The sequence below is a fragment of the Phoenix dactylifera genome, chromosome 16, assembly GCF_051530095.1.
Source record: "Phoenix dactylifera cultivar Ajwa chromosome 16, Ajwa_hap1_PhDact_Kaust_v1.1, whole genome shotgun sequence".
In the NCBI taxonomy this organism is placed as follows: Eukaryota; Viridiplantae; Streptophyta; class Magnoliopsida; order Arecales; family Arecaceae; genus Phoenix; species Phoenix dactylifera.
In genome coordinates this window covers 22,872,839-22,930,000 of record NC_143205.1, presented here as the reverse complement: position 1 = coordinate 22,930,000, position 57,162 = coordinate 22,872,839, and the positions used below count along the sequence as shown (strand labels likewise).

Here is a 57,162-nt window from a genome sequence, read left to right as displayed (position 1 = left end):
AAATACGAATAAACTCTATGGTTTATACTCGAATTTTATTACTTACTTGATAAGTAGAATCTGGATGGGATATGTTTTTCAGGTGGTAGCTCGTATTGCAACTTGCAAGCACCTTGGCTCTACCATGAATTGGAAATTTCTTATCACATCAAGGGATCTATGGTTTCTTCTCTATTGTGACTCGTTTTGCTGGCTGGAAAATGTGAACTACCACTAGTTTTCATATAATCATCACCATTCATTAAAAGCTAGCAAAGCACTTCATCAGAATAAAGAAGTTAAGATTTTTGAAAGTGATGGCATATGATGGAAGAAATATTGGATATCTTGACCTCGGCTTAGATCGACCTCCTTGAATTCGGTATTAACTGAGGTAGGCAATTTCGGTAAAAACCGAGATGCCACTTTACTCGTGCTAATAAAGACTAGCAATTATGGCGACACTGCTGTCAATAAATAATCGGCGTAATGTTGTTGCAGGACGATTACTACGTTCTTAATGTGCAACCAACTGTTACTGTACAGTTAAGGCACGTCAAACCAAACCAGGTAAAGAATCGGTATACTATCCTATATAAAGGGTGGCCTGGGGATCCTCAGCTATGTTCATTTGGAGATTCCATTCGATAAATTTTCTTCCTTCCACACTGTTGCTTTACTATTCTGCTTAAGAATCGGAGGGTTCCTCGCTAAAAATCTTTTGGCAAGCGGACTTCTTGCAAGTTGGCCTCGGCAGCATTCAACTTATTTTAACCTTGGCCACATATGACCTTATTTCTCTTCAGTTCACATCAACCCCGAAGCAAGCCAAGCAGTTGCCGACCTTGGTGCAGAATTTAACGGCAACAGATTGGCACTAGAGGAAGGGTCTTGCACCGACATCTAAAGAGGGGAGAAATTATCATCATGAGGTCTTGAATGAGTTGTGGAGCATTCAATACCTTGCAGCGCCAAGCTCTGGCCTCACGAGATTCACTATAGAGCCTGGAATACACCTCGTCGACATAAATTCCGCTCCAAGTCTTTCATCTTTCCCTCAGATGGAGTACAAGCCCGATGAGAAATCGACCTCGATCAAAAGATCGAGGAGATGGGTCGCCAGATTCAAGCACTTAGGGGCAGACTTCGAGGTCAAATAATGACCTCAGCTTCTCTACGGAACTTTCTTTTTTCTTGTGGATTGTGGAGCCGATCCCATCTAAGTTCTAAATGCCTCAGGTGGAGCCATACGATGGCACCTCGGATCCTATGGATCATTTAGAGAGCTTCAATGCTCTCGTGATGCTGCATGGAGCCACTGACGCCATACTTTCGCCATGCTTTGCAAGGCTTTGCAAAGCAGCTCGGTTATGGTTCTCAAGACTTTAACCTAGATCGATTCATTCTTTTGAGTAGCTCAAATGCCTCTTTACGGTGCACTTCGTCACAAGCCAAAGATGGCATCGTGGTTCTGATGCGCTGCTCGATGTTAAATAGAGAGAAGGAGAGTTCCTCAAAAATTATGTCAATCGCTTCAATAAGGCGACGTTGGAAGTCCGCAACCTAGATCAATTGGTCGCATTGTCGGCGATGAAGGGCGGTTTAAGACTATCCCGCTTCCTTTTCTCTTTAGAGAAATGCTTCTCTACAAACTTCGCTGAGATATTGATGTGGGCAGAAAAATATGCCAATGTCGAGGAAGCTATCGTCTCCCATCACGAGGCGACAGGGGGACAACCCGACCAAGGAGGAGGCTGCCGATGTAACTAAAGCTGCATATTTTGAAGTCCTGAAGATGCCGAGCATCGAGGAATCCAAGTTCGTGATGAACATCATGATCGAGCCGAGCTGGATAGATTCTCTTATTGACTTTTTAAAGTACAAAAAAATTACCTACAGATCAAATTGGAGCCCACCGGATAAATTGTTAAGTTTTTCATTATGTCCTTCTGGATGACAAGCTATAGGCAATTAGCTCAAACTGATCTTATGACCAAAATTACCCCATCAATCATACTAGTGGGATGGTGTTGAAAGGATGGAGAGATGGCACACCTTTTTTATTATATTCATAAATAGCAACAAATATATAAAATAAGAAATGAACTTGTTGATATATCTAGGGCGGTAGTGCCACCCTCAGAGCTTTGATTGGAGGCTAACCATTACACGTTTTATATTACATAGCATAAGAAATATACAAGTACCCGATGTGAGAAACTCGGGCATCTCTTATACTGATTTGGGGCTACACTTATAGCATCCTAAACGTTAGAAGTCTCATGATGGTAGTGCTATTCTCGCATGTTCTGCAAGACCTGGAAGGTAGCCACGGGCAACGCTACTGTGCTGTGTACCCATTTTCGAGGCTAGTTGATATAGCTACCAAAAAAGACAACATTTCAGCCTGCAAAAGCGATGCATATGAAATGTGAGACTACCATAACAACAATTACTAGAAATTTTTAGGTCAAACAATACAATATATAGAGACTAATGCAAGATCGAATTTAGTTCATCTGCCTTATTATGAAGATATTCCAGGAAAAAAATTTTGCAACAAACATTGGCCCTTGGTCCGATGTTATTTTGAAAGCTTAAAAGATCTCGCTGCCAGATATATTAAATTCAGTATGACAACCACTACTACCATCGTTTATCCCAAGTAAACACTTGTATATGCTATTAATCGGATCATCGCAGGTTTATTACATAATATTTGCAGGATATGGCTAGTTAATGGTACAAAGCTATAACTAGTCATGGCGGTCTGTTAATTGTTTTCAAGAGCCTGTCTTGATCCCAGTACAAAAACATCTCAAAAGTCATTCTTTGTTTGTTCTTGTTTTTCTGTATGTTTATATTGCATGTACGTATATATCATGTTTAAGATGCAAAGAAAGACAACTACTTCTAAGAGGTTTCAAGTGTGAAACATGTAGATCACATGACTATTAAATTCATGCACGATAACAGAATACAAAAACATTGTTTATTCACGAATCTTCAAGCATGCATATCTTTTACCAATTTCTATTGTGTGGCTGCTTCGATTATAGCTGATCCAAAGAAACGCCAGTGAGCTAGGATGTGTGTCTTTTTTTCTTCCCTTTTTTTTATTTTTTGTTGAGAAAAAGGAAGACCATAAACTCTGCAGAGACTCAAGCTTCATACAAAAGCAGCTCCATTAGGAATAACCGGGGAGGCCAGAGCACAGGAAAGGAAACAGTAATTCCATATCAATGGCATGTTCTAAAACATTCATCAGCAGGCTAAAGGTGGGGTTCATCCTCTGAAGAAGCAAAGTTTCCTATGCATGGAAGATTAAAATAACCTTTTTGATTGTTCCACTAGAAAAGCAAACTGAATAGCCATATTTGCATTAATCAGGCCTACGCCGATGCCTAATACAGAGATATATGAGAACCCTAATTGTCCTAATGCCAATAAATGGCTTGCAAATAAATCAAAAGATTGCATCATCATTCAAAAAGCAAGGTTCTGTTTATTTTAAAGACCTAGCAATATGAAAGGCATATCAGCCTACCGAGTATGTTATTCTCAGCATCATCAGTTCTCTTGCTGGTTCCTGGTTCATCCGTTATGCAACTCTGGCAAAAAATTGCAAGAATCTATTGATATACAAATAGCATTCATTTTTTTTTTGAAAAAAAATAATCCATATAACAAGTGAATGTAATATTTATTGTGACTTATGATGAGGAGAGACGAAACTCAGTTTTGAAACTGCTGCTGGACGGCAATGAGGACTAAAAGTTACCAACAATCTCAGATAGCAAATATAATGGCTGCTAAAAGTTGGTCCGGGAAACAATAGTAATAGTACGAATATCTGGACCATCACCTCGGTTCCACCTACATCTGTAACATACCATAATTCCATTCCAAATGTGAACCCTAATCATATATAGATAGCTTCAAGTATGTGATAAAAGAAATGAGATAGCGTCGTCCCAAGGTGGCAAGATAGGGATAATTGTGAAGAAACATAAATACCTGAGATGATCCATGGAGATGATGAAGGCCGGGAAAATAATAATAGGGATCGCGGGTTTGAAACATATTCGTGCCCTGCATCCTGACCGAGTTTGATGAGGTCGGATCTCGCTGACGAGGTGCTTCAGCTCCGATTTGATCGGCTGTTGCCATAGTCGGTGGATGAAAAGACAGTACTAAGATCCTTGGGTCAAACTGAGCTGGAACAGGTGCGGCAATAGGAGGACATGGCAAGAAAGGTCCGTACTGAAGCACCGGGCGGCTCAGGCCCCCAGTGTCCGTCGCCGGACCCATCTTCGCCCCTGTGCCGATGCCCACACCTACCCCCATGCCTGTCCCCATGGGTGGCAGGTACGTCTGGACGCCCGGAAACATCACTGGCCCCATGGACATCAGCTGCAAAAAGGTTTGATATTATTGATGAGTTCCAGCCGGGGCCGATGCAAGTGCCAAAACCAATTAAACACCAAAAGAATTCCATGTTAGCACAAACCGATTCAACTGTAAAACTTTACACGCATCTCACAAACTACTGTGCCATCAGGAGCAAAAAAGCTGAAAAGAAACTTAATTTTTGCTGCAAATGATAACAGATGAGAAAGAAAATATGCGAACAAGAACTCTCTTTTTTTTTTTGTTTATTTGAAGGAGACTTGGACCATGTGTGCTAATGGAGGTAGTTTCCGATGAAATATTTGTTCACAGAAATCACAAGGACTTTAAGGGCACTGACTGACACAAGCTATATGTTGATAACGAATGGGGGTCATTGTATTTTTGTTTACTACTTTTGAAGTAGCATTTACTTGGGAGATATCAGGATGTCATAAATAATTTTCTTTTCTAATTGTGGTTTTTAGAAAGCCAACGCTGAAAGGAGAAAGTATAATGCTTCCATAGTCATGAAGCCTTGTTCACTCCATGGGGCTTGTTCAGGAACATTTGCCACTTGTTCTTATTCAGGGCTAAGTCCTGTCACTGCAAAATTCTTTGCATTCAAATAACACCCTAGCATTCACATAAATCAAATTGTGCTACACTTCATAAGCTGGGATCCTAGCATGATGGGCAGGCCACCTGACATCTCCCCTCTGAACTTTTAAATGGTAGAAGCCTCAAGGTGGTTGAATGATCCTCCAATAAATTCAACTTCAGTAGAAAAGGCACTAGTTTGTGCATTCCTTATGCTTGCACATGATCAAGAGAATGATGCTCTGTTACATGTTCTTAAGAACAATGCATTATGCATCATGAGACACATAGGGATTGATCATCGAAGATGGGCCCTATGGGTCATTCATGGCTAGGCAAGATTATTGCATGAGAAACAGCTTATCTGCTAGCCATGCATGTCATTTTTGAGAAAATTGCCTGTCAGGCTCTCATGCTCAATATAAACTGCAGTCAACATTGTCCAACAAGAGGACACATACTACAGCAGAATAGTTAAATTGAGAATAATTTTATTTTGCATGAAATACTCAACCATACAGCCTATCTCTGGAATGATTCCAGATAAGCAGGTTTGTTCATGTTTCTTTCATGCTGTTGCATGAGCCATAAAAGGGCGACTCCTGCATTCTAAAGAACATATCCAAAGTAAACAGGAACAAGTAGTGATGCAAGTTAGTTATACCTGGACTTGCAACTGAAGTGATTTCAAGTATTCAATGGCCTCGTCCAATGTCGAAGCTTTGTCTGACTGAAAATTGGAAGAAATCAAAGGGAATTTAAAGTGGAAGATCATCTGAATATTGCCCGTTGGCTAGATTAAGTTGTAGAATAAGGACCTTGTTGCATCTGGGAATTAGTTCTTGCAAGGTCTTCATCTTCTCATTGATCCTATCACGACGCCTCTTCAATGATTGTCAGCCATTGAACATCAGATAATGAGCACAAATTTAAGGAACTGAAAACTAACTACAAGTCTGTGTTGTTAGTCTAAAGAAGTGTACCCGCTCAGAAAGATTGTGGAGCTCTGTAGCACGCGACCTTCTTATGGATGCAGATCTCTGTGTGTCTTTCCTTTTGTCACCAGATTCAAACTCAGCATCCTTTCGTTCAGGCAGAAAAGCACAAAGTATAAATGTCAGGGGACGAAAAACTAAAAAGACATCAACGTTTTTTTTCTTAACAGCTTAATACTGTTGGAGTTTTTTAATTTTAAAAAAATCAATTTTAAAATAAAAAATAAAATGGTTAAATATATTTTTTAATCTCTCATCAGATATGTGAAATCAAATCCTTCGGTTTAAATAGAGATTTTATTTCATAAAATTTAAATTAGGTTTTAGAGAAAGTGGGCTGGTAGTCACACCAGAGTCTAGCCAATAAATGTGTCTTGAAACGATTTCATCTTGGATTTTCACTTTTATTCCATCTTGGAGTTTGGATCTTCTCTAATAACGACAGTCTATGGTTGGCATGTCATTATTATACGAACTCATATCTTTTGGTACTCGAGTGATGAGAGCCCGTCGACATCCCTCATTTTGTTCCTTAGCATAGAAGTTTTTGGTTTTATATTTCTAGTTGTTTAAACTTATTGCTGTCATGATACCTGAAGTGGGATGCTCGGCCATTTTTCACACTGCATGACATTGTTCATCTCAAAAATAGAGAGTTTTTATATACTTTTTCTAAGTCGAGACCCTCTATGATGCGTATTTTAGATGCGAAAAGACTGTACGCCTCTCAATCATTGATAAACGACTATCAAATACAATGTCACATGCTACAGGCCAAGCAACCTTCCATCTTTGCAAATAAATGATGTGACCGTGAACTTTATATAGAACTTTAATACCTTCATTTGGCATACAGTGGTCCCAAGTTAGCTTTTTATTTAAAATATACGGATGATACGGTGATGATTTTGTCATGCATATCGCTACGCTTCTAATCAATTTATTTATTTATTTTTATAAATTAAATTTATTAAATTAAATTAGAATAGAGAATAAGAAAATAAAATATTAAAAAATTTAATAGGAATATTTATGAAAGTCGTCCGTAGAATGGATTCGATGTAATTAGCCACGTATACGATGATCCGAACATGCAGCCGGGTGTTAGCCTCTTTTTAAATATTTTTTTATTTATTTTGAGTACTTACAAAATGGAGAAATGGGGATGGACGGACCTCGCTGTGGCACCCGGAGTCACCCGCCCTCGCCTTCCGCTTCCTGCCGTCCCCTGCGTGCGACCTCGCCAGATCTCTCCTCAACCCCATCACCACCGCTGCCTGCCCGTCCGCCGCCGGCGTCTCGCTCGATTCCACCACCGCGGGCACCCTCGACTCCTCCACCCCCAGCTTCTCCGCGTCTCCCCGATCGGCCGGGGTCTCGGCGCCGGTGGCGGCCGCCAGCAGCTCTCTGTACAGATCGCACCCGCCGTCCTCCCCGATCTGGTACTGGATCCAAGAGGCCACCTCGTCCTCCTCCGTGAACAGCTGCCTCGCCGCTTCCGCTACCGCCGCCGATCCGATCTCCCCTGCATCGGCGGCGGGCTGCACCGGCGCCGATCTCTCCAGGACCGGGTCACCGTGGGTCACCGGCCCTTGATGCGAGATCAGCCCCGGCAATTCGTTCTCAATCCTATAAAAGAATTCAAAAATTTACCAGGAGAATCCAAAGAAATTCGATTGATTAGGAGATGGAGGAGACGAACAAAGCAGGGCTTGTACGGAGAAGGGGACCATCCCAGTCGGGAACGCAGAACATCTCCTACTGGAAGAAGGAGGGTGAGAGGGGATGGCGATGGAAGGATGCGTCCACGCAACTACGAGAGTCGTCGGAGAGTAGTAGGACAGTACGAGAGTAGCAGGCGAAAAGATTCAGAGGCAGTACGGGGATGATAAAGATATATATAGATAGAATACTCTCGTGGATATCGTTTTATTTTTTAGTTGGGAAGGAACGTGGAATCTTTCCGTATTATTGTTGCTGTTATTGCAGCCACTTCTCCTATGAACCGACTCAATTCAGGGTGATTGATCTCGCGCCGCTGACCGTTCCTCGCACAGATCTCAAAGCGAGATGCAACGGTAGATTTGTAAAAAAAAAAAAAGAAGATGAGTCCTTCTTTGGCGCGAAAGATACAGCCCCTCTCCATCCATTCCAAGGAGCAGACTACCGAGCCCATTTTTTTCCCTGTGAACTTGCCGGCCAGGCTCAAGCTAACGGCCGTTATGATACTTTGAACGGTAATTATGACACGACCTTGCAGTTGCAGAACCCTCCTGGCTTTAACCATTTTTTATTGAAATTGGCATTCATTACTGTTGCGGGGACAGACGCTTTGGCCGGAGCCTCACGCAACAGTTAGCCCACATTAAGCTAGCAGAGAAAGAGGACTGCGTTCCTCCCGAGGTATTGTCCGCTTTGGGCGCTCCGGCCCGTGCGTCCAGCGCAGACGGGGGGAGACTGGTGCCCTCACGGTTTTGTCCCACAAAAGGGCCCTCGGGAGGAAAGGATTTCCACCCCCCATTTAAGGCACAGAACCTTTCCGCTACTAGCCGATGTGGGACTAAATTCGGGTGCACCCCCCCACAACATAGCCCCCCTAGCGGGAAGGTTCCTGTGGCGCCTCCCAGTCCTAGGGGGTAGTCTGCGGCAAGGGGCGCGGCCCTTCCTCTAGCGCCAATCTGTTGCGGGGACGGACGCTTTGGCCGGAGCCTCACGCAACAGTTAGCCCACATTAAGCTAGCAGAGAAAGAGGACTGCGTTCCTCCCGAGGTATTGTCCGCTTTGGGCGCTCCGGCCCGCGCGTCCAGCGCAGATGGGGGGAGACTAGTGCCCTCACGGTTTTGTCCCACAAAAGGGCCCTCGAGAGGAAAGGATTTCCACCTCCCATTTAAGGCACAGAACCTTTCTGCTACTAGCCGATGTGGGACTAAATTCGGGTGCACCCCCCCACAACATAGCCCCCCTAGCGGGAAGGTTCCTGTGGCGCCTCCCAGTCCTGGGGGTAGTCTGTGGCAAGGGGCGCGGCCCTTCCTCTAGCGCCAATCTGTTGCGGGGACGGGTGCACACCCCCCCCTCCGATGTGGGACTAAATTCGGGTGCACCCCCCCACAACATAGCCCCCCTAGCGGGAAGGTTCCTGTGGCGCCTCCCAGTCCTGGGGGTAGTCTGTGGCAAGGGGCGCGGCCCTTCCTCTAGCGCCAATCTGTTGCGGGGACGGGTGCGCGCGCGCGCCCCCCCCCCCGCCCCCCCCCCCCCCAAACAATTACCATCCTCCATATCTCATTGCTAAGTTAATATGTTATTTCAAAATAAATATGATTCAAGCAAGAGTGAAGTACATAAACAGGGACAACTATATGTTAACTAGAAAGAAAATACTAATTTAGCTGCTGTTTTACGTTAATGGAGTTTTTGATTAGACACCCTCGAAAATGTTTTATTCGCTCATGCTAACATTAGAAGGGCTGGTTATCGTATTGTCACATAACTTGGCGGTTCCAGTAGCCACTAGCATGCCGTTTCCGTCGTGATGCGAGGTGAGGATCCAGAAAGTTCTATAGTCCAGTGTGCGGATGAGGCAGGCCTCTGATAGGGAGGGGAGAGAGGCGGAAGCAGCGGGAACGCTTGCGGGCGCTTTCGTCAGCTTCTCGCCTGAGATAATAACTGCACTCGAGGGAGAGCAGGGTCCGTGTGACGACAGGTTTTCGAGTCCCACGCAGCATACGCCAATCGGACTGAGCTCCATCGCCCGGACGCGTGCATGAAAAGATTCATGCAGGATGGAAGCCCCTTGTCCTACTTGTATTAAGTTTTTTATTTTATTTTATTTTTATTTTAATATTAGTCGAAATTATTTATCTGTTAGTCCTAGCTCATTTTAATTAGTTTAACTCTTATACTTAATAATTTAAATTTATTTTTAATTGAAAAAGGAGCATGATTTTATAAATAGAGCGAGAAAGTTACATCAAAGAAATTTTTTGATGTATCTTGGAAAGGCTTGAAACCGAGTTCATTGTTTTAATTTTTATTTTATTTTGGGATACTCTGCCTTAGGCTCATCCCCTTCGGTATAACATCTTCGGTGTTATACCTACGGGGCCCTCAGATTTGAAACAAGGGGATGGGCTGCCTTAGAGCGATCCCAAACCAACTGAATGCTCGTACACATGTAACACATGCAAGCTGCCCATTCATGGTCTCGTATTTTTTTGGGACGACATTCATGGCCTCCTGTCATGACATCAACCAACCTTGGCATGGTGGTTCGCACACGCAACTCAATGTGGTTGGCTCTTGGGGTAGACGGCAGGCGCGGATCTTGGTGGTTTAGTGCATGGGAATTATTGTAGTGGTGTTAAAAGTATGGTTTCAAAATTAGTGAACCAAGTTTCAAAATTAATGAACCAATTCGCTCATGTGCAGCTCAAAAAAAATAATAATAACATGCTTGTTCCATTTGGAAAACAATTGAAGCTAAAACTCGAGTTTGACCCATAGATTAGCCAAACTAGAGCACTTTGGACTTGGGAAGATAAGTAGAAGCATGAGAGCTCAACAATAAGCCTGTTCAAGCTCGCGTCGGGTGGCTGATAAGCTAAGCTTGAAGATTTATTGTCAAGCATGGCTTGAGCCTGAATATCATTTTCAGTGGACCTAACCAGTTTGTATTAACTTGGTTTATTCAATTATTTACCAAACAAAAATGTAGTCGTCAACATTGATCTTGTTGCCGCCGAATCTGGACTAAGATAGGAGTGCAGCTTTATCGATCCTGAAGTCAGTTGGAGGCGAGCTAAGCAGGCGGTTGATGCGTCAGGTGTTAAGCCCCTCCGAAAATAGCCGGCAAGAAAGTCTGCTTGTCAAAGAATTTCTGGAGGGACCTTTCAATGCTTAAGTCAAAATAAAGAGGCAATAGTATAGAAAGAAGAGATTTCCCCAGAGTATGGTTCTCTATAAGAAATAAATATCATTTATTGTATACCTGAGGTTCTTTAGGTTGCTTTTTTATATAGAGAAGCTCATTTTATAGTTACTTGACTTGACATGTCGTGCAATGATGGCCAGGTAATGGCCAGTAGTACGACCTCGATATGGGAGCTAGTTCGCGTGGGCGGCGGGCAACATTGGTGGAGCACAGGCTATGGTGCTACCATTACTATAGGCCGCCAGAGCTGTTGGTTGTTAGGACTGTCAGTCTTTCTCGACATGCATTGATCGTTCTTCTTCGCTGATGGCTCCTCTTTGGCCAGAACTGAAATCGCTCACATCGGTTGGTTGGCTGCTCGGCTGGTGTCGAGATTGTTCTCTTCGGTTCATGTCCAAGGTCAATGCGATAGGTCTGGCTTGAAGCCGAGGCATCCAATATTTTTTTTATCACATCTCATGATAATTTTAGCATTTAGGCCATGGCTAAGTTGCTAGTACAACATAAATCACACCACTTCTGTACTGTGCATGAATGCATGACATTTGTTGCCAACCAAATTCCTAAATTTATTTTCTAATTGCACCACAAAACACAATAATTGTGTTATCAACAGGATATTTAAAATTTAAGAAAATGTCACGAAGAATCAAATATCACATTCACATAGCATGAGTTGAGTATTAAAATATGTGCTGTAAGACAAGATCTGAGACCCTTGATGGGCTGCATGAGCGAAACCTTATTGGTTAGCGTAGGCTTCAAGCCAGGGGGCAGCATATCTTATGAAAAAATCTGAACATTTAAGGCCTTTCTCTGGATATTGGGAGATTTTATTAGCCTACCATCAAGTGCTGAACAAAAATCCTCTAATGCATAGGGTGGGCTTCCTATTTTGCCACATTTTCTCTACTACCCATCTTAAAGAGAAAACCTAAAAGTTAAATAGGATGAAACTTCTCCTACCATGCGCCTGCATCCTCTCTTTTTCCTTATGTGGCATTTTTGCCCTTCCTCGAGTTCCTTTATCCTCCTGTGAATCTTCATTTTCATGAAGTCACCCATCCCAATGCACACCTCCAAGTAAATTACTACACAGTTTTCATAATATAGTTTTCACCTGTATAAACTATATGGCAAAATGATATATATGTAACAAAATAGTCATTTAGCAATCTAATACACACCTCAAAATAAATTGATACATAGTTTCTAGAGCACCATATTCATCAGTATACATGGTTAGGTAATACACGCTCGTCAATTTTTAGATACAAACGATAAACTTCTTTGTGGCATACCCAGCAGCGACCCAATATAGTCTTTTATTTTTTACTTTGTTATCTTATCTACCCTGATGGGCGAGGGCAGTCAACCAGCTCTAATTCTACCACCGGCATAGGCATGGAGCCATAAATTTATGCTTTTCGATAGCACCATAGATGCGGCAGGTTTTCGCACCGTAGGAGCACGAGACGCTTGGAGACAAAAGAGGGTTTGCACTTAAAATTATGAACCCAAAGAGCCCCTTCTTCTCGCTCTGGGCATTTGGGCGGCGAGTGCTGTCCTCTTCTTCCACTTACTTTGCACTTGAATCAACCCACAGGAACTCACTTTCTAGTCCCGTAGTTTTCCCTCAGAGACACCTCTATCGACTATCTTGACACCCAAAACAGCGCATGCACTTTGACCAGATATCTACCCCATCCCCCCCAAAAAAACACATGGTATGACCACATCCTGTGAGCTTAACTTTCCACATCGATGTATAACTCTATTAATCCTCTTTATAGGGCTAAACATTCAATACGTGGCCCGAACCTCCGACCTACGGCTGCATTTTCGCGGCCTATCAAAGAAAGGCTGAAACATTATGAGCTGATATGTTTCAGGGAATGGAGGCGGTGCTTGGATGCAGGACTTTTCTTCCAATTCATATTCTTAACAAAGAGTCTAATGCATTCATGAACTTTAGATGCTCGGATATGCCATATATCTATTGATGAAAGATTTTGAGAGAATATCACAGAAAAAAGGCATCCGTTAGTCATATTCTCCAACATCTATCACAGAAAAAAGGCATCATTACCAATAGACAGGCCAAAACGCCCACCCCATAAAATCTCCAAATAAATTCTCAAGCTATAGTCTCAGCCAAGGATATTACCGCCGGCCAAAAAGTATGGTGCAGCGATTGTTTGCTTCTGATGTTAGATGTACCAAATAGCGAGTACGTATCCATCCACCGGACCGCAGGAATTGGGAACACAGAAATTACCAATATATGGCTGCTCAATTTTTGTTCAACATCATTCTTTTGAAATTGTTCAAACTCCGGAATTCTTCTGATATGGACTAACATTTCCTTTCTCAGGAAGCATATACGCTAAAATCCTTCACAAGCCGAAGGCAAAATCCGGGCCCAGACCTGCTCATTTCATGGGACCCGTTCCAACCCAGTCATAGTAAATGGCAGAAATCAAAAATTCCAGAGATTGGACCATATACATGACTCTAAAAAAACCTGAACCAATATAATTATCAGATGATTTCAGGAACTTAAAAAGTCAGCAATTGAGTCAATCCAGTCCATATATTCAATTTGTCTGATGATTTGCCGATTTATCATGATACTTAATGCCCAGTTTCTCAAATGTTATATGGACTCTCACTACCAGGCAGTTTGACATCAAACAGTAATCTGACTAAGTTTGTTGTGGGACACCAAATTTCTCATGTGGTTCACTGCAAAGCAATTGATTAATGTCTCTTCATTCTAATAAAAAGAATTAACATAATATTTTGGCAATCATGATTACATTGCAGCTACAAATTATGAATACACTGCAAAGAAACTACTTGTCATACGTCTTTGAATAACAGCTAGCTTAATACTACCTTGGAGAAAACCATATGCCTCAGGGTAGTCCAACTGTTCTTTTGCCAAGCTGCAACGTTCTATTTTCTGGAACATGAAATATTCCTTTGAAGGCTGCACAATAATTTTGTCTGCACTGTGTATTAGAAAACTCCAAAGAATGTAGCCACGGCAAAAACTAGAAATAGTACTCCACCCGAATAACCAACCTGATCAAATGAAATTCCATATGAACAAAGGAACTTAGTTCCAAAACCTAAAATTCACTTGGAAGCACAAAACAAAGAAGCACCGCCAAAAAAAAAAAAAAATCTTTAGTAACTCTAACCAGTTTCTCTGAAATGTAGTTGGCTAGAAATGCTCCACCTAAAATTGCAATCGATGTTGCGAATAGGTGACCGGCTATAGCTCCACTAGCTACACCCCAAGGAGACTACAGAAAGAACATCAAATTGAAATCAATGATATTATCCTGCCATAAAAGAAAACTAACCATGTTGGCCACAATAAATGACAGATAAGATAAAATAGGTGCATTCAGATGGCCACACCTGTGCAGCACCCAGAGCAATTGTAGCTAGCATTGACCTATCACCCCATTCCTGAAAATGGTTTCATAATTTAATTTTGGATGATGATAATCAATAAATGAATCCAAAAGCTAAGTTGTGACATTAGCAGTCACTGTGACATCATGCCTAATCCTTATTCTACTTCATCTCTAAGCATTGCTCAAGCTAACACAATGTGTACTTGTTCACTTTGATATTTGAAAAAGATATCGAAAAGATGTTGCTCACCGCAAAAAACACAAGGCTGAAAGATTTCCAAAGGAGTTCAAGAGGATTCATGAGCTTCTTGGCTACCTGAGTTATTTCAACATGCTATTTATCACGTGCAGCAAAAGGTTAAAAAAGCAATTTATGACAATGAACAATAGTAGGAAACATAGTACATGACTATTTGAAGTCAATGCGGAACAATAAGGAGTACGCAGAAAAGTAGGTTATTTTTTATACAGAACATATTGGTAAGCAATCTATGTTGTCACGGAGCAAACTACTAAACATTACTAGGAGATTACCATTGTTATTCTTCTCATGATAACCCAAAAAAAGCAAATAAAATTATTATGTTTGTTACAACACAGAAGTAATCACTGCCACAGGAACTAGTCATTGACATAAGTTTTAGTCTAGGGTATGTCATACATGAAAATTCATGATCGTAGAGGACCCTGGCTCTGTTTTGCTAACTGAGAATGAGAATACGTGACAAAGTTAAGCATGATCTTAGCATTGTCCACATTATCATTAACATGAACAAGCGTGGCACATACACTTCCACAAATTCACTTGAAAACAGGAAAGAAAAAAACAGATATATATAGAAGAAAAGTGGGGAAAGCTTCTTGGGCTCTGTATGGCACCTAACCTTTTCCTTCACAATCTCCTCAGCTTCAACAAGCTCTCCAAGGTCAGAACTCTCCTTCTTATTACTACTTGCATTTGATGGAAGCTCCCATGCATTTTTAATTGATTTGAGACCAAAGAATGTAAGAAGTGCCACCGCCGCATACTCTCCAATTGGTAAAGCTAAATGAATTCTCATAGGCAAGCAACATTACCAGTAAATAGAAATTCGAATCGACCGAAACAGAAACATGATAAGAAAATGCATGTGTTACCACCAAAAACAAAACTTCATTTCACCAAGATGTAAGAATTGGGGGCTAAAGAACTTGCATCTATCTGTTAAGATAAAAATTGTACGACAGAAAAAAAAAAAAAAAACTATGCAATACTTAAGCATCTAGTTAACTTCTAGAATAATTTACCCTAAAAAAACAATGTCCATGAATAGATTTCTCTGGTTCCAATATTTTTTTCTCTTACTTCAAACTTAATTGATTTTCAACCTCTTGATTCCTCAATAGGCATACCACTCATAACTTACTTGTCTGAAACTGTGCTGGCACAGAATGAAAAATCCGTCCCATTACCACAGATAAGACTGTCATAAGTGAAAGAGCAACCATCGATCCAAATAGAACCTGCTCATGGACAAGAAACTATTAAAGAAAAAGAGCTCCAATAAAGAAAAGTATTAGTTAAAAACTCTTTCACATTAGATATCATGGTAAAGTAAACGGTAGCACAGTACTAACCTAAGGTTTAACTACAGTACTACAAAATGTTGATTTTCTGATTTGCTATTTTTAAATAAGCTTAATTAGTCTATGAGTTAATCAACACTAAGGCATATCTTAGAACTTGAAATAAATGATGAGTATATCACACTCATTCTTTTGTAGTTTGCATATCCTTGAAGATTGCAGACTTCTTAGACATTTCTGTGTCTCACTTATCTTCAACAAAATGGTTGCACAAGATCCTGATGGATCCTATCCTTCTGGAGATTTGAAGAGTAATACTAATCTCTTTGGAAATGAGTAGCTGAATAAGGGACACAAACACAATAACTATTCTTTTAATCTTCTTTAAGCATGAAGAATTTAGCTTATATATCGTGATATGAACTGAAAGAAAGGAAATCAAACTGTAAATCACATTTGTGGAGTAGCAGGGGGGGCGAGAAAGTCCTTCATATAATATGTTGACATTACAGGCTCCCATTTTGGATTGTTTGTATTTTGGCAGTCAATATGCCACCAACCATAATAAATAGACAAAAATAGTCAGTGGATAGCAATCATAATACGGGTTTCCAATGTTGATTATTCATGATGTAATGTGTTCCTGTGTCTAGGTATCTCAGTATCTTTTTGTTCAAGAGACACAATTTAACTGCATGTTGAATCTCATCATCAATACTTTTCTTCACTTTCAAACAGTAACACTGATGTTAAGTTTCTCTAATGTGAAATGGCGATAAATAGGATATACAAAAATTTTAACCACCCCCGCCACCCCCCCAGAAAAAAGGGAAAAAGAAAAGGGATACACAAGTAAAACAACTATTCAAATGGAAGAGACCACAACTAAGAAGAGAATATAAATATTAACAGGGTGGATCATATACCAGTGCTTTGTCGTATTGCATAGCCAACAATGCAGCAATGAAAAATGTCTGCAATAACAGTGAGCATCAAAGATTAGTCATACTCTCCTTAGTATGTATAATAATTTAATATATGAAAATTTCAGAAAGATGGACTCTCAAGAAATCAAGCCATAAAAGTTACTATCCAACACATCTTTAGAAATTCCAGAATTTCATTAATAGCATTACAATTTCTCAGAGAAAATATTCAGAGTAGTTAAAATTTTTAAACTAAAAACTGATACAATATCGTATCATTGAAATAACTTCGTCTGAAAAGACAAGGGCATGTATTTTAATAGATTCAAGGACTGTAGATAAAATGTTTATAATTTTCAACAGGTGTCTATAGCCAAGTACACCAGTGGGAATCCCAAAATTGACGAGCAACCACTTAGATGGACCATCTCCCTAGGAATTCTGACATAAGCATCTGAAACTACCTGGTTCAAGGTATTCAAGTTGATAGTTTCCAATAATTCTGAATGGCTGAAAGAAAATGATTCAGATATAAATAACTATGAAACAAAAAGAAGCTACAATCATAGGGGTCAGCATCATTATGGATTGGATTACAATGAGAAACATCATAAAGGCATACAAATCAACCTAAACGCAAGATCTAGTATTATAAGTAAAGAATTATTTATAAAGAATGGCCCACAAATTTTTATCTATAAATTCATAAGACATTAAAAAATTTCTCTCTGTGAAAACCAAATGTCAGGAGCACAGAAAATGATGATACATTTGCAAATAACCAGGAGATGCATGGCAAGAAAATACACTGCATTTCCACTTTAAAAAAAACAAACAATAATAGGAGGGCAAGAAAAGCACGTTACTTTTATACTTTAAATTGAGTTAGAGAATGAAAATGAATATAATCAAATACATGCGTAATCAAGGAAAAATAACAGCTTGGCAAGATATTGGTAAGTATGTCAAGTAGTTCTTGATGTAAAATAGGTCAAGTAGTCATTCATAAAAAAGAGACAAGAAATAACAAGTTGATGTGAGTTAATCACCTTGTCTCCAATTTCAGAAACAAAGATCAAAGTAAATGCAGCAGTGAAGCCTGATTTTGCAAGTGCCTTTACAAGTGCAGAAGGGCCTCCCTTCAAGAAAACAAGTGAAAATGCTAATGCACACACGAGTAGCACACTGGCAATAGATAGTTGGTAGCGAACTCCTGATAGATGTTTATCCCTGCCATTTCATGAGAGATATATATAAGCTTGCTCTGTCATTTCAATACACTAGTGAGAAAGATTAAAGTTTCTTCTCACTGCTGATCAAAGGAAAAATATCAGCACTCAGAATTAATGAAGAACAACTCACGATCCAGATGAAGTCTCACTAGTAGAACCATCCATGAGATTGCGATGGTCCTCTCTTTCTCCTTCTCCTCCATAACTCCCAGCTCCGATATTGATATTGGATGCATGGACTCTGATGATTCGACCTATTGATTTCAACCTGGGCATGCATCCATACCTTACTGCAGACAAGCAAACATTTACCAATTTACGACCACTATTTTTCAAAAGATAAGGTGCTATCATATTGCAAAACTTTTTAGGGAGGAATCAAAAGAGAAGCCCATCTACTGGAATGGAATGGTTAAACAAAGCAGAGTTCGTTTTTTAATTTTTCTCCCAAAATATATATAGCATAAAGCAAAGATTTGAACTTTTAACATCAGGTATGACGAAATTGGAAGGTTTTGCTACTTAATTTCACCTATCAATACATAGAAATATATGTTACAAGATCGAAATAGGCTCGAGAATTAAGAAGACAGTAGATTTAGGTTTGACAACTACGAAACTTGTAATCAACGAGGGAAGAATTACAAACTTTTAGAAATAACGATGAAACTGGAAGTTATTAGGTTCACATAGCAACAAAAGTTACAAGAACTTAAATGGGTCAAGTAATTAAGATAACGGAAGATCGAGAGTCCGCCGACTAATAATTTGAAATTAAAGAGAGAAGAAGAAGAAGAAAGAGGAAGAAGAAATAGCCTTACAAGAGATCGAATTCCTCCGGGATGTCCGATCAAGAAGATAGGGGGACGAAGCGAAGAAGGTTAGAGGAGGGGATCTGCCTCTCGAGAACACTTGGAACTGGAGATTACCGCCTTGCATCTTCTCCTTTCTGCCTTTCTCTTAGATTACAATTCCCTTCTCATCTCGCCCTCAACTCTAACACTAATCCTAATTCTTATTTTTCAGCTTCAAATTTTTTCATGCGGATTTTATTTTATTTTATTTTATACGTTGAAAGAGAGCACTCGAGACCCGGGGAGGAGGGAGTTGGATGAAGTTCAGGCGCTCGATTTCAGTGGAAGGAGGGGTTTCACGCTCTGCCACGTGTTGGATTAAAGATAAAGTGGAGGATCCAGACTCTATTTTGTCTGATTAAAAATAAAAAAATAAATTTGCCATTTTTTAAAAAAATATTTTTAATTAAATTATAAAAATCTACTGTAATTCGCGTTTATTATGCTTATATCTGAGGTTTCATGAGGTCTGCCAAACCGTTTATGTAAAATAAAAAGACAAAAGTACTCTTGAATATTATTGATGCCCAACTTGTCGATCCCGACCTCCCTTTGCTAACTCGTCATTTCCGATTAGTATTTCTTACCTTGTTCGATTAATCTCACAGGTATTATATATTATTCTGATCGACTAAGCATATCCGAGTAGCAGAGAGCCAACCGCTAGGTAAGTTCGTCTTGGTTCTGTTATATTATTTTAATAAAATTTGCACTTTTTGGGGAAAAAAGAGTGGATTTTGATGCTCTTTGCCAAAAAATAGGCTATTTTGTTCATCTCGTATCCTGTTCCTTTGGGGTTGCATTAGTGTTAAAAATGAAATATTTCCGCCTGAAATTCTAGAAAAATAACTGTAGATGGTTCCTTTCCCCTTATGGTGTTGCAAACAACCTCTAACTAGTTGTAAAAAATAAAATCAATGAACACAAGTCGTAAATCAACTCTAGTTGTAATTCTAGATATGCTTGGAAAAAAATGTCAACTTGGACTTCTTAAAATGTAGCTCAATTGATTTTTTTTTTTTTTTTAATGAACTCTGTTGGTGGTCCTTTCCTCCTATGCCAGCCCAGGCTTACAGCAACAATAGTGGCTTTTTTCAAACGTCGTTTTTTGTATCCTATCCTAAGTTTTCATCGACTGAAATTTTTTACAATGCCCATATCGAGCATTTTCTTTACTTTGTTTGTGCTATATGCGCAACATTGTGCTCTTACCTTCTTTTAAATTAAACTAACATTAGATACCTTGTATGTCAACTAAATTGAACTAGAATATAGGTTAGTATGAATATAGAGTTTCTATCAAATTAAAGAAAAGATCTACACATTTAGTTTTTATATATTAATCATATAATGACTGCTTACCTCATCCATGCAAGAGATTTATCAGTTTTATGAGGATTTCTTGTTACTATTTGTAATTATTTCATTTTGGTCAGAACACCATCTTATACATAGTGAGCTATTAACTTATATGAACTAATATATAATGATTAATTTATGCAAGGGGGCCAATGGCTTATCATAATTTGGTTATGCACTATGGGGATCGATAATATTAGATTGACAATGTAGACGAAGATTATTATTCATACTTGAAAATGGTGGCTGATTTGTATGTACTAATTGGTAAGATAGATGTGAATCTTACTATCTCATGTGGCAGTACTAGTGGATATTTGATTAAGAATGACAATGATGTGATCCATATGTTTAGCACAGATGAAGGAGTTCATGAGATTCACTTGTTTGTTAAAGATAATTTTGATAATCCAGTTCCTTCTATAGTTATCCCTTCTAGATGGGATGTAGGTGAAGTTGAAGTTGGAGCTTAAGTTAGAAACGATGTTGGAGCTCAAGTTGGACGTAGATGTGAGAAAGATAGTAGAAAGAGTGGATCAGTAAATATTGGTTTGAAAAATGATGTGCCTGAATTGTTAGATGATGTTTGTCCTTTTTTTGACTCAGATGATGGTGATTGGATGATGGAGGAAGAGCCAAATGATATAGATGGGAATAAGTCAATTGATGGGGGTGATGATGAGAGATTCGAGGATAATGACAGTGATGATCAACTAAGTAATGTGAACTCTAATGAGTCAATTGATCTAGTGAATGGTGATGAGGAGTCTAATTATAGGGTGAGGAGAAGGAACTTCTCACCAATTATATAGGGCAAACCATTTAAGGTCGCAGAGGGGGCAAATTGTGTTTGAGGAAGGGCAACTTTTTGTGGATGTGTAAGTTTAGGAATGCATCGAGAAATTATGTTGTCCAAGGTGGCTATGAACTTAAGAGGGATAAGAATGAACCTAAGAGAGTGACTGCCAACTGCTTAGGTTAGGGATGTAATTGGAGAATTCATTCATCCATTACACCTGACAGTAGAACATTCATGTTAAAAACCTTATGGGGCCAGCATACATGTGTAAAGCCTATAAAGAATAATAATGCAAAATAAAAATGGATAGAGGGTATTAAAGCATCACTTAAAAGCAGATCCACATATAAGTTAGGAGCTAATGTACCAAATTTTGGCTGAAAAGTATGGTGTTGAGCCTCACATGATGCAACTATATAGAGCAAAAAGAAAAGCTCCGAAAGGGGTAGAGGGGAAGCATAGTGAGTCCTATTCCAAGCTTCCTAGATATGCTGAACTACTTAGGCCAAAGAATTCTAGTATATTGGTCAAAATTGAGTTACATGAGAGACATGTGCAATTTAAACATGCCCCAATGTTTAAAAGGATCTTTGTATTCTTTGAGGCAATGAAGAAGGATTATTTAGAGGGTTGCAGACCCATTTTGGGATTGGATGGGTGTCATTTAAAAGGGCCCTTTGGTGGTATACTACTTTGTGCAGTTTTCATTGATAGGAATAGAAAATTGTTTCCTATGGCTTATGGTGTGGTGGAGATTGAGTGCAAAGATAGATGGAGGTTCTTTATGGAACATCTAAATGTTTGCTTTGGTGGTGATACAGTAGAAAAGCCATTAATTATAATGTCTGATGAGCAAAATGTATGTAGTTCTTTTATATTCCGTGCTTTAATTTGCTTGCAAGTTGTTTAATTTTCATTATGTAAATAGTTTACTCATACTATCTAATCAATATGTAGGGTTTGGTTGAGGCAGTTTCTGAGATATTGAAGACTTTCGGTCTACATATTGATATGATATCCGTTAATATCCTATAATATCTCAATTTATATCTATGGATATCCAATATCGCCACGAACTAAGATCGTGGAATAAATGACTTGCTTGTAGGTAATATGCTACAATAGGGGCATTGCCTTCCCTTATTGTTTCCTAAACTTCTTCAAGTTTGATAGAAAGTGAACTTATTTTAAACTTTTCGATACGTGTATAATTTAGGTTTGTTGCAAAGAAAAACTTTGGTTTTCCATGCAGCGCGAGTTTTAAAATTGATAAATGATTTTTGGTTAGTTTTTTTACTTAACATGACAATCATGCATCTCAAAAGTTTGTCGTGCAAGTTAGTCCAAAGTTAGTTTTCACTTAAGAGGTGGGTGCCAACTGGTTTAATTGGTCAACTTATTAGGAGATAGAATTGATAATATAAGTTCGTATTTCATCTATAGGTGAGTGAGGATTAATTCTTTAGGGCTCGTTCTTAGGTGGATAAATATCATTGAAAAGTTGGCCAATTTTTCCATTAACCAATTTACCCACATTCTCATGCTTCTCTAAATGGGTAAATTATTTTCTTATGAGTAGTATTTATCCATAAAATTAAAGAAAAGTTTTATCCATGGGGAGATAGGTAGATTATTTTTCCATTAATATTTTATTTTATTCCCAAAATACTTCTAATCTTAACATTAAATTATATTATTATTATTTTAAATAATATTATATTATAATTATAATTATATAATATTATATAATCTAATATATATAGATAAAGGGCATTATGGAAAATATGGATAGATATTAGCAACAAATACAGAAAAAATAATATGTAAAAGAGCACGAGTAATAGATTTTAGAGCTACTTTTCAATGCAAACAAAATATAGATAAATTCTTATCTAAATATTGCTTAGAAAATATTTATTTAGAGAAATACAGATTCTTAAATCGACTTTTTACCTCTAAAGAAAGGGCTCCAAGCTTTCCTTTAAGAAAAAGAAAAAGGTTCCACTTTTGGTACAACCACAATGACCGGCTAAGGAAGTTGGCATGTTCTACTTTCTTCTATTTGTATACTTTTGTAAGTTAAAAATATTATTTAGAGTACTAATGATGCAACAGGAAATTCTAGTTGTCTTTGTTCCATCCAGACAAGTCCTCTATGGAATCAAAGCAACGTTTACACTCATATAATGAGTTCTTTTTTATGTTATTTTCATTATCACTAGAAATAGATAATTATGATTTCTCTAAGGTGTAACTGAAAAATATCCATGTTAGATTTTGTAATAAAATAGTGAGGATAAATTAGAGATTTTTGGCAATTTATAAATCAAATATAAAATTGATTTATATTCTTGAGTATACTGATAAAAGTGTTTAATAATATTTTTTTAAACAAATATTTCTTACCATTTCCATTTGTCATTTTAATTTTTATTAAAATATTAAAAAATATTATTTTATTTAATATAACTAAAAATATAAATAGACAAAAAATAAGATAAATTTATATAAAAATTTGGAGAAAAGTATGCTGCCTCTTTCTTGCTGCCTCTTTCTTGCGGCATCCACTCTACTTTAGATTTTTTTATTTCTTCTTTTTTACTATAATTTTTATTTAAATATTAAAAATTATTATTTTATTTAATATAATTTAAAATATAAATAGACGAAAGATAGAATTGTTTTATATAAAAATTTAGAAGAAAGTATGCTGCAACTTTCGCGGGGCATCTACTTCACTATGGATCGTTCTTCCTCCTCTTCCTCCAACCCTCTCTATCTACATCTTTGGTAAGTAAAATATTCCTAAAAACACATAGAAAAGTCAAACACAAATCTCAAGTTTCCATGGATCCACCAGACCCTCCAGTTACCTTCCTAGATTTAAACCAAGCACCTCACCCACTAATTTCCCCCAAACTCGAACCAGGAGAACGGCAAGAACCCTCGAATGCAGGAAATGGACCTGGATTCCCCCTCCCAAGCCTCAACCCTCATACTGATCCCTTCCTCCTTGCCGACCTCCTCCCCCGTCTCCGCCGGATCACCCCCGCACCCGATGGCGACAAGCTCGTCGCCGACGACCTCCGCCGCGCCGAGAGCTACCTCGCCTCTTACGTCGATGGCCTCCGCCGCCGCCTTGCCTTCCCATTCGGCGCCGGAGCCGCCGGAAGTTCCACGGCCATCGTCCCCGCCCCCGATGCCGCCGCCGGATCCTCCACGGCCATCGTCCCAGCACCCGATGCCGCCGCCGGATCCGCCACGGCCATCGTCCCTGTCCCCGATGCCGCCGCCGGATCCGCCACGGCCATCGTCCCTGTCCCCGATGCCGCCGCCGGATCCTCCACGGCCATCGTCCCCGCTGTGGCCGACCTCGCCTCCCCCAAGAAGAAGAAGCCCCGCTCTGCCGAGATGGTCCGGGTCTCCTCCGTCGCCGCCGCCGACCAGATCTACTTCCGGGACATCGTCCGCCGTGCCCGGATCACCTTCGAGTCGCTGCGGCACCTCCTGCGCCGGGCCGAGGAGCGGACGGAGGCCGCCCCGTGGCGGACGCCGCCGCTACCGTTGCCGCCGCTGGGGCGGCGAGCCCGGGCCGACCTCGCGGCGGCGGGGATGATGAACCACCGGAACCTCTGGCTCAATCGCGACCGCCGGATCATCGGGTCTATCCCTGGGATCGAGATCGGCGACGTCTTCTTTTACCGGGTGGAGCTCTGCGTCGTCGGCCTCCATGGGCAGATGCAGGCCGGGATCGACTACGTACCGGCCAGTCAGACCGGCACCGGCGAGCCCATTGCCACCAGCATCATCGTCTCGGGCGGCTACGAGGACGACGACGACAGAGGGGACGTCCTTATCTACACCGGCCACGGCGGGAGGGAGAAACGAGATGCCCGGCAATCAGTGGACCAAGAGCTCAAGGCTGGCAACCTCGCCCTCAAGCACAGCGTGGAGTACGGCATCGAGATCCGGGTTATCCGTGGGTCCAAGTCCGATTGCAGCCCCTCCGGCAAGGTTTATGTCTATGATGGCCTCTATAAGGTCGTTGACTGCTGGAATGATGCCGGAAAGTCCGGCTTCGGTGTCTATAAGTACAAGCTTGTAAGAATTGAAGGCCAGCAAATGATGGGCAGCTACATGCTTAAGCTTGCAGAGGAATTGAAGACCAATCCTTTGGGAGTGAGGCCGGTCGGATACTTGAGCCTTGACATCTCAAACGGGAAGGAGACTTTGCCTGTGTTCATTTTCAATGATATAGATGATGACAAGGAGACATTGCTCTTCGAGTATCTCGCTCATCCGTTCTACCCGAGTTGTGTTTTTAATAGGAGAGGTTGGGTTGACGGAGGACGGGGGTGTCAGTGTGCATCCAATTGCTCGTTTGATTGCTCCTGTGCAAGAAGAAATGGTGGTGAGTTTGCTTATGATGGAAATGGGCTTCTTTTGAAGGGGAAGCCATTGATATACGAGTGTGGCACCTTGTGCCAATGTCCGATGAGTTGCAGGAACCGAGTGAGCCAGAAGGGAGTCAGGAATCAGCTGGAGGTGTTCCGGTCGAGGGAAACAGGGTGGGGAGTCCGGTCCTTGGATTTTATCCGGGCGGGAGCATTTGTTTGCGAGTTTAGTGGGGTGGTGCTGACAAAGGAGCAGTTGGAGATTTTTAAGATTGGTGGCGATGGTTTGATCCATCCCAGTAGGTTTCCAGGAAGATGGATGCAATGGGGAGATATTTCTGATGTCTTTCCGGATTATACACCTCCTAGCTTCCCTTCTTTGCCGGAGTTGAGCTTCTCAATAGATGTATCGAGAATGAGGAATGCTGCTTGTTACCTGAGCCATTCTTGTAGCCCAAACGTGTTTGTGCAGTTTGTACTCTATGATCACTATAATGAGTCATACCCTCATCTAATGATCTTTGCAATGGAGAACATCCCTCCTCTAACAGAGTTGAGCATTGATTATGGGGTGGGAGATGAATCTGTGGGAAGTTAACCCTATAATCTTTTCCTGGTTCCTTCAAAGCCTATGAAAATTTTGAAGGTGAAAATACTGATCTTTGGACAATGACACAAGGAGCTGCTTTTGACTGGTATTATGCTGAATCCTTCTGAAGTTCCCAGATATATTACTTTCTGTAGTTTGGTGCTGGTTCCCATAGCTTTCTTCATTATGCAAGGTAACTTAATCTTGAGGTTGTGGAGTTGAGTCTCGTATACGGCAGGCACACCATGACTGCACTGTTGCTTGTTAATTAGCAAGCCACAGATATGTTCTTGCAGGAAAGGTTTCTCTGTACAACTGTTGTCTGGCATGCTGAAATTAACTTTTCAGTTCTTTGAAGAGGGTATATTTTGGTGTTTTTTATGATCTGCATTCGATGTTTAGACTGTAAGAATGAAGGTTACGATTTCAATGATCCAAGAAGGATTCATGTCCCATCCAGATAGCTTTTCGTCCATTACCTTGCAAAATTTTTCCTTTGCTAGCTTTTCATGCATTACCTTGCAAAACTTTTCCTATTAGGATAACCGTGAACAGTAGCAGCACATTAGAACTTACGTAATACTTCAAAGAAATGATACAGTGTACCTGTCTTATTGTTGAATAAAGCAAATAGAAGTGGATAAAACTTTAATGTCTACTTTTTTCAAGAATACATGAGAGTGCATAGCTAGTGACAGAAAAAGTCTCCTTTATCTTGTTAGTAGAACTTGGAAGGTGATGGTTGATGGTTTACACTCCCTCTTCTGCATGAATATGTGCTGTTGTTATAAGGGAATTGCTTTATATTTACAATGACATGACATTTTCTCCTTGCATTTATTTACCAGTTTAGTGCTTATCGCCATAAAAGTCGTGTTACCATGTCAATACTAGTGCAAATTGTAGGCTTTCTTTTTCATTACGAGTTTTTTATTTCATTGCAAATGTGCGTGCATATCCTTACCTTTGGATGCGTGAATTATGTGAAACTTCAGAGTGGATGGCTGTTTGAATAGTCCCTTTTCAATTGGAAAAGTTTGCAGCATAAATAATATGCTCTTAAGCTTGTGAGAGCGACAGCTGAAGCTATATGTAGATACATTTTTTGTTCTTCTTGCAAGAAATTTGTTAAGAAGTACTGTAATGATATTAAGGACGTTTATGCAAAGTGGTATACTGGCGGCAAAAACCTTAAGGACTTCACATTTGTTTATCAATGCATAGATACCTTGTGCTTTTTCCTAGTATTGCACAACTTATTTAGTTTTATTAGTCAAAAACTATGTCGTCAAAAATTGATAACCCGAACATATTTGTCGTTTCTAAACTAGTTTTGCATGCTTGTCAAAGCTTGCTTTGCTGCAAATAAAATCTAGCAATCAAGTAATATACTAATATCTATCTGCATGGACGCCAAATTTTTTTCTCAGATTGGCACCCATTAGTACTTATCTACAGAGACATTAAATTTTGTACTTAAGACTGGCACTGGTTGACAAGTGTAAAGGTAAGGCTACATTTCATAAATGTAGTTCATGATATTCATTTATCATCGGTATCTGTTTATGTTGGGTGAAAATCTCCTGTAAATTGTTGAAAAAACTAGAAATTCATGCCATGCTCATGCACTTTCAACACTCAGACGCTTGTCCGTACACTTTCAATATAGATTATCAAAGTAGAAGGTCTTGTTCGATCTTTTTCTCAAAATTACTATTTTCTTTGTTTGTTCAGATGTTGATCATAACCTGATATATATAACATCAGAACCTTCAAACCACATGAACAGGAGAAGCTGATGGAAGGTATTATGAGGCTTGCAAAAACATTTAGAACACAGAGAGAGAGAGAGAGAGAGAGAGAGGAAAAATATTATGGCATGAAAAGACAATTCAGACTGTTCTAAGGAGATCCATTTTGGTTGTTGTACGAGGATACAAAAGCAGTGTATTACTAAAGAACTTGAAACTTTGATTGTATATACAGGTAACTCTGTTGACGGCAAAGTTTGCAAAATAAAACACGGCTTTACATGTATAGGCGGTTCGCGACACACTACACGGCGTGGGTGGGTCACAAGTAAATTTTTAGTCATTTTCGTAGCAATTCCTGGTATAGCTGATCTCAGTCAATGTATTTGAGCTACGATTTTATGTTGTTTTGGCTTCTAATCTCCATTAGAGATGAAATCCAAGCAACAAAGTTCCATCTATCTAGCAGGATCAATCTGATTATGAGGGGATCTGGAATACACTGCTAAAGACAGCAGGCTTATTGGAATGTCCAAGATGATCGTATCCTTTTCCAGGTGGTTTCTTCTTCTTCTTCTTCTTTCTTTTTTTTTTGGTACAGTAATCTCGCGTGAGCATTACCTACTAAGTCAAAGAACAAAATACTTCACAGCAGTGTTGGGATAGGTGCATAATAGGTCCAGAGAATCTCTGCAGAATGATGCGCAGCAAAGGAGGCGATTTAGTCGGCAGTTTTATTCATCTTCCGGAGCACATGCCCAGCTTAAAAGACGCCATATTCCTGTTGCAACCGTCAGACGTTCTCTAGAAGCGGGTGGTCGAAGGCCCCTGACCCCTCCTGTAGAATTCACTCAACCACCTCCATCGAGTTCCCCTCCAAAGTGATGCATCGGGTCTCCAGAACTCGCCTCGCATAAAAGACACCCTCCCATGCGGCTCTGGTCTCTGCTCCTAGAACAGATAACTCGAAGGTGCGCTGCTCTTCCGCCGCAATCAGTCTGGACTCGTGATCCCTAATTACAAAAGCGACACCCATGCCACCTCTACCAGCGGACAGACTACCATCAAAGTTCACCTTAAGGTGGCCAAAGGGGAGGCTCGTAGAATGTGAGTACATATCTAGGCACTATAGCAGCAGAGAGGGAGCCCAAATGTCTCTAGCTAATCTAGATGAAACAGTCGTAGTAGCCTCGGAGACTTCACTGGCCCGAGGAATAGCTTTATCCACCACAACTCTCAGAAGGGCCCTCCTGCTCTCGAAGATTCTGTCGTTCTTATCCAGCCAAATGTAATAAGCTAGATAGGTACCAACAATGCCCCTGGTAGCAGAACTCGGAGCTCGAAAGGCAGCCCTCAAGTGCCGGAGTAAATCCTTAGTAGGCTGAGTAGACCTCGGCAGGGGAAAAGAAGCCTGTCGCCACATATAAGCAGCGGCCCGTGGGCACTGTAATAGAACATGGCTAATCGTCTCCTCTAGCTCCGGGCAATCCATGTATAACAGGAAGATTCCCATTCTTCTTCTCGCCAATACACTCATGGTCGGCAGGCATCCTCAGGCCATGTTCTAGATAAACAAAACAACTTGTGGTGGATCCGCATCCTTCAAATCCAGCTACCATCCAGTCGCCTCGAGCTCTCACCATCTATCGCGGTCTGCACATGAACTGATCGGACCCTAGCCTAAATGTCGGGGGTGGTTCTGCTTTTGCTATGAAACTGAACACCGAAGTAACATGCAGGACGCGGGCCCAAACGAACTTCTTTGAGAAGGTTTCGTGTATGGTCCGAATTTGATTACCAGATGAAAATTTGAGTTTGATGACCTGTAAGGAAGCTTTGGCCTTGGCGACATCCTTTTTCCTCCCCTCGAACCATGAGAAAGTAGAACCTAAGATAGCAGATTGGATTGGCTAAAAATTTAAGGGAAAGGAATCTGGCAGAACAAGGAAGATGTAGTTTCCCGTTGACCACATCAAATCAATTTTGATTATATATATATATATATATATATATATATATATATATATGGTAAAAACGGCTAGTCATTTCATATAACTCTAACGTGAGTACAACCTATTAATTCGCGGGAAAGTAAAAGTTGTAAATAAGGATGAACGTCTTCTACAGACGTCCAAAGAAAATTCCCGGAATGCCGAGCAACAAAAGAGGCGACCCAGTCTGCAGCCTTATTCGCCTCCCTGAATACATGTCCTATCGGAATATCGCCCATCACCCGCGCCACCCTACGAGTCTCCCGAATGAGGGGATGACCATCCCCAAATCGATCCGCCCCTCGGAGACAGTCGATAACCACAGATGAGTCTCCCTCAAGGCAAACCCGCTCCACACCAAGTACCTGCCACGCATAGGATATACCCTCCCAAGCAGCCCGCAACTCTGCCCCGACCACTATGAGTCCTAGCGTGCGCCGCTCTCCTGCTGCAATCAACCTACCAAGGTGGTCCCTGATCACAAATCCAACCCCTCCAGTCACGCCATCCACTGACCGACTGCCGTCGAAATTTACTTTGAGATAGCCAAGGGGTGAGGGTACCCAAGAAACAAAGGCAAACCGGGGCGCTGAAGCAGCGTGGGGAGTACCCCAGATGTCCCTGACTATCCCAAAAGAAAATTCAATGGTAGCCGCAAAAACCTCCCTCGCGTATAGCGTCGCTCTGTCCACCACCCTCCTCGGGGACGACCTCCTCTCCTCAAATAGGCCGGTATTCCTGTCCAACCAGATGTGGTAGGACACGTATGCCACCAAAATCCCTACCTCAATAGATCGGGGACTCTGCATGGAAACTCTCAACATCTGAATCATATCCTGCACAGAGACTATCGAGTCGAGTAGTAGGACCGGTGACCTCCTCCATATCTCTCTGGCTCTAGGGCACTGCAAAAGAACATGCTCGGTCGTCTCCTCAATATCTGCACACTCCTCACAGCACTGAAAAACTGCCATGCCACGCCGAACTAACAAGCTCCTCGTAGGAAGACAGTCCCAGGCCATTTTCTAGATGAATAAAGCCACCCGCGGATGAATCTGCAACCTCCATATCCTACCACCCTCAATCTGACGAGCTGGCTCCCTACCGATCAAGGCATAGAGATCTAGCCCGAACCCTCGTCCGTCCCGTCGAGACCCATACTAGCCTGCCCCCCTGCTGGGGACTGGAAAAGACAGAACCGACTCCGCCAGCTGCTCCCCAAAAACCTCCCGGATCATCTCCTCCCTCCATCGACCCCCCTCTAAAGTCAACAGCTCGCTAACTCTGCAGCCTGCTAATCTCGTCGAATCCACCATGGTCGGCATGCGACAGATCGGCAGCTCGGTCACCCAGCTATCCTCCAACACATCAATAGACCAACCGTCACCTATGACCCATCTAATCTCTGGGAGCACCACCACTGCTCTAGTGCAAATCTCCCTCCAAATCGGTGAGTGGTGACGGCCAGCTCGCATCCCGGGAGCCAAGGCGCCATACTTGGCCCTCATCAGCGAGGACCACAAACTCTCGGGCTCGAGCACAAATCTAACTGCATGTCTAGCCGCTAGGGCCTCCCGCATCGTCACCAGGGACTGCACCCCCAGACCTCCGTAGCTAGTCGGCTGGCACACAACATCCCATGCCAATAAATAGACTCCATCTCTGCCACTGCACCTCCCCCAAATAAAGTTCCTGAATAACTGCTCAAGGGACCTCAGGACTGTAACTGGAATGAAAGTATTGGAAAGTAGGTAGATGGGAACTGAGGTAAGAACTGATCGAACCAGAGTGATCCTACCCATCATAGAAAGTGTATGCATTTGCCACCCCTCTAATCTGCGTCTGATACTGAGCTCCAAAGATGTACAGTTCCTACGTTGCAACCGCTGGCCGGAGAGTGGGACCCCCAAATATGTCATCATGCCCTCCTGCTCTCCCACCCCCAGGGTCTCCAATATAGACCGCCTTACCGCCACTTTGGTCTTCGGGCTGAAAATAATAGCTGACTTGGTCAAATTGACCCTCTGTCCCGATGCTGCACAGTAATCCTGAATAATATGACAGATGACCCGGGCCATCTGCCGCGACGACCTGGCCAGTAGCAAGCAGTCATCAGCAAAAAGCAAGTGGGAGATCGGAGGAGCCCCCACCGCCGGCCTATAAACCTCCAACTCCTGACTGACCACTGCCCGTTGTAGGGCTCTAGATAGTGCATCGGAACACATAATGAATAACAGGGGAGAAAGGGGGCATCCCTGACGCAACCCCCCTGAGGACAGAAAGAAGTGGGACAGCATCCCGTTCACCAAGATAGCAAAGGAAGGGGCACGCACACAGCCCATCACCCATCTGATCTAAGTCTCATGAAATCCGAACCCCTGCATGGACTGCTGCAAGAAATCTCATCTCACCCTATCATGGGCCCTCTCAATGTCAAGCTTGATCCCCATCAAGCTCCTCCTCACCGGAGCCCTACCGAGATCAAACATGAACTCCTGGGCAATAAGCACATTGTCAGATATACTCCGCCCCTCCAAAAAAGCCCCCTGCTCCGGGCTAATAAGCCTAGGAAGAACAGCTCTCAACCTGACAGTAAGGATCTTCGTCGTAGCCTTGTACAAGGTCGTACAAAGGCTGATCGGACGAAAATGACTCGGCTCCGTGGCGTCCTGCCGCTTCGAAATTAAGGTGATGAAAGTCCTCTGCCAATCTACTGCCATCACTGCTGTGCGAAAAAACTGCTGTATAGCCGCCATCACATCTCGTCCTACTATCATCCAATATCTCTGGAAAAATAAAGGTGGGAAGCCATCCGGCCCTGGAGCCTTGTCCCCCGCAAGGGACCTCACTGCCTCTCTAATCTCCCCCTCCGAAATCGGTCTGATCAAACCTGCTGTCTCCTCCTCTGACACCCCAACCAAAGGCGAGGGTGTATCCGCTAGGCTCCCACCCGCAGGCTGCTTTGTCCACTTAGCCCTGAAGAAGCTCTCCATAACCCTCTGAATCATCTCCGGATCCTCCGACAGCTGCCCCTCCTCATTCCGGATATCTAATTCTGTTCTGATGCCTCCTGATAATTGTCGCCTGGTGGAAAAATCTAGTGTTAAATTTATGATAGCGAGCAAAAAAAAAAAAAAAAAAAAAGGTTGAAATGCCTTTTCTTTTTGCTTAAAAAAAAAGGCCTATTTTCGCATGATTCTTTTTCTTTTTTAATAGGGACCAGCCACCCGCCAACTCCAACCCACCCCCATCTCACCTAAATTAGGTTACTTATTGAAGTAAATAAGGAACCTCCTAAATTAAACTGGCAACGCCCGTGGAATCAGAATTTTTTTATCTGTGGCAAATAACGGGTAAAATATTGACAGCTACACCACTAAGATTCAAGGCCCCAAGCTCCCCTATAAAACTAGGAAACGATGACTTTTCCTACTGAGAAACACTCAAGCATTTCTTTCTCTCCAAACCCACCAAGACAAAGCCATGCAGAGTTGCTGATTCCAAAATCTCCTCTACTTAGCTTTATCCTTCAATAGGTCCCTATAGATAACGTGGTGGAATGCCTGCCTTTTATCTTCACTCAAGATCTGATAAAACGCCGTATACAGTGGATGCAGAGGTGGGAAACAATTCCAATATTTGAATTGCAGAGGCAGCACAGATCTAATCTATTTGCAAAACTTTTCTCACCAGCGATTTCAAACTATACCATATTTCATTTTCCATGTTTCATATAATTACTATAAGTCCATCATTATGTATATATTAACTATATAATAACATTGATAGGCTTTTTTATAATCAGTAAACTATATGGGCGTTAAATGTCATTTTTCCCACATTTCATATAGTGATCATATGATTACTACGTTAAAACATCAATATGAAACCTAATATAATTAATAAAAAAAATTGTCATTAAATTTTATTTTCCATGTTTCATATATTGATCCTACAATAAATTTATGACTACTATATATAAATAAACTAAACCTTATTATAATCAATTCCAATATTTCCTCCGTTCATAAACCATACACTGACAACAGAATGGTTCTATGGTAATTATATTGAAGAATGAAATTAGGTCTAAAAATAAACAATGAACAATTAGGTAGGGCCTATCATTAGATTTTATTCTTGAACGAATGGTTTATAATCACTAGAAAATCTTATATTATAATCAATAAACTGTAGAAAGACTTATCATCAAAATTTATTTCCCATGTTCTACAATGTAACTAGAGAGTGAGAAACATGAAATTTAGGTTTAACATAATTAATGAACCGCAATTAAACCTAGAATAGTTTTGCAGCCACCATTGGAAATACAAAATCTGAGCCCTATTATGAACTATAAATGAAAAAGTCATTAAAATTCATTTTCCATGAAAGTGATTCTACAATAATTTCATAGTCGATGTATGGAAAGATGAATTTTAGATCTTAACCAGGAAGGGGCCATCATCAAATTCCATTTTCCATTTATCAAATAAGACCCTAGAATGGTTCTAATAATGAAGATATTGAAATACAAAATTTAAACCTTATTATAATCAAATAAAGGCATCTATCAAATTTTATTTCTATTGGTCTATATAATCATTGCACTTGAAAGATAATTCTATTATTTCTATATGTATTGCCATTATATAAAAATACAAAATGTATCTTAAGATAACTAATGAGATCACTGTATAAAAACACAAAATTAGAGTTCCCTTATAAGCAACCTGTCTACCAATTTTATTTTCCACGAATCATATAATACCACAAAATGATTTTATATCCATTATCTGCGCGTACTTAAAATATATACTAATATCTTTTAATAGATTTTGTATAGTTAAATTATGATCGATTACAATTTTGATTATATGTTCACCTTCTACACATTAATCTGTATGCGCATTTTACTGGTTCCAACGAAAGCATCAAATGCTCTGGCTGACCGACTGCATATACAACAAATATTTTGGAGGCCGCTTACCAGCTCGGCAAGCTTAAAACCTGGTAAATCTTTCTTGGCCAATCAGAACATTTATCTCTGATTGACCAAAAAATACCTTACCCTTGATTAATGAATAGAACAGTCCCTGCCGACGCTTCAATTGTAACTGGTAGGAGCAACTGCAACACCTATCACTTCACTGATAGGAATTATTACAGAATTTACCGATAGACGAGGGGATTCCTCCACCGAAAAGGAGGAGGATGACGGGATAGAATATGGGCTGCAATTCTGCTTACTAATTGCATAGGTAACACTATACATGGTATTCGTCCCTTCCGAGGGAAGAGCATATTTCATATACAAAAGAAAGCTAATTTTTCTGATTTGTCTAAGTATATGGATTTGCAAGCTACAAAAATGTTTCTCTAATCAATCGTGCTAATATCCGTGAAGATAACCGGCTCCACACCTCTGGCAGCACTTTTGCAGAGATGCCTGGTAGCACAGGAAGAAGCTCTTGGATGATATAAGCAATATCTACATCCTGCCAATGGCCAACATATTAGAAACACTTCATTATTGCAAGATCCAGTTGGTTTAACATGAAGGATTAGATTGCATCAAAACACTGAACTAAGGAAGCCCGTGAAACAAGTGAACATTGGTTCTCTCCCCATGGGCTAGTGCAGTGATTATTAAACAAGATATCAGATGGGCTATTTGATATCCAGCGAACACTGGCACAATCAGCGATGGGGTTTTGTTGAACTCCAGAAACAATCTAATGGATTCTCTTTCAAACAAAACAATCTGATGGGTTCTACTAAAGAACATGCAGAAGAATGCGAACCAATTTAACAGATACAAATGCTTGATGTTACAAGTACAATAGTGAAGTTGGTTATGGCATACTTCCTCACAACCAAGGATACGTTACAGGAAAGCCAACAAGTTTGATTATAAAGATCAAGGTGCTATGAGCATTTCATAATCACCACAATGTGAGGCAGAGCCAAAGAAATGGCAGATTGACAAAATTATATATGTTCAAATGTCCAGAAGTGCAAGTTCAATGGCAGATAATGGACCACTCATAAATGGCATCATGAACAATTAATCTCTAAGGTAATTTCCTACCTCTGGAAGTCATACTAGGATAGCGTAAGTCCATTTTCAGATAATAGTGACAATTACACCAAGCTTTTATAAAAGATAACACCAACCTCAAAATCTCATCAGTCCATATAAAAAATTATACAATGGATACTCAATATAGATAACAGGAGTTACCTGATCTAAAGTTGATTTCGATGAACCAGCAGTTAGAAACTTAACTACTTTCTGGACATTATTCAATATGGCCCTATCTTCCTCTGTGATTGTAGGCAGCAACGCTGCAGGTCTGAGAGGAACCATGCTGAAAATTGGGGCTGAGTTTGCAATTCCCAAAGCTCCAGTTATTTGTACCAACTGCTCTCTTGAAAGTGCATCAATTGCTTTGACAATCTGCAATTAATAGAAAACCACAATCAAATGTATGTGCCCTACCCACCCACCAAGAAAATATGAAAATCTTTAAAGTCATAGAAAATTGTTGGCAGGTGAGCAATGCACCACAAGAAGCAACTTGCAAAAATTGAAATTTCTCAAATTTGCAGCTAGAAAAGCAGTCACAATAAATATACCATCAGACAGCCAATGAATCTGGATATACTTTACAAGCAATAAACGCTCTGTAGCATATACTCAATGATTACATATGAAGCTCACGCATAGACCAAGCATGACTAAATCAGCTTTCATTTTTTCTAAGTTCATTAACATGTTCCCAATGGTTTGCAGGAGTGAAAGTTACTGTTAAAAGAGCAAATCTATTAATAATATCACATGATTGTCCATTCTAGATTAACTGCTTCCTTAAACTGATACGACCATATTACCATCAAGACAAGAAATGGTTGGATTAGACTTGAAAACCATGGATAAACTACAATCTTTAAAAAAAAAATAACAATAAGCACAGTGATCATAATTGATACAGTTTTTACCTTCTGGACACAAAAATCAAAAGCATATCCAAAGAAGTTTGTAGAACATAGACCAGAATAAAAATTTTTGAAAGATGTGTGACTTGAGGATTTGAGACTCACGAGCAATATGACAAAAGACTCATTTGGGTCAATTTTGTATAAACAGAAAATGATGGAATATGACTTAGTTCATTGCGGGGATCCCACTATGGTACAACAAATATAAAGCCACATTATACAATGTGTGTACCCATTAAAAATAATAAAATATCAAAGAAATCTACCTCATCCAGAATAAATTCTCGAAAGAAGCTCCCTTTTTCAGACAGAAGAAATGCGAGGGCTGCCCTTGTTCTGATTGGCTGCTCTGCCTGAGGTACTATTGCCGGAAATACCGGAATTAAATAGCCTGGTTGAATTTGCAAAACTCCAAGATCAGCCATATTTCCGTTCATGTTCTCACCACCCCCACTTTTTGCTGCACTAATGAAATTCTCAAAGGCTTGCATAACATCAATGAATCTCTCTGCATCAAAAACTCCAGATTTTCCATATATAGTATAACGCAACGCCTTCCTTAATCGAGGGGATTCATCAGTTAAAAGTCTCTGTAATTGAAAAAAAATATTAGAAAAATTAGAACCTGGAGGTATAAGAACTAAAATAAAATCTATATGGAATGAAGTGAATTATGATGGAACCATACCAATACATTTTATTCACGGTGTGGTTATATAATGTACACAAATATAAAAGTAAAGGTTGACCAGGTTATCACATTTGGCTAAAATATATGATCATTTACATCTTCGCAATGTTTATTCCAATATGAGTTACTATTAATCCAAAAAAGAAATGGAATACTGTACAGGTCCAGAGTTGCTTATGCTACAAGCAGAAATAATATCAAGGTATTGAATTAATATGTGATATTTCCCTACATTATATCCAGGAATATCATAATGCACACAAACTAGTTTTACAAACAAAGGTGCAGCTCAACTTCAACATATAGATGGGACAACGATCTCTTCATACAAGAATCATGGCTTGGTAATATATCACCAGCAACGAATAATGCATACATGTTCACTGTAAGATCAAGATATAACAAGTGATGTATGGCAATTAAGAAAACTATAACAATATCAGTTGAAAAAGCATACCTGTGCAATATACGGATAAGCTTCATCTACAATGGCAAAATCAGGATTTCCCACTAATGCTATGCCTTCTAATACTCCAATAGCTCTGATGATTAAAGCAAAATATGGGGGTATTCTGAATGGATAATCAAATGTTATTTGAGCCAAATCAGAAGCTAGCTCCTGAAAATTAATATTTTTTGCACCCCCTCCTTCAAGTGCTTGATCAAAAACTTTAGCTAGGACAGGCAATATTGGATCCAAATTAACCCCATCCGGAATGAAATCGAGTTTGACGAAGTCCTTGACAATAGCACCATAGTCACGATGAATAAGGTGAGCTATTGCTTCAATCATACCATACTTTTTATCATCAGTCAATCTTGTCACAAGGCCTGAATCAGAAATGGCATGAATTGTATCATTCATGTCCGTTACAGAAGCCTACAAAATGATGAAAGCAGAACAACTGGTTGCAAATCGGAAAAAATTAACATCATCTCCCACCAGAAGTAGTTCATATTGCATATAGTAGAAAAATGAACTTGTGAATATGCTTAATAGCATAAAAACAGCAAACACACATGTAAAGTTGTATTAGAGTATTTAAACTTTGAAAAGTAGAAGAAACATGGTGAATAACAATTTTACATCTCACCTAGTTAGAGTCAAGGATCAATTCTTGTTTCCATTTTATGAATCTCAAGATAAATGAGCCAAAAGACCCATGAGAACATAATGGTAGAGATAATTATGCAAGAAAGCAGCAGAGAGTTTCACTCAAGCACACACCAAAAGGAAAATGGTTGAGATGCAATTTTTATCATCAACATCACAAATCTAAAGGTCAGCTGTCAATTAACAAAAAAGCTCCCCTTTTGTGCTTATGCTTTGCTTGCTTTGACATTTCAAAATATGCCAATCATTTTATAAAGCATGCACCAACAATCCAGATTAGACACTCTCCAATATACACAAGCATGTTCATTTTTCTTTTTGTTTAAGATTAAAAGGATACAAGATATGCCTAAATGTTTCGAACATGAATTCATGTGTAAATAAAGCCAAGCATTCATTTCACCAAGAATAGTCGGGATTCGTCAAATATGTATGTCTTATAACATGCATGTGTATCATTTGATGTCAATGTTGCCAATAGTAGACATGACGTAAAATGATTTGGTATGGTCATTTTCAAGTGACTCATTGTAGAAGTTTCAAGAGACCTTTACCCATTGCCAAAGGCTCATTAACCTTGGGTTTTCTTTCGCCTCATTCCATAACTTTACTCTAGTAATTGCACCTAATATTGAAATAACTAAAGAGGTCACCCTTAATAGGAGTGGTTGGTAGATTAACTCATAAAGCCAACCACAAATGGTAGAGACAAGGCTTGATGGCCATGGTTATGGCTAATTGCACTTAATTTTTGTAACTAACTGCTCTAGATATACAGTGCAAAATAACCTAGACATATGATGTATTTTTTTTTTTTTTGAGTGTTATGCTTACTCTCATGGAACTATCAAATCAAGACTTTAACTGGTATGACTATAGCATGCTCACAGTCACAGACAATCATCAAGCCTTTTCCAAACATATGACTATAACATGATAGACTATTGAATATATGGCTTTAGTACGTTCTATAAAGGCCAACACCTAAGCTTCAGATGGATAACAAACAATAGTGGTTGATCAAGACCAAAATCAAACAAATGGAATTCGAGAGATCATAAAGCCCAGGGATGCCTTCTATGTCCCTTAAAATCACACTGGAGATTGTGCAACGATACCTGATTGTGCAAGGCGTTGCCAAAATGGGGTTCTAGAAAGGACTCCTTGCACCTTATTTTAATTGCATAAAGTTCTCATTCTTTTTATGAGTTTTGAAATTTATTCTTTTTATGAGTGTTGAAATTTATATCTCAGATTTATATTACGGATATGTGCATATGTGAACAAAGTTTAGGCAGAGTTCAGATAGAAGCACTTCCAAATGGCTTGCAATTGGATTTATATGACATGAATGCAGTCACATGTGATGTTTGAGACGAAGTAGGAAAAGAAGATGAATGACTTGCTGTGGAATCTTAAATTTTAAATCAAACAAATTTGATGCATCAGGGAATGCCTAATCATGCGAACCTGTGGGATGTCTTCCTAAGATGAGGTTTTCTGTAACTCAAATCATTTTAAATGATAAAACCATGCTCATCTGAAATGTTCCCTCTCATAGGATACCAGCCAATCTTTCCGGAAAATAGCAACACGAACATACACTAACTCACTAAGCATTTCCAGATATCACCTCATTTTATCCTTTCCCCTAGGCAAGATTAAAGAGAGACATTTGCCAGTGTACCAAACCTAGAAGATATGAATATTTAGAACCAGCAGACTTTGATAGCTGTTGTGGGGGGGGGGGAGGGGGTCTTGAATTTAGTCCCACATCGGCTAGAGCGGAAAGGTTCCGTGCCTTATAATGAGGAGGGCGAAGCCTTTTCCTTACGAGGGCCCTTTTGTGGGACAAAACCGTGAGGGCAATCCCCCCGTCAGCGCTGGACGCGCGGGCCGGAAACGTCTCCCTCCGTCAGCGCTGGACGCGCGGACCGGAGCGCCCAAAGCGGACAATACCTCGTGGGGGACGCGGTCTCTTTCTGCTCGGCTCGGTTGGGACTAAGGCTGTTGCCGGGGTGAAAATCCCGCAACAGATGGCGCTAGAGGAAGGGCCAGCCTCCTTTCTCCATTGACTACCCTCCAGGACTGTGGGGGCCCGTTGGGGTAAAACCTGGCCGGAACCTTCCCGCTGGGGGGGCTATGTTGTGGGGAGGGGAGGGGGCCTTGAATTTAGTCCCACATCGGCTAGAGCGGAAAGGTTCCGTGCCTTATAATGAGGAGGGCGAAGCCTTTTCCTTACGAGGGCCCTTTTGTGGGACAAAACCGTGAGGGCAATCCCCCCGTCAGCGCTGGACGCGCGGGCCGGAAACGTCTCCCTCCGTCAGCGCTGGACGCGCGGACCGGAGCGCCCAAAGCGGACAATACCTCGTGGGGGACGCGGTCTCTTTCTGCTCGGCTCGGTTGGGACTAAGGCTGTTGCCGGGGTGAAAATCCCGCAACAGAACTATGTTGTGGGGGGGAGGGGGCCTTGAATTTAGTCCCACATCGGCTAGAGCGGAAAGGTTCCGTGCCTTATAATGAGGAGGGCGAAGCCTTTTCCTTACGAGGGCCCTTTTGTGGGACAAAACCGTGAGGGCAATCTCCCCGTCAGCGCTGGACGCGCGGGCCGGAAACGTCTCCCTCCGTCAGCGCTGGACGCGCGGACCGGAGCGCCCAAAGCGGACAATACCTCGTGGGGGATGCGGTCTCTTTCTGCTCGGCTCGGTTGGGACTAAGGCTGTTGCCGGGGTGAAAATCCCGCAACAGATGGCGCTAGAGGAAGGGCCAGCCTCCTTTCTCCATTGACTACCCTCCAGGACTGTGGGGGCCCGTTGGGGTAAAACCTGGCCGGAACCTTCCCGCTGGGGGGGCTATGTTGTGGGGGGGGAGGGGGCCTTGAATTTAGTCCCACATCGGCTAGAGCGGAAAGGTTCCGTGCCTTATAATGAGGAGGGCGAAGCCTTTTCCTTACGAGGGCCCTTTTGTGGGACAAAACCGTGAGGGCAATCCCCCCGTCAGCGCTGGACGCGCGGGCCGGAAACGTCTCCCTCCGTCAGCGCTGGACGCGCGGACCGGAGCGCCCAAAGCGGACAATACCTCGTGGGGGACGCGGTCTCTTTCTGCTCGGCTCGGTTGGGACTAAGGCTGTTGCCGGGGTGAAAATCCCGCAACAATAGCCAAATGATTTCTTTCCTAGATTCAAAATCCTATAGTACCAAATATTTTTAAATTTGATATAAATATTTAAACATAGATAGCATGTCTTAACCTCATCAATTTGTGCAAACTTTTATGTTAGCAGTAGTTCCTTTCCACAGCAAAAGATTGTTCAGATACATCTTGCTATTTCCATAGCACGTGCCTCCAAAACTGGATGCTCATAGCATTTATTCAATCTTGGTAAAGGAAACATTGATTTTAATTCATATGATCTATCTGCTTGTTACGTATCTATTTGAGGTCAGGGAAACATTGATTGATCCATGTTAATGACTAATGACTTTAAAGAAACCAAAATAAGAGAGTTATTTTTCCTTCTTTCATTCCCCCGCCCACTTACCTTCCTACTGCCTTTTTTTCGCCCAGATGGTGTAATACACAAACCTGGTATGAATACAGCCACGAAAATCAGAAAATAAAATGTCCCGAAATGCTATGGGTACATGAGCTTTAGAAAACTAAGGAATCCCTCCTGAATGATCCGCCACATACGAGGGCATCCCACTGCCTTTATAAGCAGACATAATTTGATGTTTACACTCTTTTCATTTTATTGGGTAAGGAAGTCTGTATTGTATTTAGAACTCCTAGAAGTGCATTAAACTCTACAAGGATATAGGATGAAGAATAAATTTTGCATGTATGATACTCCTAAACTTATAGACATATTATCCTCCATAAATAGTCAGGTAAAGTGGAGCATTACCAAAGTCAAGTATAGCCAACTTTCCATCTGGGGTACGAATCATATTTCCAGGATGAGGATCAGCATGGAAGAAACCAGTATCAAGCAACTGTAAATCCAACTTTAAAATGATCAGATAAAACTATATCAACACTTCCACAAAGCTTAGAATAAATGAATATATTTTCAAAAACTGCAGTAGCTATATTTACAATCTTAAGTTTAAATAGTTTGCAGATTCAAACTTATGATCTCCAGAAAGCAAGTGGGTAATAAAGGTGAGAGAAAAGGACATATTTTCAACTCATTTCTATGGTTAAAGGGCAGAGAAAAACTACTGTGCAGCAAAATTATTAATAAACCACAAACTAATGGGCAGGTGCAGCATGCATCACTTCCATTAGTAATGAACTGAAAAAGGGCGTCACATTACCTGTTTTAGGTAGCATATGACTCCAACATTAACCAGTTCCCCAACATCGTCCTCCGTACTCTGTGATAGTTTTTCTCCTTCTACCCATTGTGTGGTAAGAACCTTTCTTGATGTGTACTTACGGTAAGTCTTTGGTATTACAACCTGACATGTTAAGAATTCTTCAAATTAGCCAAAAAGTATTATTGTATATCTAAAAAGATGAAAGAAATTTAATGATTGCTTTGTACAACGCTGAGAGATCGTTGCATGTATGACAAGCAAATTGAGCAGTTCCATCACTTAGCTCAAAATAGCATTTTGAATTAAAATTTATGAGAAATCTCCAAAAGGAGGGTTTTCTATAATGAAAATTAAGGTCCATACTTCACCATCTGCACAAAACATGTCAACCTTGCCATAGGCAGAGACCAACAGTTGACCAAGACTAATGATAGAGAAAATGCAAGATGAAGAGGGGATGTTTCATAGCACGTTATTGTTCAAATGTTAGAGCCCCCATACCATGATCCCAAGTGATAGATCAAGTACCATATATCTATTTACGAAGATATAAGGGTAGAGCTGATTTTAGGTGTGGAAGCACATAGGAAATAAAAGAACCAAGCTTCGTAATAACTTGTCTGCTAATTCAACTAATAATTGCAATCACAAATTAAAATTCTTGATCTAAAGCCAAATCTAACAACTTCCTCTAGTGTCTTCAGGAACATAATCATATAGTTGCTTTAATTTTAAAAGAAAGAAGGACTTTTCTTTGCATTCACCAACTAGTTTAGTTACATCTTGAACAGTTAGGTCGGTGATGATTGATTCTACCATTCAAAAAGGTTAAGAACCAGTGACTACCTGAGGAAGGTCTTCTCTCATCATTTCCGCAAAGAGAGTTCCATTTTCACCTTCATTAATATAATCAAGTTCCTCAAAAAAGCGAGAAGCCCATTCATCCACCAGTCCAACAATGTCAATGGAAACCTGATGGATTAAACAAAACATAAATAAGTGGTAGTCTGGTGAAGGAGTGACAGTTTTATTTGCTTCAGCAATAGATGTTACCTGTGGAAATCTTCTCAAAAACAATCCTAGCTTCCGAATAATGTATAGATCTACTGTTACGGTCTCAAGAACAAAAGGCCGCTGTACTTTGACAGCCACCAACTCGCCAGTTTCTTTTAATCGACCTTTGTATACTTGTCCTAAGGATGCTGCAGATAGAGCATTATGTCACAAGAGATTAGAAAAAAAGATATCAGCATCTAATATGACAATAGAAAGGCAAGATAATTGACAAAAAGTTCGGAAGGAAGAAAAGAAAGTATTCCACTGCTGATATACATGTCACTGCCACTTTCAACAAAAATGCAGAACAACTTTTTTGAGACAGATGGGTGAAATTACCAGCAGCAATTGGAGAGGAAGTCAGTTCAGAATAGATATTGCACCAAGGCTGACCAAGCTCTTCTTTGATAAGGGACATTGCTACATCATCTTGAAATGAAGGAACCTTCGAGTATCACACAAACAAAAACCAAATCAATTCAAGTAACATGCGTTCAGAGAATGGACTTGAAAACTAGTGTTAGTTTTCTTCCAAATAAAGTGCACCAAACAGATCAGAATTCGTATTGACAAAAATGTTATGAAATAAATTCTTTCTTAGAATGAAATATATACAAAATTAATGCATTTTAATTTAAGAGTTAGTAGCCAATACTGCTATCAATTTTATATGATAAGAACTTACTGTTCTTGCAACTAATATACCTAAAATCTAAAATTATATCATTTTCAATATTGTATCTAATAAATTTGTGAAAAATGTGAATAAGTTACCTTATCACAGAGCTTCTGCAATTCGGTCATTGCAGCAGGAGATAATATGTCTGGTCGAATACTTAGTGCTTGCCCAAGTTTAATGTAAGCTGGACCCAAAGATGTTACAATTTCCCTCAATTCAATGGCTCTTGCAACTTCGTTCTACAAGATACAAGCAGAAAGACAAATCATGAAGCACGAAAAAAATCCTATGAAATTGAAGGGGTAGATGAAATTTTTTTTTTTAAAAAAAAATCCAGGTATTAGAAGAAGAAAAGAATAGCTTAAAAGTAACTAGCTAAAAGTCCAGATAAGTACACTGAGAGCATGATCTTAGTCATACATTCATACAGAGAGAGTATTTTCACAGCTTCCAGTCAGAAAAGCAATAGAAAAGCATTTGATGACCATAGACCTGTTCTGGTCGTAGCCACAATGTTCTATGCATTCACAATGCAAAATTTTCAACAGCCATGCTCAAGAACAGAACAAGCTGCCTTCAGCAGAATAAGCATGCATGACCAGCAATTTCATGGAATCTTATCATATTCATGAGTGAAAAGTAAGGATGCCAACTGACCCATAACATTAAGTCAAATCTAGGGCATTGATAACAGGTTATGAGGGGGATAATTCCTAAGGGTTGGTAGCACATGTTAACACTACAAGTCACAAGTAAGTGCTTCCTCTGCACATAATGACGAAGATGGCCTACTATCCCCTCCAATTTAAATACTAAATAACTATAAGTTCCAAATTACTCAAATAGATCTTGTAAGATTGCTTACATTTGAAAAAAAAAGAAAGAAGGAAAGAAAATTAACAATTGATAACACAATAATATGCTGACTTAATGAATGATACCTCCTTGTAGTACCAAACCCTAGACCAACGAGGATCAGAAGCAGCAGCAAATTGTAAAAGCTGTTTTTTATTGGAAAAAGAAATTGCCTGTGCCTGCAGCTATACCTCTTTGATCTTCTTGGTAACCAAATCCCATGCTAAATGAGATAGAAAGCCGCCAGCAACAGATAGCAACTGTACAACACGTGTCGCAACAGCTCTAGGACGTTTTCCCCAATAAGACGCTATGATATCAGGATCATACACCAAAGGCAAAGTCTCACTGCTGGTCATTTCTGGTACCTATATAAGTAAATGCAGAAAGCCCTCAACAACATAAACAATAAAATCCCAAATAAATGGACTATGTTAGCATTAATGCTTGCGTTGTTTTTATTGATTTTTGGAGTGCGCATTTACAGGCAACAATTTCCCAGGAGAATCCTTGAGACCATAATTTCAACAAAAACTTAAACGATCTTCAGAACTCTCCAGAACTAACTCTGACTGATGTGAGTTATTACTTTGTGAAGCCACTGTTTTGTGTATCCAACAACTCAATCTGACATCCCAAACCCTAATTTAGATCATTTGCAGTCATCAGAAAGTAAGAGTTCATGTGACACATCTAGTTTCTTGACCTCAATATATGATGATAAGCATTAACAATGAATTTACATCGACCTCAATAAATGATGATAAGAATTAAGAATGAATTTGAAGTTTTTGTCTATCCACTTTTTCTGCTACGCGCCATAAAACTCGCATGACCAGCAGACATTCTTGCAGAGACAAAAATACCAGCGGAGACGTCAAAAGAGCTCGAAGATATGCCGACATAGCAGGTCCATCGAACGAGCATTCAACATTGAATTCTCCCGGTGCCAAGCTAGGAGCGCTTCCTACATACTCTTGAAAAAGGAAAGATTAAAATCAAAAGGAACGGACCTCAACAAGGCGGAGCCGGATATTCTCATCAGCAAACTGCGAATCAGAGAGATTCTGACCGCGGAGTCCTCTCATCAGTGTCGCCAGCTGCTCGTCCTCCTCCATCTGCTTCCTCACCCTCTTGATCTCCTCCGACACATTCCCAAGTCCCTGAAAAATCCCAAGAAACCATCAAAAAGAATCATCAGAAACAAAAAAAGAAACCAAAAGCGTAAAGAAAATTTAAATGAAAAAAAATACCCTATCCCCAATCTATCTCTTACGTTCGTGGTCTCATTGGGTGCCTTCAGCGAGGAAGCTTGAGACTTCTGAAAAAGCCAAGAAACCACCAAAAGGAGTCTCAGAAACCGGGAAAAGGGGGGAAAAAACCCTACTAGAAAATCAAGAAACCCTAACTCCAAATCGATTCCTTACGTTCGCGGCCCCATTTGGCGCCTTGCGCGAGGAACCTTGAGAGCTCTGAACAATTCCAAGAAACCATTAAGAAAAAGTCCAAAACAAGGAATCATACGGAGAAAAACAAAATCCAGAAACCCTCAGCTCAACATCGATTTCTTACGTTCGCGGCTCCGTTGGAAGTCTTGGACGAGGAGGATCTGAAATCAGGCCCAGCATTACCGGACTTTGGCTCCGTGGCCACCGCGAATACCCCGGACCGCGGCGACCTAGAGGCGATAGGGCGGTGGCAATTCCTCCTCCGTCCTATTTCGAATCCATCGGGCGAAGGGGCGAGCGAGCGGCGGAAGGGCTTGATGCCACAGTAGACGAGCTGAGGGGCGGCTTCCATGGCAGAAGAAAGCGGAGCTCCCCCTCTCTTCTCCCCTTTCTTGATCTCAGATCTGGGACAGAGATCAAGAGAGAAGACGAAGAGTTAAAACGGAGAGAGGAGGAGAAACCTTTTATAGTGTTGCTACGCTGGCCGGAGTCGTGGAAAGGCGGTCGAAGACTTGAAGCGGATCAGCTATAGTCAGTGGTTACAAGAGGCTAGCGTTTCTCAGGACAATTTATAGCATCCGTCCCATCCAATACGTAACGAGATAAAAAAATTCTTCATATGAAAAGCAAATGCAGCTGCAAAAGAAGCACCAGACGGAGTAGACAAAGAAAGAGGTAATAAGGGAAAATTGGACCGGGGCCGACAAACACTAGAGGATATGCCGCTAGCGTCTCAGACGAGGTGTCGCGTGTTTCTTTTCTTTTTTCTTTTTATTTACGTGGCTCCCGGCCACCGGGCTCAAAGGAGAAGGCCTGGACGGTGGGGGGACACGTGGCGGTTATCGTAGAGGGGCGATGGGCACCTCTGCACCGTCAAGGTAGTAAGGCTGTCGCGTTTCCTGGGGACAAAATATTGCCACGTGGCCTGAAAGGCTTTTTGTGACGTCAGCGTTGAAGCAACGGTCAGTGGCTGGTTCCTGAGCGAGCTGCAACTAAACACGTGATTTCTTCACGAGACCGGGTTGTATCGTTCCCGAGAAAGAACGGCTCACCTTCCTTCGCACGAAAACACCGTTGGATAACCCACTACACAGATCCCAAAGCACTCCGAACTCGTCATTCATCCGTTGGCACAGCTCTCAACGCTAGTAGCTGATGATCCAACGGTGGATACGCACGAAGGAAAGTAAGTCCTTCTTTCGCGAGAGACACACCCCCAACGCTTCATTACACCGAGATCAAGACCTCCCGACTAGCGTGAAAGGACCACACATCAGGGGGCCCACCTCTTATTTACTTACTAGAAGGGTGTTTAGTATTTTTCTTGAGGAAACAGTCCTCCGGTTCTTTCTTGGCCAACTACATTTTGCTCCGGTTTTATCGCTAAGTAGTTGAAAAATAACGATAAACTGAAAAAATTTAATTTCGTTACAGCCATTGCGACGAGGCCGTGACTTCGACATTGGTGTATCCTGCCCGTAACAATTTCTTTGTGGTATTCCTCGCAGAAAGTAATTTGTTTATGGTAGCAAAAATGTTGATCGAATGTAACGTACTGTCATGGAGCCATATGGGACCTGCAAGATTAATTTGTTTATGGTAGGCAACATGTCGATCAAATGTATTTCTCTCAGAAGGTAATTTGGTTCATCAAAGCAAACACCTGAAAAAAAATATATAAATGAACGCAATAGAATCTTTGTAGCCAAACTAATGCATATGATAAGTATCCATTATGCATGGACTGAATATATGTCGCTCCCACAAGGCCCATTATGAGGGTATCCTCAAGGATGAAACTATTTTGCAACGGTATCCAAAATTCAAAATTATCATAATATTCAAATTAGATGACCAAGGACAAAAATGACTCGAGCAAGACTTCATAATGTTGCGTTCAAAAAATTACACTGCAGGGAAATCCTTCATCACCAGAAAGAATGCGCCGACGGATCTAACTCACCAACGTAGGTTAAAATCAGTTTCCGCAGAAGGCTTCTGGAATTCATTTCACTTCGAGCATCGCCCAGGAATTTAAAATCTCATGGAGTTTACACGGTTTTGCCCACAGGCTCCATCCGGGCACCGTTGCATCTCTCGCGGACTCAGATTCTTGCCTTCCCTTGTCTAGTTTGCTCTGGCCTCTTCTTAGATTTGCACTTATTGTCCTGCAATTTCTTTTTCTTTGCTTCAGGCGATATCCAAGTATAATCTGGGGGTATCGTGAAAGGATCCTCGATGTTTTCAACACAGTTGCTTGGTCCTGATGATTTTGATCGTTTCTGATGGGAAGATCCCTTGATCCACTGAAGCCATGAACTTGAGGGCTGCTTTTTACTAGGGTGGTTCTTCTCAGGACTCGAAGGAGGTGTGGAGAAATCTTCCAATGGCTGTAATTCTTCGAACTTGGTAAACGTGACGAGGACTCTGATGGTAGGCACAACTGGGATGGCAACCTGAAAATAACCACCATGTGCTCAGAAAGAGAGACTACATGAAAGGACATCCGGAATAAATGGGAAGTTTATAAAATTATCAGAAGCAAAAGAGCTCAAAGGGAATATATTTGACCATGGGTTCACAAGCAACCCAACAATTCGAGAGTAATTCAAACAATAAGCGAAGCCCAGTTCAGTTACCGTTATGCAGCCCCCTGATACTTGTGTCGAAATTTCAAGGTTGCTCTTGGAAACCTTATCTAGATAACAAATCTGGTGGGAAGCAGGCCAACAAAACTATAACAAGAATAAGTAAAACTTTGCAGGCTACAAGAATCCGACCAATCATTAGCATCCTCTAATTGGTCATACACAAAATCAGGTAGCCACAAAATTTTCAAGGTAGCATTCTATCAAAAAACTTAAGGTAACAACTCAAAACATGTAGACAATAGCCAAGCAAAAAGGTTTTACTCAGAGGGAGAGAGAGAAGCTCTAGATGTTTCTGTCCCAAGCCCTATTAACAATGCAAAACACTGAAAAATGCATAGTACTGTAGCTATGCCAATTATTTCTAAGCCATCACCATTAACCAAACTGTCAAATAGCGCTGTGGAGCTCCAACTCTGAACTCAAGAAACAGGGCATGCTTTATTTCCCCGTTGAACTACACAACCATGATTCCACAAACTATGCTTATCTACCTAACTGTCCTCGCGATGCCTGCTTTACATATCAGATTAATACTACATTCTTAGTTTTTTACCTCCTAATGATAACTTCTACAGAATATAAACACTTCTTATGTACCTGGCACTCCACTCATTCCTTGCCCTGTGGTCTGTGGTGTGCGCTTTGACTCACCATTTGCCACTCAGGACACCTCCAACCCCTAAAATAACCCCAATGGATACCAAAATTATGGAGCATGTAAAGAAAATCTGAGAAGCACTCAAAAACCAAGAGCACCAACTCATCTAGCAGAATTAAGTCTTCTGAGTCCAAGAGCATTTCCAGCCAACCTACCAGGTGGTCAGCTTGACCATAGATTTGAGAAGTCTGAAGGACACAAAGAAGGTTCCAAGATTCCCACACCAAAGCTCAGCTGCCATATTCTAGGTTCAGGCACCAAACTTCTAAATGTGAATCAGTTATGGTCCATCAATAAAAAGTCTTTTTTTCCTTAGTTCTCCGATATCCACCGTGCAATGTAAGACTGATAGAAAACTAGAAGTTTTTGTCAACTTAATGGTCCATACCAAATGGATGACACTCGCGCCCTGCACAACCAGTCCATTTGCATAGAACTAGTGTTTCCCTAGCATATGTTTAAGCTACTTATTTACTCGGCTGCACCCCTTTCCAAGGTAGTATCAACAGAGGAAAGAGACGGTCATCCACATATCAAGAAGAGCACAGTGAGCACCTGATATACTAATGCCGCAGGGAATGACTGTTCTTTCGTAGAAAAACAAACATGAAAGTGCAGATAGTAGCTTCCTGTTGTTATCCAAGGAATTTCTGATGTTCCAAGGTACAAAGCATCCAGATAGTGTAAGAATATTTCCAAATCATGGTTATATAAGATATTTGAAGCAAATAATTTTTCATTAGGTATAGGTTTCCTCTCAATATATAAAATAACAGATTTCGTCATCAAATAGAGCTTATGATGCCAAGAATGTGATTGCGCTCCTTTCTACAAAATTGAAACAAGGAGGGATAGAGAAAAGATCAATCTTCACCACTAGTTAGCAAAATGGTAAATACAGTTACTCCAAATAATTATGAAGATAATTTATTTGAGAAGTTGAGATCTGCCCTTCTCAAAGCAAGATGATTGGACTACAGATCAAATTTTTGATCCCCATCTCTTAAACATTCATCTAAGATTTCTTCCAAGTACCAGTCTATTGTTGGCTTCTCAAGCTTTATTGATTTTGAAGATCACCTTTCCAAACATGGATTAAACAGAAAAGCGAAGGTGGAAATTTGTCTAGACTTTCATAAAATATGTGCTTTTTCACACAACATTCTTTTTTTTTCTTGATAGTGCACAACATTCTTGAATGGCACAAGTATTAATATCTTCATGATCACGAGCTATGGTGTTCAGAACTAGATCGACCTAGTAACAACTCTCGTGCCTCAAAAATGATTGCATGACAATAGAAATCTATGCATGCAAAAGGTGTGTGCTACAGAAGCAGGTTCTTGCATAAGGAACAAAAGGGAGATAAACAGTGAGAGGAATATGAAAAGTAGTTTGCTGGATTACAAGATAACCATTTCAGAATTCCAGCTCAAATTGATATGATTGTGAGATCCACTATAAAAACCAAAAATTAGATTAGAAAAGCTCGGCATTTATCAACCCATCAGAGACTGAAAATCTTTCATTTTTCGGGCCAGAGGACCCTACAAATGTAAATGTAGCTCTATCATCCATATACATAAGCACCATCATAAAGGCCAACCCTTTAGCATGCGACTCAGTTTGATCAAGTACTTGGTTGTAAATCACAAATTATTTTCTAGGAGGACGAGTTAGTGTCCAGAAAATCGAGATAAAGTTTGACCATTCAAGCACCCATCTTCTATTAAAACATTCTGATAACAACATTTAGAAATCCATCTGAAGAAATAAGATGTCACAAAAAAGAACTGGCAGATTCCTTGACTAACAACAAAAATGGAAGATACCAATCTATGTAAGTTTGCAAAAGATATGACCAATTACAGCTAACAAGATGAAACTACATCTGGCTATCAGATATGCAACAAAGATTATCAACATGAGGAATAGAAAAGGAAATACTTGCTGAAGAAATTATTAAAGTCTGAAATAAGTAAAAGACCCATTCAACATATGTCATTAGGCCATACCTTGACTGGAAAAGTCCCAGAAGGAAGTTTTGTAGTTAGCAGTTCTTGCAAGCGGCGAATCGCCTTCACCTTATTCGCAAGTATGTCGAGCAGTGGCAGAAACTCCTCGGTCCTAATTGGAAAGTCAGGAGAAAGCCAGAGAACAGGCCTCAAAGCTCTCTTGAACTCGCTCTCCCGGCGTCGACTCCCATTCTCCAGATTCGCTGTAGATTTCTTCAAATCCCTGACCCTTGCCTCTTTTATGTCCTCTCTCCTGCAGGCAATCCCTATCGAATGCCTTCCCTGGCTACCAGGAGTCCTAGATGGAGGCGAATCCCCAAGGAGGTTGCTCACTTTCTCATCTACACAAAGTGAGCTCCTTGGCGGTGCCATCTTCTGCTGCAAATCCTGCTTGTGATGATCAAGATCATCCTTCTTTCCCCAATTGCCGAGCCAGCGTTTCTTATCTTGCTTCCTCCCGCCATCGCCCCAACTACTCGCATCCTCGTCCGGAATTTCTCTCGGCTCGTAGCAACTGTGCCGGTGCCTCACAAAGTCATCGGAGAGACCTTCGTCAATAATATCCGGCGACCCCATCTTCAAAGCGATTTGCAGTTGCTTCCGCTCCTCCACGGTCAAGATATCCTCGTAGTTGTCGTTCTCCGTCTCGTTGTCGTTGCAAGAAGGGACGACGGCCTCCTCGTCGTCGGGCGCCACGCCGGGGACCCGCCGGGACTTGACGCTCACGACCACATGATGCATGTCATACACCTTGGCCTTCCACGAGCCGACCGTCTCCGACCGCTCCTGCCGCCTCCAGTTCAGCTGCGGCAGCAGCACGGCCCGCGTCACGTCGATCCCCGGCCGGAAGATGTTCGTCTTAGACATGGCCGAGACTTCCTGCTGGACCTCGGCATCGCTCGCGGGCGCCCCGGCGCCGTCGAGAGCATTCACCACCTCCTTGTCCTTGTGCGAGACGATGCACAGCGATCCGGAGGGCACGTTGCCGTCCTCCGAGCCCTCCCCGAGGAAGAGAATGCTCTGGTCGGCCCGCTGAATCTTGAATCCGTCGAATCCGGCGAGCGTCATGTCGGCGCGCAGATTGGAGCCCCTCTTCCAGATCTTGTAGGTGTCGGAGGGGGCGATTCTCGAGATGAAGGGGATGACGGAGCTCTCGAAATGGAAGGTGATCTCCATGTAGAAGTCCCGCATCCGCCGCATGGTAGCGATGACGCGGGGAAGGCGGCGGCGCCACTTGGCCCAGGCCTGGGGCTGGTGGTGGCGGACGATGACGCCGGCGAGGTGCTCCTCGTGGGCGCAGATGGCCTCGTGGAGTGCGCTCCAGCCATGCTCGTTGTGGAGGCTCCAGTCAGCGCCGGCGGCCATGAGGAGCTCGGCGGCGGTGGCGTCGCCGAGGCGGACGGCGAGGTGGAGCGGGGTCTCGCGGTTAGGGACGTCGCGGCGGTCGAGCGCCGCGGAGATGGCGTCTGCCTTGGCCTCCTCGGCGAAGGAGTCGGCCTCGGTGCGGATCTCGGAGGGCTCCGCGAGGCGGGGGAGGGAGGAGATAATGGTCTTAAGGGCCTCATAGTCGCGGGCCAGGACGGCCTTGTGGACGGGGCTGTGCGAGTACTTGGATGCATCGATCCCGGCCATTCCTTTTTCTCTTCGTTTCTTCAGGGAGAACGAAGGTAAGAATGAAACCAAGAATTGTGTTGAGAGAGAGAGATAGAGGGAGGGAGATGAAGGACAATCTATGTGAATTTCATGGAGAGAGAAAGAGAGAGGAGGAATCAAAGTAAGGATGGAATGGAAGAAGAGGCATTATTAAAGGAAAGAGAAGGAAACGGAAGAGGAGGTTACAGAGAGAGAAACTTACATCGCTCATTCTTTGCTGTTCCTTACTTGGGAAGAGGAGGAGGAGGGAACTGGATATGAATAAAGAACAGAGAGAGGAGGAGATGGGTGAGGGACGAAGGGGGGGACGGAGAGGAAATTTTTTAGAGGATCGCTGTGCTCCCCCGAAGGCAGCTGCGCAAAATGGACACCGACCCATTTTTGAAGCCTCCTCCCCGATTCTCGGAGATTTGGGGCAGTGGGGTACTCGTGTACTTTTCACATTTCATCAGTGCAATCACAATTTTACCCTCGAAATATCACCATAGATCCTCGTTCATACCTTTGGGTCGATCATTTTCCGTTTCCCCTCCGATCGACTTCTAAAAAGGATCGGCGAGGACGCGTGTTCGTTCTCTAGCTCGTTAGAAATATTTCGACTCCTGCTAGCGACCAGTAAGGACAAGCCACGTAGAACATGCTTGCTGTTTGATGCTTGGTTAGAGTACCATCGCAGTCTCGCTTCGGCATTGCTAGCAGAGTCAAAAAAATAAAATACTCTATGAATGTGGAGGAATGAATATAAAACGGGTTCAAAAAAATTTTTCAGAATAGTAAACAGCAAAAAAGACGACTCGGTCAGTAGCTTTGTTAATCTTCCGGAATACATGTACAACCTGAAAGACATTACACTTCATCTGCAACTTTCGGATGTCATCTACAAGCAGATGATCGGACACTCACGCTCTTTCTATAGAATTCGCTCAATCACCTTCATTGAGTTTTTCCTTCAAAATGATGCTCCTAGTTTCCAGTACTCACCTCGCATAGGAAACTCCCTTCCAGACGGTCCGAAGTTCCACCTCCGAAACTGAGGTCTCGAATGTATGCCGTCCTCTCCCCGCAATTAGTCTAAACTCGTGATCTCTAGTCACAAAGGTAATACCAGAGCGGCCTCCACCAACTGGCACACTACCATCAAAGTCATGGAGTACTTTTCGTCCACGAAACTGCCTAATAAGGTATTCTGCTGTTCTGGCTTTCACAGCCGAGCTGATTGAATCCGCTGCTAGGTGGTGAGTGAAACAGAGTCACGGCCCAGTCTCTCCGCGTTTTGTTTTTTCGTGCCTTTTGGGGGCACAGGGAGGAGTGGGGACCGCCGCGGTTCATTTTAGTTCCCAGGCCCTGAAACTTTTCCACTAGGGTTCCTTCTGTCCCCAGAGGCCGATATCGGGCTAGAGAGGACGCGTGGAAGGACCGGGAGTTGCTGGGAAGAGGAGTCTGGGGGAGACCGGGTCTCCCCTTTTAGGGGAGAGTCAAAGATGCCTCTCTTTTTTCTTATTGAAAGCTGCAGCGAGCCAAAGAGTTGGTGTATACTAGGATGGCAATCGACAAGTAACTTTCTTTCAATATATTTTATTGGATTCTTATTTTGTCTGTGTTGATATGGAGGCATGATTTGCTCGATGATGGTTGCTCAGGTTATTGAAATAGTAGGATCACGAGCTTGCACAATGAGATTCTAGCGGATTTTAGGGAATGTAGAGCGTTTGAATGGAATGAACGTTATATGGCAATGGCAAATTGGCACTCCATTAGGGGATTTGCTTCCAAAAGGATTCCACTTGGGCAATAATCTGCAATCTGTTGTCCACCTTTTCCATTATAACTGCGTTTATAGAAACAGTGGAGGCCATCACTCGCCCATAACATAGGCCAAAAGGCAAGAACTATCATGGAACTTATATATCTCTAGCTTAGCACCATGAGGTGGAGCCTCTTGATTAGACGAGAGAATATCTTTCTCCATCACATTGCTATACAATCCCCCTTTGTTCTCCAACTAGTGCGGGACACAGGGCACATTTAAGGGAAAAGCCTGAATTTTTGTGAGCATGGGGCATAGAACTAATGGATTTCAGCTAATATGATCGGTTCTCTTTTTTAAACAAGCATACAACTAATGGACATGTATTTTTTTTTCTTATCAATAAACAATATTTAAAAACCAGACCTTGGCAGTGGATAGCAGTGCATCATAGTCCACATAGGTTGGATCTTGATTGGCATGATTTATCAAACGCAATGCATGGTTGCACTCTTAGATGCTCTCTTTTTCGAAGAAAAGAAAAGAAAGCTGTCTGTTATTACTAGGTGAAACAATATTTTGGCAATTGGCAGCGAAGCACTTGAAAGATCCCTGCCTCTAGCATCCACAATTTACGTCGAAATTATGTTATTCAGAAGGAGGCTAACATCTAGGTTCATTACATTTTGCAATTCAAGTTGGGTTTGTCACATAAGAAACTTTACTATTGCTATCAAGTAGAGCACAAGGCACCACTGGTTTCAAGGTTTAGCTAATAATATAATCTTCAAGTATGTCCAAGATAAACTTATTATTACCATACTTCCTGCACAAATGTTATGAAGGAGACAATTAAGATTAATGAGAAGTAATTAGGATACATTTATCTCTTCTTTTTTTTTTTTATGTGTTTATGCTTCGGACAGACATGTGCCCTAAATGATGCTAAAAGACTGAGTCCGATCATCTTTTGCCAACTCATTACTGTGGTGATTCATTGCACTTAATCGATTCATAATTATGATATAACATAAACAAGTGCAATGCTACAATTCCTTGCTCATGTTCATGTTAAATTTCTCTCCTGACGGTGGGGTAGGAAGGCTTGGTATGATTCAAGAGTATTTGAATAGTCAAATACAAGAAACTTAAGCATGAAGGAATGTAATTTATGATTTTTTTTAAGATAGGCATTTTGCACTATTTTGATGTGTATATGTTCAAAAACGTCAAAAAAAAAAAGGGGGTCCCCAAAAGTCTTCGAAACAAGCAACACGCTGGTCCAGAACGCCTCATCGAGTAGTCAGCTATGAAAAAAAGCCACCCAATCTGCAACTCCATTTAATAGGTATATCTCACTTGCGGTATCACATATCTTTCCGAACACCGGAATACGTGCATCCGACAGCCATTGTTTCGTGGAAGGTGCGAAGGGGCCGAATTTAGATGCAGATCGTATAAGTAGTTAAAATAGCCCAAAACTTTTATCATG

At 41.2% G+C, this 57,162-nt stretch overlaps 4 protein-coding genes and 1 pseudogene across 19 annotated transcripts; 1 reads left to right on the top strand and 4 right to left on the bottom strand.

Moving 5' to 3' along the window:
* Positions 1–2,086: 2,086 nt before the first annotated feature.
* LOC103711906 (uncharacterized) lies at positions 2,087–7,849 on the bottom strand. Of its 9 annotated transcripts, XR_015974206.2 has the most exons (9): positions 7,666–7,849; positions 7,112–7,592; positions 5,952–6,050; positions 5,787–5,852; positions 5,633–5,698; positions 3,997–4,392; positions 3,715–3,861; positions 3,527–3,590; positions 2,087–2,386 (listed from the first exon to the last, which is right to left on the bottom strand). XR_015974206.2 is itself a non-coding variant. In XM_039114962.3 (8 exons), exons 1-8 carry the CDS (start codon positions 7,716–7,718, stop codon positions 2,382–2,384), a joined length of 1,230 nt encoding a protein of 409 aa, XP_038970890.3. In that variant the 5' UTR covers positions 7,719–7,849; the 3' UTR covers positions 2,087–2,381. The 9 variants fall into 9 exon arrangements, 8 of the variants coding, with proteins under 8 accessions (XP_038970890.3, XP_038970891.3, XP_088569121.2 ...); XM_039114962.3 differs by lacking the exon at positions 3,715–3,861; XM_088712995.2 differs by lacking the exons at positions 2,087–2,386; positions 3,715–3,861 and adding an exon at positions 3,119–3,289.
* A 5,797-nt stretch (positions 7,850–13,646) lies between these two features.
* Positions 13,647–19,196, bottom strand: LOC103711878 (GDT1-like protein 2, chloroplastic). 4 transcript variants are annotated; one of them, XR_015974046.1, is made up of 10 exons: positions 18,864–19,196; positions 18,173–18,332; positions 17,860–18,040; positions 16,811–16,858; positions 15,725–15,821; positions 15,203–15,363; positions 14,569–14,634; positions 14,320–14,370; positions 14,097–14,240; positions 13,647–13,977 (listed from the first exon to the last, which is right to left on the bottom strand). XR_015974046.1 is itself a non-coding variant. In XM_039114958.2 (10 exons), the coding sequence occupies exons 1-10, from the start codon at positions 18,979–18,981 to the stop codon at positions 13,912–13,914; spliced, it is 1,053 nt and encodes a 350-aa protein (XP_038970886.2). In that variant the 5' UTR covers positions 18,982–19,196; the 3' UTR covers positions 13,647–13,911. The 4 variants fall into 4 exon arrangements, 2 of the variants coding, with proteins under 2 accessions (XP_038970886.2, XP_088568705.1); XM_039114958.2 differs by having other exon boundaries at positions 14,097–14,201; XR_015974047.1 differs by lacking the exon at positions 14,569–14,634.
* A 4,572-nt stretch (positions 19,197–23,768) lies between these two features.
* Positions 23,769–29,702, top strand: LOC103711879 (histone-lysine N-methyltransferase family member SUVH2 pseudogene; annotated as a pseudogene). 3 transcript variants are annotated; one of them, XR_015974072.2, is made up of 2 exons: positions 23,769–26,230; positions 27,772–29,702. The product of XR_015974072.2 is annotated as a histone-lysine N-methyltransferase family member SUVH2 pseudogene, transcript variant X3 (transcript). The 3 variants fall into 3 exon arrangements; XR_015974071.2 differs by having other exon boundaries at positions 23,769–26,143; positions 27,772–29,701; XR_015974070.2 differs by lacking the exon at positions 27,772–29,702 and having other exon boundaries at positions 23,769–26,490.
* Positions 29,703–35,009: 5,307 nt separating this feature from the next.
* LOC103711880 (Protein kinase superfamily protein) lies at positions 35,010–47,792 on the bottom strand. Of its 2 annotated transcripts, XM_008798193.6 has the most exons (15): positions 47,071–47,792; positions 46,926–46,970; positions 46,775–46,819; positions 46,512–46,661; positions 45,690–45,866; positions 44,739–44,882; positions 44,304–44,409; positions 43,962–44,110; positions 43,755–43,880; positions 42,906–43,049; positions 42,494–42,581; positions 37,930–38,303; positions 37,048–37,371; positions 36,024–36,239; positions 35,010–35,277 (listed from the first exon to the last, which is right to left on the bottom strand). In XM_008798193.6, the coding sequence occupies exons 1-15, from the start codon at positions 47,296–47,298 to the stop codon at positions 35,143–35,145; spliced, it is 2,451 nt and encodes an 816-aa protein (XP_008796415.3). In that variant the 5' UTR covers positions 47,299–47,792; the 3' UTR covers positions 35,010–35,142. The 2 variants fall into 2 exon arrangements, with proteins under 2 accessions (XP_008796415.3, XP_088569204.2); XM_088713078.2 differs by lacking the exon at positions 47,071–47,792 and having other exon boundaries at positions 46,752–46,819.
* A 956-nt stretch (positions 47,793–48,748) lies between these two features.
* Positions 48,749–54,317, bottom strand: LOC103711881 (uncharacterized). Its single transcript, XM_026806509.4, has 3 exons — positions 54,126–54,317; positions 52,271–53,920; positions 48,749–49,402 (listed from the first exon to the last, which is right to left on the bottom strand). Exons 1-3 carry the CDS (start codon positions 54,300–54,302, stop codon positions 49,052–49,054), a joined length of 2,178 nt encoding a protein of 725 aa, XP_026662310.4. The 5' UTR covers positions 54,303–54,317; the 3' UTR covers positions 48,749–49,051.
* Positions 54,318–57,162: the final 2,845 nt, after the last annotated feature.

What these genes read in the sequence shown, in the direction of transcription:
- LOC103711906 (XM_088712995.2), bottom strand. Translation starts at nt 7,718, where the DNA reads ATGTTCTGCGTTCCCGACTGGGATGGTCCCCTTCTCCGTACAAGCCCT. An exon ending in TAATTCCCAGATGCAACAAG is followed by an intron (nt 5,699 to 5,786) that starts GTCCTTATTCTA and finishes TCCAATTTTCAG; the next exon opens with TCAGACAAAGCTTCGACATT. An exon ending in TGCTGAGAATAACATACTCG is followed by an intron (nt 3,290 to 3,526) that starts GTAGGCTGATAT and finishes TTCCATGCATAG; the next exon opens with GAAACTTTGCTTCTTCAGAG.
- LOC103711878 (XM_039114958.2), bottom strand. Translation starts at nt 18,981, where the DNA reads ATGCAAGGCGGTAATCTCCAGTTCCAAGTGTTCTCGAGAGGCAGATCC. An exon ending in TGCAATACGACAAAGCACTG is followed by an intron (nt 15,822 to 16,810) that starts GTATATGATCCA and finishes GTCCATGAGCAG; the next exon opens with GTTCTATTTGGATCGATGGT. An exon ending in ACTACATTTCAGAGAAACTG is followed by an intron (nt 13,978 to 14,096) that starts GTTAGAGTTACT and finishes TCATTTGATCAG; the next exon opens with GTTGGTTATTCGGGTGGAGT.
- LOC103711880 (XM_008798193.6), bottom strand. Translation starts at nt 47,298, where the DNA reads ATGGAAGCCGCCCCTCAGCTCGTCTACTGTGGCATCAAGCCCTTCCGC. An exon ending in TGAGAGAAGACCTTCCTCAG is followed by an intron (nt 43,050 to 43,754) that starts GTAGTCACTGGT and finishes TTAACATGTCAG; the next exon opens with GTTGTAATACCAAAGACTTA. An exon ending in GAGAATTTATTCTGGATGAG is followed by an intron (nt 36,240 to 37,047) that starts GTAGATTTCTTT and finishes TATTAATTGCAG; the next exon opens with ATTGTCAAAGCAATTGATGC.
- LOC103711881 (XM_026806509.4), bottom strand. Translation starts at nt 54,302, where the DNA reads ATGGGTCGGTGTCCATTTTGCGCAGCTGCCTTCGGGGGAGCACAGCGA. An exon ending in AACAGCAAAGAATGAGCGAT is followed by an intron (nt 53,921 to 54,125) that starts GTAAGTTTCTCT and finishes TTCTCCCTGAAG; the next exon opens with AAACGAAGAGAAAAAGGAAT. An exon ending in CTGGGACTTTTCCAGTCAAG is followed by an intron (nt 49,403 to 52,270) that starts GTATGGCCTAAT and finishes GGTTATTTTCAG; the next exon opens with GTTGCCATCCCAGTTGTGCC.